At 42.8% G+C, this 60,948-nt stretch overlaps 1 protein-coding gene across 5 annotated transcripts; it reads right to left on the bottom strand.

The window, feature by feature from the left end:
* Positions 1-2,892: 2,892 nt before the first annotated feature.
* Positions 2,893-31,917, bottom strand: IFNAR2 (interferon alpha and beta receptor subunit 2). 5 transcript variants are annotated; one of them, XM_077342581.1, is made up of 11 exons: positions 31,716-31,916; positions 30,944-30,988; positions 29,549-29,645; positions 23,138-23,179; positions 22,049-22,172; positions 17,537-17,596; positions 15,024-15,184; positions 13,888-14,030; positions 11,270-11,438; positions 10,936-11,054; positions 2,893-7,262 (listed from the first exon to the last, which is right to left on the bottom strand). In XM_077342581.1, exons 3-11 carry the CDS (start codon positions 29,589-29,591, stop codon positions 6,603-6,605), a joined length of 1,521 nt encoding a protein of 506 aa, XP_077198696.1. In that variant the 5' UTR covers positions 29,592-29,645; positions 30,944-30,988; positions 31,716-31,916; the 3' UTR covers positions 2,893-6,602. The 5 variants fall into 5 exon arrangements, with proteins under 5 accessions (XP_077198696.1, XP_077198695.1, XP_077198697.1 ...); XM_077342580.1 differs by lacking the exon at positions 30,944-30,988; XM_077342582.1 differs by lacking the exons at positions 30,944-30,988; positions 31,716-31,916 and adding an exon at positions 24,863-25,005.
* Positions 31,918-60,948: the final 29,031 nt, after the last annotated feature.

The raw sequence follows: 60,948 nt of genomic DNA, 5'->3' as shown, positions 1-60,948 counted from the left end.
CATCCGTCTGTCCATCAGGAGATAGAGCTGGGTGTCATCAGCATACTGGTAACAGCCCAGCCCATATCACTGGACCAACTGGTTTAGAGGGCACATATAGAGGTTGAACAATATTGGGGAGAGAACCACCCCCTGCGGAACCCCACAAGGGAGCCCCACAGGGTCCGATAGCTAATCCTGCACAGCAACCCGCTGTGACCAGTTCTGGAGAAAGGACACCAGCAATTTTCACACAGTTCCCCTAGTCCTGGCTCCAGCGAGGCAGTGGCCCAACAATTTGTGGCTGACCACGTCAAACGCGGCTGACAGATCTAAAAGTACGAGGATGGCCGACATGCCCCAGTCCAGCTGGCACCGGATATCATCCATCAAGGTGACCAGTGTGGGCTCCACTACATGGCCAAGAATGCTAGGAGCTGGTCTGCCGCGGCCTGCTCTACTACTTTACCAAGAAATGCAAGATGCAAAACTGATTGGTAGCTGGCCGGGTTCCGCAGATCCAGTGATGGATTTTTCAGTAGGGACAAACCACTGCCTCCTTAAGCCCCTCTGGGAACATCCCCGAAATAAGGGAGAGGTTCACAATTTCCCTCAAGGGGCCTCTTACCCGCTGGTCGCCTAAGTAGCCAGGACAGGCAAGGTCTAAGGGGCAAGCAGTTGCCCTCACTGAGCTCAGCAACTTGTCCAATTCGGTTACTGAGAGCTGTCTGAAGCCATCAAACACTAACCCCCCACAACCGCCATGGAGCTTCCAGTTCACTAACTGTATCAACCGTGGCAGGAAGGTCCCAACTGGAAAACACCTCAATAATTCCGCACAGCTCAGATCCAATTCACTTGACTTTTGATGCCCTTCCTCGAGAGCAGTAAGTGACCTAATTACTCTAAACTATTGTGCTGGATGAGAGCAAGCGACGCAATTTCCGCGGCATAGAAGTCTTTTTTCACTGCTTTCACTATATTTTCATACGGCTTCATAAGCGTGCAATGACATGTCCTAGCTGCCTCATCAGGGGTCTTCGTCTACATCCACTCTAGCCGACTCACTTCCCTCTTCCTCTCCAGAAGCTCCTGGAAATAGCAGGGAACCTGTTTGAGGCGAAGGTGGAGAGGGTGCTTAGGAGCAATCCTGTTAATGGCAGCCGAAAGGCAGGACTGCCAGTCCTCCACAAAGGCTGTCAAGAAGACACCAGAGGGCATTGGGTCCCGCTGAGCTTCAGGAATCTCTCAGATTCCATAAGTCTTCGTGGGCAGACTAAAATGTGTCCGGTACCCAACTGGGGAGGAAATGGCATCCTCAGTCGGGCATAGCGGTCTGACCATGGAATGATGTTATTTGCTACCAGATCTACCTCTACACCTGCACTATAGTTCAGATCGAGGGTATGGCCAGCCTGATGGGTGGGACCAGCAACAATTTATGAGAACCCTAGTGTCTCCATGGCCGACACCAGATCCAAACCACATCCTGGGGCCGGTGCATCTGCGTGGATGTTGAAGTCACCCAAAACTAAAAGTTTGGGGTACTGCAATATCCAGGCAGCCGCCACCTCCAGCAGGGCTGGCAGGGAATCCAAGGACTCAGTGGGTGTATGGTACACCACCCAGATAGCCACATTCTCGACTGATTCCCACCTTAGGCTGACACATTCAACCCCCAGGATCAATGGTGCAGGGAGTGCCTTAAAGGGAAAAGTATCACGGACCAGAATCGCCACTCCCTTCCCCTTCCCTGGAGCTGAGGCTGGTGCAGCACCAGAAACCGAGGCGGCACTAGATCTTTCAGAGCTACTGTTTCACCCTCGCAGGCCCAGGTTTCAGTCACGCAAGCCAGGTCAGCCTTGTGCCTTGTGAAATAGTCTCGGAAGGTCGAGGATTTGTTGTTGGTTGACCTGGCATTGCAGCATCAGCAACAGTTCCACCCTAGCCCTCTCACCAACATATCTAGGAATGAGACGGAGATTTGAAGGGTGGTGCATGTATCAACCAGGCCTCTATGGTGACCTAGGGAGGACTCAGGCAGCTGAGTTTTGGACCAATTGCAGTTTCTGGGCTAGGGGAAGGCCCACAAAGAGCAAGTTGCAGTAATCCAGCCTAGGGGGTGACCATCACATGGATTACTCTGGTTCAGTTTCTGAGGTTAGGTGTGGTGCTAGTAGCTTTGCTTGGTGAAGATGGGGGAAAGGCTGGTGAGTTACCTTTGTGAGCTTACTGGCGTCCTCAGTAGCCTCTGAGACTGTAGACCAAGGCATTTTGATGAGGCATTCAGAAGTAGGAGTGCTTGAACAGAATTACATTGTTCTGTATGGGCTGGATTCAGAGAGTTGTTGTTGGGAGACCAGATGTCATCAGTCTGAGCCCTGGCCTAAGAAGCCTTATGTATGTTGTTAGGTGCGAAGTCATGTCTGACCCATTGCAACCCCATGGACAATGATCCTCTAGGCCTTCCTGTCCTCTACCATTCCCCGGAACCTCATCTATACATGCTATTTAATCTCTATGTAAAATCTCTTGGATAAATCATTTGTAGTTTTGGAGGAGATTGTAACCAATATGCTCTTTATTTTGGCTTGTGAACTGGATTGTGCCCATCCCTACTAGAGAATGCTGTTGATTTATGTTAAAGATCAGAATAGAACACATCAGGGGAATGTGTGTATGTATTTCTAAGAGATACAGGGCCAAAACAAGCAGGGCACTCTTCAGCATAGTGAATAGTCTTTGTCTGGGGGACCCTTTGTGCAATCACCACATCCAAAATCATAAACAATAGAATCTGATGCCCTACAGAAAATCAACATCCTTCGTGGCTAACACATGCCTTTCACATTAAAGATTATGTGCCACAAAAAAGGAGTAAGCAAAGTACATGATACAAAATTGTAACACAGCTAGTGATAATAGATTTATTGTGTTTAAAAAATACAAAAAATCTGTATAATCTGATAAAAAAACAAAGATACAGAAGTTATGCAGTAAAAATAATAACTTTGCTTTCACTGTGAAAGTACAGAAAATCTGGCATTCTTTACTCAGGCTACTTGAAATGTATAGACTCATATGTAGGAGATTCCTTCAGTTTGTTCAGGTTGACATTTTAAGCAGCAGGCTGGAACTCTTTGGCAAATCACCGATCTTCTTAGAAATTGCAGAAAATTCTGCAAAGCAGTGAGTTCTTGTTTAAGAAAGAAGGCGTTTTCCTGCAGCCAGTAATGGGGCACTTGTTGAGTGACTATCTGGTTAAACTAGCCTCTTACCAAGAATGTTTGAGCCCAGTGGCACCTGAATTCAGTGAAGGTTTATTCTGGGTATAAGCTGTTATGTGCATGGACATTTCTTCAGATACATTGAAACAAAGTCACTAACCACTACATCTAAGTGGGTGAGGAAGAGGTTGCCTGGAAGAGCTAAAACGGGATTGAGGCAATTGGTACACCCTGTATCTTAATCAGTTAGAAGAGCTCTTCTTAGCACAATACAATTTGAACTCTGGTTACTACAAGCCAGTCAATGCGAGAGATGGAACCCAGCATTAGAAGATTTGGTTCTTATATGCTGTTTTTCTCTACCGGCAGGATTCTCAAAGCAGCTTACAATCTCCTTCCCTTTCCTCTCCCCAAAACAAACACCTTGTGAGGTAGGTGAAGTTGAGCGAGTCCTGATATTACTGCTCAGTCAGAACAGCTTTATCAGTGCTGTGGCAAGCCCAAGGTCACCCAGCTGGCTGCAGCTGGAGGAGTAAGGAATCAAACCCAGCTCACCAGATTAGAAGTCCGCGCTCCTAATCACTACGCCAAACTGGCTCTCATTACACATTCTAAACTTCTTCCCCAAATACCCTGACTTTTTACATAAGTTGTAACGTCACAAATAGGAGAGATATCTAATAAACTGTGTGCAAGTAGTAAGAGAAACAAGATCCTATGGTAGTCATAGAGAAATGGATTAAGCAGTTCTCCTACCTCTCCCACTTCTTCATTCTTAATTTCCCCTACTAAGGCAGGTTTTTTATTTTTAGAACAGGGTATTTGCAAGTAAACAGTTTTTAGCGTTAATGATATCCAGCACAGTTCCAATTTAACAATTATGAGGTATATTTATCATCAACTATTATTTCTGTGTCAAATAAGAGGGAATATAAAAACATTTGTAATTTACTAAACTTTGGTCTTTATGATATGAATGCAAGATTCAGGGAGAAATCCAGATTTGTCTACTCAGAAGTGAGTCCCATTATATTCAAGGAGTCTTATTTACAGGGGAAGTGTCCTTCTAAATATCTCAGCAAAAGTAGCGGGGAAATGTTTGTATTTCAAAGGACCATTGAAAATGGCAGAATATATTCCACTTTATTGCTACTCTCAAATTCGGAATGAGAAAATGATACTATTTTATATACTTTTTCACATGAGAAATCTTGGTCTAAAAGAGAAAAAATGAAAGCCCGTTTAGCAAATAATTTAACCTCTAGTTGAGTCACATAGCCAGACCCTTGAACATAACTGGTTCATAGAAGTGGTTTCCATTGAGGGATGGGCTTGAGTGGTATCCTTGATGATAAAGTGCAGTGGCAATGAGGCTTCCATATGGCAGGTTTCCACATGATTTCTCTAGTCCACTCCCCTGGAAGTGGCCATCCCCCTTTCTCCAGGGACACTGGGGGGTTTGCAATTTTTTGAAACAATCAGCACTATAATACAGTTAAACTTATATAATATTATACAAATATGTATAGCAGGTATCTGAATTATGGACTTCCATTTCCAAGGAATCAACTCCCTAACTCCTTCCACTGCAGAGATAGTTCTTTCCCCTTATATTTCTGCAAGGAAAGGGGCTAGGAATTTAGAGATCCAGATACATATATTGCTATATCAAAAAATGCCCTCAAGTAGTGCAGAAAGCTTCTGCAGGTCAGGGACAATGATTGCCACAAAGGGGGGGAAATCTGTGTTATTCCTCTCATTGGCCCATTATGCACAGCTGCCAAAACGGCGATTTCGGGTCACATGGAAAACGCGGAGGGGGAAGAAGTGAAGCAAACCGCTTATGCACGGGACGGGACGCAATGGCGGCAAAACCAATTATGTAACCAATTATGCACGCGGCGACCCCGGCGCCGCTTCTGGTTGCGTCCTGGTCATCCGGAAGCTGCGTTTTCTTCCGCGTTTCACTAACGCAACTTTTTCGGCGGCATGCACCGAATCTGCGGCCGGTTGCAGCCATCTCCGTGCGTTATCGGTGATTTTAGTTGCCGCCATTCCACCCTGAATGTGTGCTATTCCCCCCCCCCCATGCATAATGGGCCATTGGCAGCCATCCAGGTTTTTTTGTGATAGTTCCAAAAAATTTGGATCTAAGCATGTTTCACAAAGATCAGGAAAAGCCCAAGAGGTAAATCAATGTATCACAATGATGGGGGGAACGCTGAAAGAACCTGTTTCCTAGCAGTATTGAGGCAGATAACATATTTACTTTTTAACATATTTATTAATGATCTAGATAAGGGGGTAGAGGGACTACTCATCAAGTTTGCAGATGACACCAAATTGGGAAGACTGGCAAATACTCCAGAAGATAGAGACAGAGTTCAACGAGATCTGAACACAATGGAAAAATGGGCAAATGAGAACAAGATGCAATTTAATAAAGATAAATGTAAAGTTCTGCATCTGGGTCAGAAAAATGAAAAGCATGCCTACTGGATGGGGGATACGCTTCTAGGTAACACTGTGTGTGAACGAGACCTTGGGGTACTTGTGGATTGTAAACTAAACATGAGCAGGCAGTGTGATGCAGCGGTAAAAAAGGCAAATGCCATTTTGGGCTGTATCAACAGGGCATCACATCAAAATCACAAGATGTCATAGTCCCATTGTATACGGCACTGGTCAGACCACACCTGGAGTACTGTGTGCAGTTCTGGAGGCCTCACTTCAAGGAGGACGTAGATAAAATTGAAAGGGTACAGAGGAGAGCGACGAAGATGATCTGGGGCCAAGGGACCAAGCCCTATGAAGATAGGTTGAGGGACTTGGGAATGTTCAGCCTGGAGAAAAGGAGGTTGAGAGGGGACATGATAGCCCTCTTTAAGTATTTGAAAGGTTGTCATTTGGAGGAGGGCAGGATACTGTTTCTGCTGGCTGCAGAGGAGAGGACACGCAGTAATGGGTTTAAACTTCAAGTACAACGATATAGGCTAGATATCAGGAAAAAGTTTTTCACAGTCAGAGTAGTTCAGCAGTGGAATAGGCTGCCTAAGGAGGTGGTGAGCTCCCCCTCACTGGCAGTCTTCAAGCAAAGGTTGGATACACACTTTTCTTGGATGCTTTAGGATGCTTAGGGCTGATCCTGCGTTGAGCAGGGAGTTGGACTAGATGGCCTGTATGGCCCCTTCCAACTCTATGATTCTATGATAACCCATGTAGAAATGTCAGTACTTGACAGCTGATTGATACTAATGGTGGCTATAATACTGTTACACTTTCATGCAACTAAGAGCAACAGGGAACACGCATAACCACATCAGATGTTCTTTAACACTGGAGTATAACACTGGAGTTATATAGAGCTCACAAATGGTAACTTTTCTCTCCAATGATTCATCTTCTCATGTATTCACCAACCATTTCTGAATCTGATGACTCACTTTCTTCAGAACCACTATAATTTTGCCATGCAGGTGAAACCTCATGAATGCCAGAGTTCTGCATATCTAATATTTTAGCAAAAGGTTTTGGTTCAGAGGATTCAAGATCACACGGCTCCTGCAAGTCTGATGTGTCTTCTTGAAAGGAGATTTGTATTGGCAAAGTATCCCAATTTGTATTGGATATTTCTAGCTTCACAGTATCTAAGTTGATATTTAAACAGCCACCACCCTCTGGCTCAGGTATGGAGGAGGCATTCATGTCAGAAGAAGGATAAAACATCTGGTCTGTTGCACTGTCTTCTTTCTTAACATCATACTGAGAGTCTTCTGCCTCAGTGTTTAACACTTCAGCAGTTTGACAGTCACTTGCAGTTGATGAACAGCCTATAGATGGTATATCTTCTATGTCTGCCTTGGAATGGGATTTTGAAATTGTGTCCAAGGGCCTGCGATTAGTATATATCAGGTTGGGGGGAACACTTTCATTGTCACTTTCATTATCATAACTGTTTTCCCCAAACATTTCCCCCTTCTCCTGGATCATCTGAACAGCGTGCACTTCTTCAGGATGAAAGTCAAAGGGTGAATAGTTTAATTTATGTGGGGCTTCCTGAAAAGAAAAAAAATCAGAATTTACAAACAGATACATGGGGTAGTTTTAAATTGCAATAAAGTGTAATATAAACAATGGCACTCAGTATATCATCTTTGGAATATATTCAGATGTCACAAAAATTGTGAGAATTGGATTTTCACATAAGGTGTATGTGAAAACAGTTTACACAGCGGCTCTGACTTGCAATGAGTAAATTAAGAAGAATTCCTTTTAGGTAGTCCAAGGGGGGGAAATAAAAAGTATAGGCTTTGGCATATAAATGCAAGTTGGTGATCAGCAAAAAGGGACTATGAGGAACAAAAAACACGACGACCAAAGGATAAAATTTTCTTCACAAACGTCAGAAGCAGAAAATCAACTAGAGAGGCAGTAGGGCCCTTGGATGACAAAAGAATGAAAGGATTACTAAAGAATGATAAGAAAATGATTCCAACAAATACCTGTCAGGTTAAATTTACTGAAAAGGGTCATTTACCTAATCAAATCCCCATTCTGAGAGGAATTAAACAAGGCTGGGTCCTTGCTCCTCAATTATTTAACCTTTTTTTTACATGATCTTCCAAAAACCCTAAGATAAATGGCCATCCCCCCAAATTAGATAAACTGCCAATCCCACTTCTTCTATATGCTGATGACACCATTTTGCTTTCCTATTCCAGAATTAGTCTGAATAGATATCTGAATGCTTTTTACGAATATTGCCAACTCAATGACCTGTCGATTAACTTTGAAAAACACAATGTCGATTAATTTAGAAATTGATTAACTTCAAAAATAGATGAACTTCGAAAAAACCAAAGTCTTTGCACAGAAGTGGTCTCCCTCAAACTGCCATATTGATGGTCCTCAAATTGAGCATGTCAAATGGTTCAAATACTTAGGAATCACCTTCCAACATAATTTGCACTGGAACAAAAATAAAAATAGGATTATTTTGTAGGCTAACTGTTCCATTACCCATCTAAACCGTTTTTTCTTCCTTAAAGGTAATCAGTTTGTCCCAGCTGCCTGTCATGTATTTGACTCAAAAAATCTTCCCCAAATTTTATATGGTATCCCTCTGTGGATCTCAGCTTTTAACAAAAACTTGGAGAGGTTACAGTCTGCCTTTTTCCGGCAGATTTGGGAACTCCAAATTGCGTCCCTTACTCCTCTTTATGTCTCAAAATCGACCATAATCTTCTCGAAACTAAGGCCTGGATTTCCACCTTCAAATATTGGCTAAAACTGCATTTTAGAGTTTGATCAGATAGTCTATTGGCCTGTTTATTGAAAGATTCTTTTAAATTTAAATGGTTCTCTACCATCCTGACTGCACTCCAACAAACTGGCATTGACTACGATTACATCTTATCTCTGAATGAATCTTCCATTATGTGCCAAATTAAACAAAGGCTCCTTGATCAGGAATTTCAAAAAATCCATCCTACTGCTCTGGCAACTTGCTCTTCCCATGCTCTTGGCCTCCAAGTGAAGCATGGGATAATGCCGGCTTATTTCTATAACTTGGCAAATCACAGAGTTTCAATTGCTTGGCTCAATGCCTTTCCATCCAAAGTATTACAAGGGAGATTTGCCAAGATTCCTTTTGAAAACAGACTATGCACTTTTGAATCAAATTTTCCTGACACCATTCAACATATCTTACTGGATTGTCTCTTGTTTATTGTCCAGCGAAGGCATATTATACCTTTTATACCGAAATTGAGAAACCATTCAAAAGACCTGATCTGCCAATTTTTATTGAGTGATGAGGATGTCGGTCACTTTTATTATGGCTGAATTTCTGTTTTCAGTTTTTAAATTTAAACTGATGTATCTTCACTATCTCTGTTGATTTTCTGATTTCTGGAGGAGTGTCGAAAGACCTCAATCAGATTGAGGTGATGAGAGAGAAGGTCCTACAACTGACAAATTAAAAACTAACAAATCATCAGACCCAGATGACATACATCCAAGAGTTCTGAAAGAATTCAAATGTGAATTTGTGGATCTCTTGACAGAAATATGCAATTTATCACAAAAATCTGCCTCCATTCCCGAGGACTAGAATGTAGTTAATGCAACCCCCATCTTTAAAAAAGGTCCAAGAGGAGATTCAAGAAAATACAGGCTGATCAGCCTAATGTTGATACTAGGTAAATTGGTGGAATACATTCTTAAAGAGAATTAAGCTATTGAGGAAGAATCAATAGCTATTGAGGAAGAATCAATAGCATGGATTCTATGAGGGAAAATCTTGTCTACTAGAGAGTTCTATGAGGGGGTGAACAAACATGTTGCCAAGGATGACTCAGTAGATGTTGTTTACCTAGACTTCCAGAAAGCTTTTGGTAAAGCTGCCTATGAAGAAAGGTTAAAGAGGTTAAGGCTTTTTAGCTTGAAGAAACAACAATGAGGGGTGACATGACAGAAGTTTATAAAATTATGCATTACATAGAGATGATACAGAAAGAAGTATTCCCCCCCCCCCTCACAATACAAGAACTCATGGACACTCAATGAAATTAATGTGCAATAGACTAAGAAAAGATAAAAGGAAAAACTTCACCCAAGAAGTAATTAACATGGAATTCACTGATGGCTACAAACATAAACAGCTTCAAGAACAGATTGGATAAACATATGGAGCAGAGGTCCATGAATGGTTATTAGCCACAAAGTATAGATAGTGGTTCTCAAGCTTCCTAATGTTGCGACCCTTTAATACAGTTCCTCATATTGTGGTGACCCCCAACCATAAAATTATACAAGTGTTCTTGCACAGAAATTAAACCTAAATTGACCAATGGCATGAAGATCCATTGTTCATGATTGTATGTAAATTGGGTTCCCCCCCCCCCAGGGTTTCTTAGTTCAGTTTTGCCTCTTGTCCCACCGAGCTGCGCTGCCACCTGGAGTGCCTGGTGGGAGACTGCGCTATGCTGGAGGCACTGCTTGATCTGCTGGTGGCTGAGTGTGGGCACCTACAGGAGGAGCAGCAACAGCAGCAGAGCTCCCACTGGTCAAGCTACTCACCCTGCCGAGACCACTATGAAAGGGTTGTTCAAGCCCCCAAAGGTGTCCCAACCCCCAGGTTGAGAACCACTGGTCTAGATGAAGCACCATGTCTGGGGCAGTGATGCTCTGTATTCTTGGTGCCTGAGTGGGAGGGCTTCTCAAGTTCTGGCCCTGCTGGTGGACCTCCTGATGGTACCTGTGTGTTGGCCACTGTGTGACACCTAGTGTTGGATTAGATGGAGCATGGGCCTGATTCAAGATGGCTTCTCTTATGATCGTATGTTCTAGGTGAGGGGAAAGTGAGTGTGGTTCATTGCAGGGAATAAAGAAGGGGCTTTAAAGACTTCATAAACTTTGATGGAGCTATCTTACAGCATGGTCCTATACACAGTTACACTTTTTCAAGCTCACAGACTTCAGTGGTTTTAAAAGGGTGAAACAGATAAGGATTGCCTTGGTTCAATGACAGGGCAAAAATCATACCAATGTAAGTCCATACAAGTTAAGGGAATGAACTGGTTTCATATTTCAGTGGGTTTCAAAGACACGATGACATGTTTCCTTGATTCTGTCTTACCACTGTAGAGCTGAACTCTCTCACCTTTTGCATCAACTGAACAGTGGACACCTGATCTAAAGTGAACAAAAGTTTTCAAAGTGTACATACCAAAACTCTGGGTCTTTCTTTCCATTTTAAGTCACCAAAGCCGGCCATGTAGTGTAACCACACAATCATTACAATTGCTAGTGAGACCAATATGCCACATACAACTGGAATAGCATAATCTGTAGGTTTAAAAGATACTTGGTTAAATAACATTATATTTGAGGGTTCTTGCAAAGTACTGTATTTTTGGTTTAGACCAATGAATTCAAAAGAAAGCATGTATATTACTTAAAACTCTTTTTAAAAGGTATCTTAAGGATATCCCTTATCTTAACCCTCCCCACAGTAGATCGTTTATCAACAACTACTGCCACCCCACCATAATTCAGGGTACCTGATTTATCCTTGGAACTGGTCACTATGCATTTCGAGGGAGATGGAGCACACATTTCATTTACAGAAGAGCTCATATCAACAGAAACACAATAATTTTTATTTTGATGCAAGCCTTCAAAAACAGTGTAAACATTCTCTTTTTCTGTTGTATTAGAGTAGTTAATATCCTGTAAAGACAGATACTTTAATTTGAAAATTGCATCAAGTGTGCTGGCAAGGGCTGAAATAACTATCTGAAGCGGTAGGATGCACTGTGATTAAGGATGAACAAGAAAGTCCTCATCTCAGTTTACATCTCAGTCTTAAACTCAGTATAGCAAGCTACATTCTCTAATTAGGGCTCAGTTACACATCCCTGCCCTCTGCCCTGTGTATTTTAAATCACAGCTTTTTCTTCTGCAAAACTGGCTTTGGGGTAGTTTGATCAGAGAGAACTGTATGGTGGTCATCTCCTGCTGTCATCTCACTGGGGAAAAAAAACAAAGCAACACCCTGGACTTAAATTTACCCACACGGGATGGGGGGATGATTCTACTTGCAAGTTTTCACTCACAGGAGTAACAAATTCCTTGGGGTGGTTTTGGCCAGTGAGATAGAGAAGGAAAAAGTTTTAGTTTCAAACAATCTCAGAGCCTGCATTTGCAAAAGTCAGTCAAAAAACATGGAAGGGGAGAGACATCATGTCCTAAGTTTAGCCCTAAGATTTAGCATTCATAACAAATGAGCATGAGAGTGGTCAAAATGGTCCATCAATTCCTGTATCCAGAAGGATCCAGGCTCAGTGCTTTGCATTTCCAGTTCAAAGATCTCAGGTAGCAGTGCTTAACTGTCTGATTCTGGAGCACCATAGACTAGCTAGATGTAGTGCTCTGACTCAGCATAAGGCATCTTAATAAGATCATTATAAGCTCCTGCTTGCTTGCATGTGTTGCAACAATAATATGATGGCAATAATATACTAGTGTAGAATCAAATTCTGCTAGTTTAAGGTAAGCGTAATGTAATGGTTAAGTGTGGTGGCTTCTAATCTGGTGAGCCGGATTTGATTCCCTGCTCCTCCACATGCAGCCAGCTGGGTAACGTTGTGCTCGTCTCAGCGCTGATAGTGCAGTTCTGACCAGGCAGTCCTGTCAACAGCTTTCTCAGCACCACCTACCGCACAGGGTCTGTTGTGGGGAAAGGAAGGGAAGCCTCTTTGAGACTCCTTCAGGCAGTGGAAAGCGGGATATAAAAACTAAGTATACTTCTCCTAAGTCTTATCACATGCACTTGAGTGCTGGTACAAGAATTGTTTTGTAATATTATTAAACATACTTCTTGCTCCAGCAGGAGCTCTGAAACAGGTTGGATCTTCCTTATCAATCTAAGTTTCTCCTTTCATTTTAGCACTTATGCATGCATTTGCTGAGCTGCCCCACCCATTGAAAATAATGGGGAGACCAATCCACGTAGGAGATCCACATACAAACTAGAGCACTAACAAAACCATAGATCAAAGGGTGATACTATAAATTATGAAATATGTTATAGCTGAAAAGATAACACAGTTCAGTGATAATTTTTTAATTAAAATTCAACATCCCATTTGTTATGTTGGGCTAAGTGGTGGAATTACATCATTGCTATTCAGAGGTCTATTCACTGGCTGTAGATTGGTTTCTGGGTTCCATTAAAGGTGCTGGTAAACATTTTTAAAATCCTTCATTAGCTGGGACTTGTATACTGAAAAACTGCCTCTTCCTCTATGCTTGTGTGACAGCTTCATTCCTAGGCAATAGTCCAGGCTTAAACCTTTTCAGTGGTAATGCCATATGCCTCTTGAAGAGCTTCCCAGAACAGGGCAGAGTCTGCACTTATTCCATTGTCAATCCTGTTGAATTCAGATCGATTTTAACTCTGGTCTTCCTCTCCCCCCAATTGAAACAGGAAAGTGTTCTGCACGTGGTTAGGGTAGTTCAGAAGGGGGGGGAGCCACGCCTCTTTCTTTCTTTTCTTGAAGGGGGGGAGAGGAGCCAAGAAAGGGAACCTCTTTCTTTTCTTGGAGGGGGGGGGGGAGAGGATCGAAGAAGGCAGAGAAGGGAGAAAAAATCCAAGACTGACAGAAGTTGAGAGAAATTAGGGGCTTCTCCTTTAAGGCAAGCTTGTCACATGCCCACCTTGGCCAATCAGGGCATCTCTACCACAGAGGTTCAAAACACCCTGCTTTATCTAATCCAAATCTTGAAATATTGAGCATTAAATGCACTCTAAGATATCGCACTATAAAGGTAGGGACACTCCAGATCAATCCTTCTTGCTGCAGAAGGAAAATTTAAATTGCTCAAAATCAAAACGGAAATCGCATTCTGTGTAGACGGCAGGGACTGAATCGACCTGGGATTGGAATAAAAGCTCCGTGCAGTTTACACCCAGGTTAGGGGCTCATATCCTCTTGGCTTTTCAGAAAGGTTGCACAAGGGAGCTCCATAGAACTTTTAGAGTAGTCCAAACCTGGGGAATACCACTGGTGGAGAGCACCTGGTATTTTTTGACTGCTTTAAACATTTTCATATCAATTGCATTTAATATTTTGTTTATAAGCATATGGATGGATAATAGATATAATAAATCACTTACCTGTTCTTCAAAATCCACAGCATTCACTTTTATTGTATAATCCATTTTTTTATATACATTAAGTAATGCAGAAATAATTTTCACTGTCACATTTACACAGTTTGAACAAGCAGAAATGTTAAACTCAGGTGGTCCTAAGCATGCTGTTTGAGAAATAAAATAAAGAGGTAATAAATAGACCAAATCACAGTTGGCTGTATTCCTAAATTTTGATCCTTAAAGTCAGTCCTGAAATCTACTAGCTAGCTCTGCCTGCTGATGCTAACTTCTACTTTGGGGCTGAAGTATGTATTAGATGAGAGAACCATTATGAGTACTTTCACTGTTTTCTTCAGTAAAAGGGACAATTAAGTTGATGCAATGGCAGGAGTACTCAGTTCTTTCCCAACACCATTCCTCAAACACCACTGCTCAACAGAAATTGTACCTAGGAGTTGCATTAGCTGCAGTTGGTGCCTTTCTTTCCCACAGTCATAGCTAATAGTAATTCTGTGGGCCAAACTAGACATAAATCTGTGAATGGAACTTAATAGTGCTTTTTAATTGTAATGGAAGATGTGATAGCTGGAACATGGCATTTAACTCTTCCTCCTCATGTGGTTTCTTTACCTGAAACCATTCATGCCTCCACAGACTTCTGGTATCCATGAAAAAGACAAAAGACCGAATCCTCTCTTTTCATTTCTCCCCCCCCCCTTCTAGTGGTGGTAACAATGTAAGGTGCATTATGGTTTAGGTATGTGAGGTGCAGTTTAACTCCCTCATCCCTGGACAGCAGTCCCGATGTAGTACGATGTAGACATTCAGACATATTTGGTTTGGCCCCCAATGCTCTAAGGAGGAAGGCCATGCAAGTGTAGACCCAAAAGTCTACTCAAACAGTCAACACAAAGGCCGCAAACAGAGGGATCTGTAATAACAAATCCAAAATGTGCCAGTACAATCAAAATCATTAACAATTTGCTATTCTATAATGATACCCACATTCCATTTTATCAATCACAGGACATCCTTGAAGGTCACAGGGAACACTTTCAAGTTTTCATGATATATGCATTCCTTCAAGCAGCAAGAACATTTGCAATGATATTCATAACAGTAAGACTAGAAAATGCTTCAGAAACAAAAATACTTACTATTAACATATGGATTAAATACGAGGGCTGAATAATTTGCTGCATATTCTGGGAATGTCTGCACTTTTATCACATACATCTTACAGGGATTTGTAAACTCCTTTGTCAGATTACAGGACAAACGTGTGATATTGGAGCACTCCTTGATGGTTTGATAGTAACTTTGAATGGAAGCAAGACAGTGTAAAAATATTCTTAGTTGAATCTAGACCAACAAATAAAATTACCGCATGCACACTGGCAACAATGTTGGGTATTAGTCAAACTAGTATATCCTTTCTCTTGCCATGAAAATTCAAATCTTAATTGACTGTTTGCTTTCCAGGCTACTGTTCCTATTGCTTGTGGGAGCTGTGTACTTGCTGATCTTTCTGTTGCCTGAACCCAGGTGTATGAGGCTTCTGATACTTTAAAAGGCAGACACTTCTTTATTCAGAATATATGCTTATGTGGGCCATTCTGGATAACAAACATAGTTATGCTGTTTCATGATACTGTAATGTCCAAACTGAACTAGTGTAAAATGCTGTATGCAGGGTGGAATTGTAGATGTCTTGAAAGCTTCAATAGGTACAAAATCTGAAAGCAAGACACCGCCAGTTTGGGATTAGCTACTCAGAACTCCAGCGCTGTATCAACTGTCCTGCTTACCTATTGCTTCCAGGTCCAATTCAATATGCTAGTTAAAAATGTTAAAGTCTTTAATAGCCTTTATCAAACCACATCTCCTGATATATGTTAACGTACCAGCTTTGTTCTTTAGAAGCCTTATCCCTATGGCATCATTCCTTAGGTTGGTCCATAGAATAATAAGCTAGGGACCAAGGTTTTTCATTGTGGGTTCAGTCTTTCCAAATGGCCAGAATGGGTGCAAAGGGTGTGTTCATTTGCTGTATTTAGGAAGATGTATGAGGTGCTTTACTTTGTAGGAGAATAAATCTGGTTGTGTTTTTTTTACCTTTGTGATGATTTATGTTATGCATGGATTGTTCCACTGTACTTGCAATTTGTTGCTATGTAAGCTACTTTGAATCCAAGGATATAAATAATTTTAAAAGGCAGGATATAAATAATTTAAATAAATGTCTTGATTGACATTATAGTATCAATTTGTAATGGGGGGGAATCTGACAGTACAAAATAAAACCCTTAACCAGATTATTTTAAATCTGTATTATAAAATATGAGACTGAGTGAAGAGATAGAAGGTTATCTTTAACATTATAATTCTGGGACCACAAAAAACTCAAACTCTCTTCTCGCACAGGTTCCTCACCCTAATATCAGTCAAGAATGTGGCATTCCGTTTGTATAGGCTGTATGCTAAACATACTGCTTCCTAGGGCCACATTTTGTTACTTTAGGAATTTGTGTACCTGAATTTCAAACATGCCTGTTAAACCTTCCAATTTTGGTCATTCAATGGGGGAGTTAATGACGTTCCAGCTTCCAATCTCTTTTCAGGAGAGGGATAGAATGCTGGAGGGAAGCACAGCAGGAGTTCAGTTCAGCATCAGGGAGAGAGCAAGGAGAGCCCAGGTCTGGCTCAAGAGAAGGGCAGACAAATAGAAATGTCAGCTCTGCCTCCTGTGGTGTTCAGCAGAGGAATTGGCTGATAATGAGGTGATGAGCATCCTATCACTGGCAGTCTTTAAACAACAGCTGGACAGATACTTATCATGGAAGCTTTAGGTTGATCCTGCATTGAGCAGATCCTTCTCTCAGATGCACCTCATTAAAATTTCTCCCCCCCAGGCCTTTTGCTTCACTTCCACTGACTTGCCATTTCCCACACTTGTTAACACCAAGGATCTACTCTGGAGAGGGTACAAAGGCCTATTATTATTTATGTGAAGGCCTATTATTCATCTACATATACAAAACATAGGTGATTCAAAGGACCACGTGTATACTGTATTTGCTGGCGTATAAGACTACTTTCCCCCCTGAAAAACATGCCTCCAAGGGGGGGGGGATGTCCTATACGCCGGGTGCACTTCAGTTGGGATAGACATAGCTGCCCATAGTGGCCTCCCGATGTCCACCCGGTGCCCATAGTGGCCTCCCAATGGCCACCCACCTCATTCTACATACCATCCAGTATCGTGAGATATCCAGCGCAGCCGTGGTGAGTCATCAGCGTGGCTGCGGTGAGCATCAGCAGCAAGACAGGGGTGCCAGCTTTTCGGCGTGACCGGCCCGTTCTGCTCGGCGGGAAGCAGCGGCGCTCCGGCCCACCCCTTGTCTAAGCAGAGCTCGCTCATGCGCATTTGCGCACTAGCGCCGGTCACAGGGAGATGCAGGAGTGGGCCGGAGGCGCTGCGGTGGTGCTGCGGCCGTACAATGTTGACAAACTCTATATTTTGAATGGAAATGTTGGGGGGTCGTCTTATATGCCCAGTCGTCTTATACAACGGCAAATATGGTAACTCTTAGCTGTAAGTTGCTATTATATGTTCTATTTCATAGACTCAAATACATACTTGAACACCTGTTTCTTACTCCTTACTTACTCAGCATTGTTGTTGGATGAATCTTCTTCTTCATCTGGCTCCGATGTAGACAGACAATCACTAGAAAGAAGCAAATACATACTATAAACGTGTGCGTATATCTTTTAAAGCCCATGTTAACTCAATTTTATCTCATGAACTATAGGCTTCATAATCCACTGGCTCTTTTAAACACTGCTTGTGAAAGAGAATCCTTCCCGAATTCACAGTTTACAGAAGTTGACAACGACAGTCTGCGTTGATATCCTGTGCTTCCTTATCTGTCAACAATGAGAGGACAAGATATAGAATAATATATAAACTTACATAGTAAGTACTGTGTGAACTTTACCCAGAAAATGAGAACAAAGGCAATTTGGTTCACCTTTTGTATATTTGTTGAGTCAATACCAGAGGATTAGCAGAGTCTCTGTGCTGGCATAGCTGGCCCACCAAGTGGCAGCCTGGAGAAATACACACTTGGCCGGGAAGCCAAGCCCAAATCACAATCTGTTTAGCAGAGTCAGAGTTCAGTCCGGGTCCTAACATGTACTGAGGTAACCAAAGTCCAAGGAAGAGCCAAAGAGACAGAATCAAAGGAGCCAGCCAAGGAATATTGAAAGGGAACTCAACCAATCTAGAGCTCGTTGTACAACAGACTTTTTTTTTTTTTTGCACGGCAGGCTTTCCTGCTAGTCTGTAAACTACTGGAAGTGGTATAAATAATTGGTTAAGGCCTAAGTGGGAGGAGAAAGGGCCAGTCTAGGATAGCGGAAGGTGCTGATTGGCCCCTCGCCCGGACTGACAAGAATTCCAGTCAGTCTGGTAAGGGGCCAATCGGAAGATGTGAAGCGCCTTCCGATTGGGCCCTCACCAGGACAGACCAGAGTTCAATCCAGTCAGGAGACGCAAAGCGCCTCCCGATCCACCTACCCGGCCAGCCAGGGGCAATCTGGAGACATCACTGCCAGTCTGTTCCTGACCACCACAGGGAGAGGAGTAGGACTGCCAAGGGGGATGAGATCAGAGACTTGGACAAGCTGTGCCAGCTCTTTTCACCCCAAGGTCAAATGTAAATTGCCTCAGAACACTGACAGACCTGGCAGGAGGCTGGTGAGTGTGCTCCCCCCCCCCTTCAGGCCTGCTGGGAAGGAGCCTTTAACAGACCCTGATTGAGGCGTTTCCAAGAGCAATGCAGGGGAGCCTCAGGGTATGGAGGTGGGCATTCCTTTTGAGGGGGGGGGACTTTCCCCTTCTGCCAAACAGTTGGCTGACAGGGAGGCCACAGAAAAGCCCCTTCTCACTTAAAATACTGCTCTGGCAGGGGGTTAGACATGTGTATTTCTTCTTTGCAATTCTCTGCAGATTTGAGGCCACTGCACAGCGTTATTCTGCAGATGAAACTGGATGCTGTTGCGGAGGTTTTTTGTCTCCTGTTTCATCTGCACAACAACCCTGTGCAGTAGGCCTCAAGTCTTTCAATTCAACAACAACCTGTGTGGGAGGCCTTAAATGTTTCTACTCTACCACAACCCTGTCCAAAGTAGCCCTTTTTGCCTGGGGGGCTGATCTTTATACTATGAAGATGAGCTGCAATTCCAGGAGCTCTCCAGGCCCCACCTGGATGTTGGCTACCCCTGGGTTGGAAATATTCCTCGAGTTTTGGAGGTGGGACTTCAAAATGCTTCAGAGTCCAGCCTTTGAGGAGGCCGCGCTTCTAGGCCCGGGGGGGAAGGCTGCACCGCTGCCAGGGCAATCTATTATTACTAACTAGGGACCAACCCCTAACTAGGGAAGGAAGCCTTCCCCCCGGCCCCAAAAGAATACCTAGAGCCCTTTGTATTTACAACGGGCTTGGTCCCTAGTTAGTAATAATAGATTAAAATATCCCGTTGATGAGTACAACAATCTGTACATCAAATTCTAAACATGGCCCTATCCACAAATACTTAAATCTGCAGATCAGAGTGATGAAGAGAAAAAAGAGGTCTCAGATTTGAACTTTTAAACAAAAAGTTTATAAAGGAGGGGGTTAAATCACCCCCATACAGAAGAGTGTTATCTTCACTTGCAGTTGTGTGGACAGTTCACCTCTAGAATTCCTCAGTGGGTGAGCAGGCAAGACCAGGGGAGGAAGGACAGAAAGAGCCAGCCCCTCAAAGGGAACAGCAGAGGAGGAATAAGAGCTGTCGGAGAGAGCTAGTGGGGAGGATGGGACCCTTTGCATGGGGTAGGGGGATTAAACGTTCCGTCTTACAAGGACTAACTGCCACCAGAGGGAGTTCACAGTTCACAGGGGTCACGGCAGGGCAAGCTGCTTGGCCAGGGTGGGGGTGTCATCTACACCAGTGGTCCCTAACCTTTTTATCACCGGGGACCACTCAACGCCGGGGACCACTCACTGGGGACCACTCAACGCCTTTTATTGAGGCCCGGTGGGGGGGGGGTAGTTTACTCCTCTACTCTCAACCACTGCCCTAGTGCTCTCTGATCGCTATGGTAATGTTTAAACATCCCTTCAAAATAAGATACAGACACACCACAACAGTGAAGTGTGTTGTAAAGGGCTGGGGGGGATGAAGTAAAGGGCCGGGGGGGGGAGAAGGCGTCCTTCGGGGCCCACCTCCAATTAGTCGAAGGACCACATGTGGTCTGCAGCCCACAGGTTGGGGATCGCTAATCTATACAACAGCCTTGTGGGGTAGAACAAGATAGAGTGTTCATTTGTCTGGAGCAGCGGAAAAGAGCGAGATCGGCATGGTGGGACAAGAGGCAGGACTGAACTGAGAAACCCCGGGGAAAAAACCCAATTTATATACAATCATGAACAATGTATCTTCATACCATTGGTCAGTTTTGGTTTAATTTCTGTGAAAGAACACTTGCATAATTTTATGGTTGAGGGTCACCACAACATGAGGAACTGTATTAAAGTGTCGCAGCATTAGGAAGGTTGAGAACCACTGCTCTAGATGAAGAGCCAACAACTGTTGGGTATATGCCAGATGAAATTAAAAGTCATTATGTGCTGGCATAAGACACCAATAGAGGGAGAAAGATAAATCTCCCTGCGGAGGGAGTCCCCAAAATTTGGTGCCAAAACTGAGAAGGCCTTCTCTTAGGCTGTTACCCATCTAGTTTGAGATTATAGGGGCAATCAAAGCAGGGCCTCTGAAGGTGACTGGAATGTATGGGACATGGTGGTTCTTAAGGTATGTTGATCTCGGGTTGTACAGGGCTTTAATGGTCAATGCCAGCACCTTGAATTGTGCCCGGAAACAAATCAGAAACCTGCATTGCTAGAACAAGACTGGAGTGATATAGCTGCTATGACCCACTCAAGTTAACACTCTAACTGCAGCATTCTGTGCCAAACAAAGCTTCCAGAAAATCTTAAGGGCAACCCTACATAAAGTGTGTTGCATTAATCTAATTTAAAATTACCAGGATATGCACCACATTTTGTTAATCCTTATCCATTCCTAAACACATAAGTTTTCCCAGAGGGGAATTTCAAAGATGGGGGTTTCTGGCCCACCAGGTCCTTTGATTACCGTCCCCAGATCCTGGAACAAATCTCCTTTTGACTTTAACCCAATTACATCATTAAGAATAGTGCTAGTTGTAGTTGTCTTCTGCTCTTCCTCAGTAGCTAACAGGGTGCTCTCTGACCTGGAATTTACATCTTCCAGCATTGTATCCTTTTTTGTTTTAGGTTGTCTCATCATAGGATTTTTGAGGTAAAAGTTGATCCAGAGTGATTTACCATTGTTTTCTGCTGCACCATGCTAACCAGGGTTAGTTTCAGTGTCCGTTAGCTATTGTTCATGTCACTTTTCTCTACTCTTGCTGCCCAGTAGCTAGTGTTTCAAGGATTCTTCCATACCCATCACCATTGGTACTGCCCATTCTCTTATGCTGATGTGGCCATTGATCACCAAAGGCAGATGCATCTTAGTTTGGGATCTCAGCTGTGACCATTCTGCCTCTAGTTTAGACTCCTTACAGTATTACCCTCAGCTTCATTGACACACATAAACACCACACATCAAGATGTGCATTCAAGAGGGGGAAACTCTCTGCATGTTATTTTTAACACTTGGATAGAAAATCAAGGAAACAGGCTACTGCTTTAAATTTATAACAAGAAAAATGCTGGTATTCAAATAGTCATGTTGATTGATAGAGAGGTGACCCTCTCTCTTGACAGTCAATCCCTGGAACTGTTTCAGGTTGAGAAAATTATAGGAGGGAAGATTTAAATCCCCTCTCTTAATATGCCATTATCCAATCCAAATTGGGATTCTGCACTCCTAAAAATTCCAAGCACAGAATTCTCAAGTAAATTCTGATCAATAAAACTGGGGCAGACACACTGGGGCTTTTGTAATGTCGGTCCTTATATTATTTTATTTGCGCATCTTCCCTGTTTTCCACATAGCACTTTGTTTCAGGAATTTAAACAGCTAAGTTTAACTGATAATGATATAGTAACTTATTAAACTTTCATAATAATTTGCAAAAAATACAAACCCGAAACTTGTATACATCACACTGTAGTAGGTTGGTGCCAATGTATTATTTCCAGCCTCCCATGACAAAATGTACTCAAAATTCTGTGGTTTTATTGTCAGGTTGAGTGGTGATACTGATATTCCTAATGGGACAAAGCAGCAATTACTAATCTTAGCAAAAATTGGAAAAGTACAAATTCTATCCCCCCTGCAAGATTAGTATTAGTACACCCTTGGGTGCCTCGCCCTGCCTTGAACAAATATAATGCAGTCATTGCAATGAAAGTTGTACTGTTCTAATCCATACTAACTGAACTGGAAGCACAATTTTAAAGCACTGAAATTTTAAAAATGGAGAGAGGGAGTGCACATATAAACTAGGATTCACAGCATTTCCCCCTCCCAGTGCTCATACCCAAATTTCATTTTCAGCTACATTGGTAAGTAAATATAACACTGTTGTTTGCCTTGTTTTTCTTCTCAGTCTTTAGCTGACTATTGCCCCTTAAAAATCTGTATATTTATATTGTACTGCCACCTGTAAATCAGAATCATTTTACCAACAAAAAAAAACATTTTTTTTAATATTGAAAAACTGCTTGAGGAAGAGAGTAGCTTTCTGACCATAATGGCTTGCTGCCCATATTTATTTTATTTTATTTATGTATTCATTTGGCTTATATACCTACCCTCATTGTGAAGTTTCTGCTGTAAATAGGAAGAATGGGTTTTTCTTGAAGTTAAGCTGGTAAAGAAGATAGGTACACTTGCCCCAAACACAGTGGATTCACTTCTACTGTACATGTCTTTAGTTGCCCTTCTAAGCAATGGCACAGTAACTATTGATTTTCCGTTGCAAATACCACTGAAACGGTATTTCCCATTTAATGGGCCTTTCCAGGAGGTAAATTGTCCTTTCCTAAATATGTGATGTGTGGAGGCCATCACATATTTAGGAAAGCATGAATAACAGTTCTGTTTCGGAACACATTTTGAGGAAGGCAGGACATCAATATTTTAAATAAATATATACAATGACTAAAAGAACATTTATTCCAACTACAATTCTTTCTAAGCAAGATATTTAAAGTAGTTTGATAACACTTACCAGGTATACTGTACAAAACCCAAGTCATAGCACTGATGTATACTATAAATTAAAATGAAAATTTGTTTTAGAAACTCTTTTTAAAAAGCAATTCAGCACATAAAACAAACAACAGCTGTGTGTATACTACTGATTAGAATATACTTCCAACATAAAAAGAAACAGTACAGTACAGCAGTGGTCCCCAACCTTTTTATCACCGGGGACCACTCAATGCCGGGGACCACTCACCGGGGACGACTCAATGCCTTTTACTGAGGCCCGGTGGGGGGGTAGTTTACTCCTCTACTCTCAACCACTGCCCTAACGCTCTCTGATCGCTATGGTAATGTTTAAACATCCCTTCAAAATAAGATACAGACACACCACAACCATGAACATAACGAACATTTTATTTTCATGGAAATTTTAACTCATGACAATGACAAATCAATGGGAACCCTGAGCTTGTTTCTCTGCAATGAGATAGTCCCATCTGGGAGTGATGGGAGACAATGACACCCAAAGTGTGTTGTAAAGGGCCAGGGGGGATGAAGTAAAGGGCCGGGGGGGGGGGAGAAGGCGTCCTTCGGGGCCCACCTCCAATTAGTCGAAGGACCACATGTGGTCCACGGCCCACAGGTTGGGGATCGCTACAGTACAGGATCCAGAATTAAAGTGTTCTAGCCTTCATTTCAAAAGAAAAAAAAGAGAGTTTTAGGCCCCATGTTTGTATCATAGAGTTTGAAAATGAGTATTAGGTGATAAAAAGATCCTTGGAATGATATCAGCTCCTCAGCTTGGTGTGAGAGGTATCTATATCCTGTTTTTCTCCATAGCTTCTTTTATTTGCCCTCCTCAGTGGCATATTTTATGAAGTCTTACAAATTATTATTTCAGCTCCTTCCTGGCAATCTCAATTCTTCTCAGTTTTCAGGTTTCTAAATATAATGCTATGAGAACAGTGGGTTATTGTATCTTTTATTGTAAATTTGATTGTATGTTAAGAATATTGGGATGTTTAGAAATCTTATGGGATGTTTTTATGTGATGTGAACTGCCGCGAGATAGCTTGCTGGGAGTGGCAGTATACAAATCTAATAATAAATACATAAGTGAATAAATGATTATACATAATGTTTAATTGTATAATTTATTCTATGAGCATCAGTTTCTTCCAGGCAGAGTTTGGATTTCTTTTGTTGACATGTTTGCCTGGTCCTGACCATTTCACAGAAACAACTGCAATCAATTAATGCGTTCCTATAAGTGAAATATGGGGAGCTTTGTTCTATCATGTAATTTTTCTTTAAGAATCTAAACTAAAAACATCACCATTCTCTGTGAGAGTAACCTCTAATCAGTTTCCAACATTATGAAAAACAGCTGTCTGTGCAACTGCTTCAACGAGGAACTGAGCATAATTTATACAAAATCCTCATAGATTCTTTTTGGGTCTGCCTTTCCTCCACACTTCTCCCTTTGCTTTACACTTCCTCTCTGTCTCACTCATGATAAAGTTCACTGGTGCTGAAGCCGATTGTCTAGTGGAAACAGACAATCCTGCAGTTGCCCACTGCAACTCAAGAGGCCCTGACTTCTCCTTCTAGTGATACTTTCAGAATGTGCCCATGACGTTTCATTGAAGATTACAAGCACTACATGTTATACCCAGAAGTGGGTGAAGAAGCACACTTGAGTTTTCACCTCATTGCAAACAATGCAGAATGGAGGCAGGGTACTCACATCTTATGTTGCTCACGTAATTTTACTGCATACAGAGAAATTGCCACTCCCTGCTTCTGTTTAGTCTTGGAACTATCACTGCTGTTTCTGAAGCACTCCCTCTCTTGAGGTCAACTTATAAAACAGAGTAAGCATGTGGCATACTGATCAAAAGTGTGGAAACAAAAGGCAAAGGAAGTTTTGGTCATATAGAAAATGAATACAGGTATCATTTCACTAAAACAGAAATCAGTGTGGTATAGTGGATAGAGTGTTATACTAGAAACATGGCATGGAGTTGTGGAGCTCCCTGGGAAACCTTCGGCTAATGAGGAAGATTTAGACAAAAATCTACCTCACTGCATTGTTGTGGGGATTAAAGGAGGGGGCAACCACATGTATTGCCCAGAGACCCTTGACAGAAGGGCAGGGCAAAAATGTAACAAACAAACAGAACTCTGTTTCTTATTATAATAGTTGGGTCATGTACCTGGATATATCAGGTGTTTGTCTGAGGCTAGGCAGGGAAGATCTATTGGGCCCCTCCTCTGTGTACCCGCCGAGGCATCAGGTCTACTGGGGTGGGGGCCTGTTGACTTGGATTATTGGGGTATTGGGAGGGTTGTTAGATTGGTTTCATTGTATCATTTTACTGTGATTTTTACTATTGTACATGTCCCTGAGCTGGCTGACCAAGCACATTGGTAAACATATACAATTAATTAATAATAATAATAATCACAATTTCCTATTTAATATTTGTGAGATGGAATAGATAGCAGAAGATTAATAAGATGTTTTCCCTTCATCTTCTCTAAATTCTTCAAAACTATACATCTATACCCAGAGTATGTATTCGAGAAGTGGGTACAAATGATCCCACACTAAAAAGGCCATGGACAACATAAGTATCTTCTTAACCACATTTTCCTTTCTCATTCTCAGAGTCTTTTCATAACAAGAAAAATGTACCACAGAACTCTGGTAAATTGCAGCTGCTAAAAAACCTACATGAAAACAACTAGAAGAGACTGCGGCCTTATTCCAATGGCTCTCTCTTCTCTATAGACATGGCATACACTGGCCAATCTCACTAAACTTTACTATCACTGTCCTCTCACTGAAATGAAATGATAAAATCAGAGTCCAGTAGCACCTTTAAGACCAACAAAGATTTAATCAAGGCGTGAGCTTTCGAGTGCAAGCACCCTTAGTCAGACTATGATCTTCCTACATGACAGGGAATATATAGCAAAAATCAATTCTGTTACATCTGTGCCACAACCAGATACAGCCAATTATAATCCTTTGTCAAAACAGCCAATGAATTCAGTGTACTTTACAAAGAGAAACCAAAGTGTTGCTGGTAGAGAGATCAAAGGCTGTCACCTCTCCATATGTTGCTTGCTCCATACAACTGTGAGACATTCCTCCCAGGGAATTGCTGGTCACTTCCCAAGGACAGGGAGTCAAACTCAAAATTCCATTACAATGCCATATCCTACAGTCATATTATCACAAATAAAATACACAGTGAGGAATATGGATACACAAGTTGAACAAGGTTAGCATGAATAAAAAAAGCCTTTGTCTCTATTGAGTCCTGGGTATGTCATAGTATAGAGTTTTGTAATAACAGTCACATAATCCCAATTAAAATAAATTGTGAGGAATGTGGAAACAAAAGTTACATAAGGTTAGCATGCATAATGAGATAAAAAACCTTTGTCCTTGTTGAGTCCAGGGTATGTCAAAGTATTGAGTGTTGTAATAACTTGCATTTCTGCAATCTCCCTTTCTAGCCTGTTCTTGAAGTTTCTTTGTAAAACAACAGCTACTTTTAAGTCCCTTATAGCAGTGGTTCCCAACCTTTTTATCACCGGGGACCATTCAACACCGGGGACCACTCAATGCCTTTTACTGAGGCCCGGTGGGGGGGGTAGTTTACTCCTCTACTCTCAACCACTGCCCTAATGCTCTCTGATTGCTATGGTAATGTTTAAACATCCCTTCCAAATAAGATACAGACACGCCACAACAACGAACATAAGGAACATTTTATTTTCATGGAAATTTTAACTCATGACAATGACAAATCAATGGGAACCCTGAGCTTGTTTGTGTTGTAAAGGGCCGGGGGGGATGAAGTAAAGGGCCGGGAGGGATGAAGTAAAGGGCCGAGGGGGGGAGAAGGCATTCTTCGGGGCCCACCTCCAAATTAGTCGAAGGACCACATGTGGTCCACGGCCCACAGGTTGGGGATCGCTACCTTATAGAATGTCCTGGAAGGTTGAGGTGTTCTCTTACAGGTTTTTCAGTCTTGTGGCTTTTGATGTCAGATTTGTGTCCATTAATTCTTTGGCGGAGGGTTTGACCTGTTTGCCCTATGTCTCTTTGTTGGTCTTAAAGGTGCTACTGGACTCTGATTGTGCTACTTCAGACCAACACGGCTACTCATTTGAAATGAAATGAATACATGATAAAAGGGCATGCCTCTGACAACCCGCTGCCGATACACTCGCTCCCTGGACCTGCATCGCCACCAAGGCGCTCACCGCACCTCAACACTACAGCCTGCCTGGCCGACAAGCACACTTCTCCCTCTACTTCCTCCAAGGCCTGATGCTGGGAATGGCTGCCAGCGGCCTGTGCGGCTCCTGCGCCGCCCCAGCTACCGCCCCATGCACCACCACTCCTCTCTCCGAGCGCGGGCCGCAGCACCTGAAACCTCCTGACACAGCCACCCTGTTCCGACCGCCACCAGGCCCCTTGACAGATGCCCCTGGCTGCCCGCTACCTCCAACATGCCGCTGCCCCTCCAGCCGCGCCCGGCCACTGAGCCCGCCCCATCCGCCACACAATCAAAGGCCACCTGAAACTGCCCGCTGCAGAGGCGTCCTGTCCCACCACTTCCGCGCCTGTCCCACCGCCACGACACCCCGAACGCTGCCAGGCCTTCAGGTACATTCCCCCCACTTCCCCCTCTTTCTTGCATGGCCCACTAACACCTGAATGCTTTTCTGCTAGTTTAACAATAGAACACTGCACGCAGTAGGTTAGAATGTACTTCTATGAAAACACAGTTTTGCCGTGACTTTGAATGCCATCCTAAGTAGGGTCACTCCACTTTAAGCACATTGATCTCAGTCGGTGCTGAGTCAAACCTACATTAAATGATTTCTAACAAGTCAAGCTGGGGTTTCCTGGATCTGCCTCACTTTCCCTGCAGTATCATTAGAAACTGTATCATGTAGTCTGGCTATTTGGAAGGGTATAACTGCTTAGGCAGTGTTGAACTACTTCATAGCATCAGATTCATCTAACAGAAAAGTTTTTTGCCAAGAGAGTTCACATGCCACATGGCAAATGGGATGCATCAGTTTGATTTTAGAAATACTGGATTTCCTGTGAGGAAAAAGACCCACTAATATATAACATTGTGTTATTAGAATGTACCTTTCCCCCTCTTTGAATCTGCCCTCAGACATTAGAGCCAAATCTCCATATAAACATAAGGCAGACAGGCCAATAAACAGGAACAGGAAATCTGGCAAACATGTCTGGATGCAATATTTGTTCTTTACCAAGAACAATTTGTCAACTAAAATACTTAAAAACAAAATCGTGGTGTATTAATTCACTATCCATTCATATATGCAGTTAAAGCTATAGAAAAACAACTTCATGGGCTCTTCCATCTGGATTGCAGTCATGGCTCTGAGGAAAGGGGTTTAAATATAATAAATAAATATAATAAATAAATCCCTCCTCGCTGCTGGTTTGTGAGTGAAACTCTGAAACTGGTAGTGAAAAGAAGATAGACACCTATATTGTACCTGGCTTTCCACACTTTCTAGCTGAAGCAGCCTGGAGAGAGCATTTTTGATTGAGGCAATGAATGAGCTGAGAAGTTGGTCTACCTCAGCTTGTGGGGGTGCCAACAACCGGGAGACAAAAATACACTGTCTTTTTAACAGACACTAAATGGGGTATTATTTATGAGATTATGTTGTTTACCTCCATGCTATTTGGACACATTAACATTTGATTAAAAGGAGAGGATATTTTTTATTCAGGGCGTTGGCAACCCTACCCACTGCTGCCTTTTTTCCAACTCATCTGGGATTACAATCTCAGATTCACCGTATAAGGTTCAGTGTGGTTTGTAGTCACTTCTATTTTTTTTCCTGTCAGAAATATCAGATATTTCATTCAGAGTGGAAAAGTCTGAAATAACTATAAGCATTTATTTCTGTCCTTATGTTATACTGCATAATTTAAACTTTCAAATTGGCACATGAAATCAGTTGTGACTGTGAAAGATTCTTCCTTGTCTTGAATTTAAGGAAGTTAAAAAATGTTGACTTTGGTGTTCTTCTACCACATCCTTTAACATCTTTTCCTTTACTCCCACATTTTGTAGTTAACTTCCCGGATTATGAAGAATTCTTGGGAACTTAAAAGCTTGTACTCATTATTTTGTGGTTTTATTTTGGTTGGTCTAAAAATAAAAAAGGTATTGCAGGATGGCTAATTTTGGATTTCACCCCCTCCTCTGGGGATCAATAAGGCTACCTACAATTCTTTGTACAACATATACTATTTGTATACTGATGAAAAACAGCTGTTGTTTAAACTGTTAAGTTGGTATAAGAAGATTTTACGAACGCAGAATTCTAACAATATAATACTTAGGTCTGAACTCACCAAATCTATAGATGTGCAATGGTCCCAAGAAAAATGCCATCATAATTTAAAAGTGCATCCTACTGACCAAGTGCTGATAATACTTCTGCATCTGCAACTATAACAAATGAAACTTGTATTGTTATTCCAGATAATTTCATTTCCATAACATGATCTAAATAACTATCAGACTTAGAGTGCTACTGTACATTTTAGCTTGAGATTTCCCATTTCTGCTCACAGTAGCATATTGATTGTACTTGGTTGAATTATAGCGGATCTGTTTCTAGGGATCAGGGTGTATTTCATCTTGAAACATCCAGTATTGAAATACCCACTAAAATTAGATTAAGAAACCCACCACACACTTTAAAATCCTGTTTATATAGAAGTTTTGAAACACTGGTCTACTTGCAACAGAAGTGCTCTTAGTCATTCATGATGAGCTGTCATTGCCTCAGAGAAAGACACACATTGAGTCTTCTATTCTCTATGCAAAATATAAAAAATGAATTTGCTTGCTCAATATGCTGATGCTGTTTCCTATTCAGAAAGACTGCTTCCACATGGTGATTCTCCATGTAGCTTTCCTTGCCACTGTAAGTGCAAAGCCATTCACATTTGCAACTGGGCATCTACACAGCTTTCCAAGGACTTTCCTTGCCTCAGTTCCCATAGCTGCCCTATGACAGGCAAAGACTTTTTTTTAAAGAGGTAACTGACATATTGCCTTAAAAAAAAGAGGTAATTGACATGTTGCTATAGTACAATACATGAACACATGAATCTGCTTTGCTTCCTACTGAGTCAGACCATTGGCCTGTCAGGGTCAGCACTGTCTTTTTTGACTGGGGACCTGAGTCTAAGCAAGGAAGGTGGGTTATAAATGAACAAATAAGGAAGTAAATAAATGTAAGCTCTCCAGAGACTGAGACAGAGGTCCTTGATCTACTTGATCCTTTTAGATAGATATGCCAGGGACTGAATTTAGGATCTTTTGAATCCAAAGCAGATGCTCTGCCCCTCCCTAAACAGATTACAAATATATCAGTTTACTCAGCTTCAAGGAGAGCAAGATTGCTTCTGTACATGTTCTGGTTTGTTATCCAAATGTTTTTTTTTAAATGTATTTTTAAAATTATCCTGAACTGTCCTACTTTCTGAGTTAGTGCCAATCTCTCTCAAATCTGATTTGATAGGATCTTTTGAAAAGATTGCAAATAAGTGAGTCTGCATGTTGTGTGTTCAAGTAGGTTTGGATTTTTGATGGACCTGCCCACACTGGTGTCATAGTCATTGCCTCAGTACCCCTGCAGCCACTATTTCCCTCCTGTGCCAATGGATAGTTTTCCTGTTTTTTAAAAATCGGCAATCTATTGCCAGGATCTACTAATTCTTCTGAGTGCCCAGACTTACATTTTAAAGCAGCAACACGACCACACAGTGAATTAGCAAGACAGCCTGGAAATAAAAACCCTGTTAGGTCCAATGTGGAATAAAGGCAAAATTGCGACTGACCAACGAAAAAGCACACTGACAAAATTCCCATGTGGATGCTTCATTAGCAGTGCGAAGTTCTCTACATTTGTAACTGCAATAACGGGAAACAGAAAAACCTGGAATCTTTCCATGCACTGCTAGAAAATGTGATTACATGGAAAGAAATGGCACTCTATAGGGTTCAGATAAAGGCCAGTGAGGGGATCGTGGCGCTGACGGAATAGGCCAAGCTTCCCTGCTCCCGTCAGATCCCGGAAGCTAAGCCGGGTCGGCCTTACTAGTACTTGGGCGCGAGACCACCGAGGAAGTCCAGGGGGCTCCGCCGAGGCAGGCGCCGGCAGTCCCCCTCTGAACGCCTCTTGCCTTGAGCAACCCCCCCCCCCCCGCGCGAGCGCCATAGAGCCCTTGGGGCGGCACACCCGACGTGACTGGTCTCCCTGCTGCGCCTGAGAAGGGCCAAGAGGCGGGGCTGCGAGGCAGACTCGGCCGGCCCGCCCTTCCCTGCCGTGCTGGAAGAGGTGGCCAGTCTCCCGCCGAGTCCACGAAGGTTGGGCTTTGCGCCCACGATTCGCAGCCGGGCCTGGGAAGAGCCCCGAAGGGCAACTGGGCGCGGTCTCTGGGGCCCGCTCCGCATCTCTCCCGCCGCCTGCGCTCTCCGGTGTCGGCCCCTTTGCGCGAAGCAGCGTACCTGGACGCCAGCTCTCTCCCCGCCCTCTCTCCGCCTTCGCCGGGACCGCGGCTGCGGCTTCCAAGGCCGCGGTGTCCCTTGTCCAGGCGGGCAAACCATCGGTCAGCTAGTCGCCTCCGCAGCGGCTCCTCGGGTGAAAACGAAAGCAAAGAGCGCGCGGAAGGCGGATCTTGCGGACGCAGCGAGGCTCGGCTTAGCGAGCGGGGAAACGGCGCTGATTGGAGGCTCCGGGAAACCCCCCGCGAGTGGAATGAGCCGCCGCCCCCCTGGTCGCCGCCGCCGCCGCCGCTCTCCCTCCCCTCCCCTCCCCTCCCCTCCCCTCCGACAGCGACCAGAGGACCCGGACGCTTGACGGAGGAGCCCGGCCACCGTCTAGGAGTCGCATTAGGCGACGTAGGGATTCACTTTTCACAGTCTCCTTGGAGGAGTGCAAGTATTTTCTGGGATACGGGTGCGTTCCCTTCATATGCGTGCCCAATAGTACACCCACCCACCCACCCACCTCCTCCTCCACTGGGAAAGCTGGGGTGGAGATGGAGGCTGCAGCGCCTGCAGCACGTGTTCTTGTAACCAGGCACCACATGAGGAGACCCCATAGTTCATGTGCGAATATGACTGTGGCATCAAGTGGAAGAGGGAGGGCACACACAATCGATAAAGTGTAAAGAGAATCTAGTTTACATGCAACATAGTCCCATTGTTCTTAACAGAATAGATTTGCCAATGAGCCATTCCAAATGTTTCAGATTTCTACCTAAGCTTGGATCCATTCGCCCTCCAAGGAGACTTCTTCCAAGGTCTCTTTCTTCGACAGAAGAAAGTTGTGAGAAGTTTCCTTAGATTGCAGAAAGGTTTCAAATTTGAAGGTGCGATATAAAAGGGGTAGGTGTGTTATAAAAATATAAATAAATAATGGTATGATAGGATCCATCCCATTGGATGATGTAGCCCCCTTTTCTATGGGGGGAGCATGCTATCTACAATTCTCCCACCATGTGGTTGCCATTTTGTGCATATATAAACTTATGTCTGGCTACACTGACAGGGTCTTGGGATTGACTTTCCCTTCAGCCTCCTTTCTGGCATTGGCCTAGTAGGATGAGCCTCTGTCTGTCTTCACAGTGGGGATTTCCTGTTACTATGTTATTGTTATTAAGTGATTTTAAACATACACAAAACCTTTAATTCAACTAGAGAACATGGAATACCAACTGAAATGTAAGGACTGTGAAAGACCATTGAGGTATCATTTTCTTTCTGTTTCTTTTCATTTCACCTTTTCATTTCACCTTTGGAGAATGGTGCCATCTGCTGCATGTCAATGGACACTTTGTATCATACTGGTTAATAAGAGTGGGTTGCAGCATTTAATCTTCCCTTTTGTCTTTTTTCATTTGCTGCTTTTTTTTAAATTTCACAAACCTCCAATTTAAAAACTGTTTTTTTTTTTTTGCAAAGCTGGGGCATTTTTCAGGTGTAGAAAGATCTTTCTGTTCATGATTCCGGTCTCCAGAGTTAAGAATCCACAGATTTGGCTGTGCTGTTAATCAGTTAATCAGATATATCAGATATATCAGAGATATATCAGAGATATATCAATTCTCCATCTTTTTTTTTTCCTAATGGGGAATTCACAGTATAATTTCCTCTCTCTCCCTTTTATCCTTGCATCAGCCACTCTGTGTGATTGGTTAGAGCTGAGAAAAAAAATAAATGGTTACCAAAGCTTCCATGGCAGAGTTGGGGTTCAAGCCAGAATCTCCAGGATCCTGACCCTCTAACCCAGCCTTTCTCAACTTTTTTTTATTGTTGAGAAACCCAGGAAACATTCTTCAGGCATCAAGAAACCCTAAAGTAGCACTATCATGCAGAATATAATTGGGAAGAATAACTGTGTGCATGCCCATCTGGAAAAGGTTATATTGCCATGTTGCTTAAATAACATCTAGATTAGATCACTGCTGTGCATTTTATTTGAGGTCATAATTTTTTTTGGGAATCTGTATATGGTTCAGAACACTTCCAGAATTGATTTCTGTAACTCGCTGTAGGCGGACCTGCCCCTGAACCAGAAATTGCAGCTGGTGCAGAATACAGCTGCTAGGATCCTCACTGGAACATCTTGGAGGGCCCATTTTGAGCCAGTGCTGAGGCAGCTGCATTGGTTGCTGGTTGTGGCCCGGATCAGGTTCAAGGTCTTGGTGTTGACCTTTAAGGCTATTTGCAGTCTGGGACCCACATACTTGAGGGACTGCCTCGTGCTCTATGTCCCTGGCAGGGTTTTACACTTGGCAGATTCTAATCCATTGACTGTTCCTGGCCTTATGGAGGCTTGCACGGCCTTGGCCAGGGTCTTTTCAGTCCTGGCCCCTACCTGGTGGAATGAACTCCCGGGGGAGCTGCAGGCCCTCAGAGAGCTTTCTGCTTTATGGAGAGCCTGCAGGACAGAGCTCTTCCACCAGGTCTATGATCGGGGCCAGTGCTATAGCCAAGATTCCGGTCCCCTCCCCGGCAAGAGTGATTACATCTGGCTCTGAACATCGAACCCCCAGACTGCCTCTGAAAATTATTGCACTGAGAAGGGGTTTTTCACCATCTGGAAGTATGGAATCTTAATGTGTGTTTTAATGGAGTTTTTATGTGTTTTATTGTATTATTATGATATATTGGATTTTATGTAACCAGCCATGAGCCAGTTTTGGGAACGGCGGACAAACAAACAACATGGCAGCCAGACTAGTAGCACAGTTGCACTGTACTGACCATAGGATCCTGTCCTCCAACTGGGGCCTGCAGATCTCCGGTACTACAACTGATTGCTGGACTACAAAGTTCAGTTCCCCTGGAGTAAATGGCTGCTTCAGAGGGCAGTCTGCATAGTCTGCTGTCATTTCTGGTTGAAATCCCTCCCAAACTCTCCCTCCACAGACATCACACCCAAATCTCCTGGAATTTCCCAAGCCAGAATTGGCAACCCTATATTTCTCCAATGTTGAAAGAACTTAAGTGGCTTCTGGTTTGTTTCTGGCCACAATTCAGAGAGCTGATTTTAACATAAAATGCTCAAACTGGCCTGGGGTAGCTTTCTCCTCCATGGAGCCCACCATTCAGTGGCTTCGCTTCCCTCTTTGGAAGTTAGGTGGTTGGCTACCTGGCAGGGACAGGGTGTTTTTTACTCATCTACCATACTATGGAATGCCCTTCCTGGTGTTAAATATAATACCATTTTGCTATTAGGTAAAAACTGTTGCATATGGTAAAGGGTTTGCCAGAATTTATCCATGACCTGCTTTATGGTGCCACTACTATAGAGGAATTACACATAGTGATGTTATTATTAGTAGACCTCTACAAATTTGAATTTATTCGACCAGTTTGGGATTGAATTATACACCCAAGATATTATAAGAAACTAAGTTATTTCCAACAATAAAAAAAACTTTATTAGAGGATTGAGTTATTACAATATTGTAAAGAAGAAATGAAGAAATTGAAAACAGACATATACCTGGGAATCCATTTTGAAATTGTTTTGAATATTGTGAATTTGGTTTGAACATTAAATCACTTTGCCATCACCAGCTTGAGACTTTTTTCTTCTACTTTACAGTGCCACCCTAGCAGACTGGGGAGACCCAAGTTCAGATTCTTGTTTGCCATGACGTTTACTGATTGATCTTCAACCAGGCATTCTCTTTCAGCTACTTCACCAGTTCTTGCCAATATCAAATAGAGGTGGGGCAAATAATACATGCTGCTCTGAGCTTCTTGGATCCTTGGAGGATCCCAAATAATTACCCCAATGAAAGAAATCTGTTCATCATGTGAACTTATGCTAAATGAATAAATAACGGCACCAAATAAACAAACCAAATATTAAATTCAGATATGTTTACTTGAACTTTGACAGCCCTCAGTCCCTTCCCCAGGAAATGCCATTATGTGAGGAGGTATTTGGAGCTGAGAATAGGGGGAAAGCTAAGCACCTTATCAAAAAATTCTCACACTTTTAGTTGCATGTGTTTGTGTGTGGTATGTAGGCCATAAGAATGTTCAGGCACTGACCTGTAGGTGATGCTATTTCTCTAGAAAAAAATGCTATTGAGGAAACTAATTTTGTAAAAATGGATTTTTACTTATACTGTTAGATGTTCTGTAAAGACCTAAATGGCCTGGGTTACTGAGGATATACATCCTCTCTCTCTCTCTCTCTCTCTCACCCTCCCCCCTTATGAATTAAATTCATGTAGAGAGACTGTGTTGGGGTAATACAATCTATGGTAAGATTATATTTCACTAGAAATTGGGCTTTCCCCATACATTATGAAAATGTCTCTCAAAGAAAATTTGTTAGACCTGAAAGTTGTAGCTGGCTGATAACCATCTTATCTGTCTTGCTTGGATTTCTGAGATTTCCACTCTAGATTCTGACCTTTCTTAAATATTAAAATTTATGCAGCAATTAATTATACATATTGTTTTATAACACAGTTCATGTTTTTCGGTACCTTGTGGAGCATGTTTGCAGTATAATCTTTAGATGTCCATGGACTACAATTCCCATGAGCCCCTGCCAGCGAATGCTGGCAGGGGCTCATGGGAATTGTAGTCCATGGACATCTGGAGGGCCGCAGTTTGACTACCCCTGCTCTAGTCCCTCGCCCACCAATGGGAGCTTGAGGTGCCCCTTGTTTGGTGCAGACCCTCCCACCTCTGCTATGGAAACATTATGCCAGCAGAAATTAATTTATTCATTCCCTCATAGGAATTTGCAAGCATTTCAATCCACTCTTTGAGGAACAGCATACCTATGATTGAGAAACGATATAGTGTTTTCAATAGGCTGTGTGCCCCGATGGAATGTTTTTGTTGAGGTCTCCGTGTTCGTGAACTACAAGTCTCACAAGACCCTGCCAGTAGCATGTGCCAGAGTGGCAGTCATGTAACTTTGCAGCTGACCATGACCTGCCAATGAGTGTCTAGCACAACGGAGGAATTCCCCACAAACACACACACACACACACACACACACACACACACACACACTATTTGCCATCCTCTTTCAAATGCATAATACAGGCAGAAAAAACATGACTGTTAAAAAACTTATGATTCAAAAGGGTCAGCATGCTGACTTCAGTAAAAGCGTTTACATACATGACCCATCCAGGAGAGAACTGCAAAACAGAAGGTGCAGTGCCAGGTTGGCAGCACAGCACCAGCTCCATATTAATAATGAAGAAACATCTTTGAAGAAGCAGAGCTGAGGAAGCTGACAGATGTTGAGTGTAATGTTTAGAAGCAACCAACAAGGGAGTGGTTGCGTGGAAGTAATGTGTATATTTGTCTCTGGCCTTGTAGGTTGTATTTTGGATCTGACTATAGCCTAGATCTTAGACACTCTGCTTATGAACTCTCCTTTGGATTTAAAGTTGTTATGAGTTGTGTCTAACTGGCATCTGACCCTTTGGAAGTGTATTTTAATAAACTCTTGCATTGGGAAACTATTCTGAAGTGCTTGCTGCATGCCCCTAAATCAGAACTCTGTGCATAGGGCTTCAGGTGGCACCCCTGTCCCCTGGGGAGGCAATGGTTGGTAGCAGCCTCCCACTGGGCTGGAGCTGTGCTGTAGTCAGCCAGGGGACTCTTAGGTGCAGTTAACATAAAGACATATATAGTCATATCTTGTGTTCCCTTTGCTTTTGTCTTTGGTGGCTGTTCCTCCACCTCGTTTTGTGTTTCCTGCTATATCCTTGGCCCATTATGCACGGCCGCCGAAACGGCGATTTCGGGTCACATGGAAAACGCGGAGGGGGAAGACGCAGCGCATACCGGTTATGTACGGGGTGGGGCGCGACGGCGGCAAAACCCAGAGTAACCGATTATGCACGCGGCGATCCGGGCGCCGCTTCTGGTTGCGCCCCGGTCACCCGGAAGCTGCGCTTTCTTCCGCGTTTCACTGACGCGGCTTTTTCGGCGGCATGCACCAAAGCTGCGGCCGGTTGCAGCCGGCTCCGTGCGTTATCGGTGATTTTAGTTGCCGCCATTCCACCCCGAATGTGCGCTAAAACCCCCGTGCATAATGGGTCCATATCAGCTTTCTAGTCCTCATCATGCATGTGATGACATTAAGCTCTAGCCTGCAGAAATGCCTGTCTCAATAAACCGGTTGTCTTTAAGGTGCCTTAGGATTCTTCGTAGTTTCTTGCTGTTATAGACTAACAGGATTCCCCTTCTGAGGTTTGTTATTAGGTGACAGGTTTAGGAAGGAAAACAGCAGCAGAAGACTTGCTGTACGCCAACTATATTATGCCCAATGTGAGGCCATTAGTTTCACATTTTTCTGAGGTGTTTAAACATAGGAACCATAATAAGTGGGGCATGTTTCACCTGGGATTTCACCGTCTACAGCTTTCAAATCGCTTTGTCCCCTAAGGACTAATCAATATTGATGGCAATTATTTTTAGTACACAGTCCAATGGCTGTTTTTCTCTTCAAAGTTCTTTTTGTTAATAAGCGAAACAGAGGACTAGTGAATTTTAAAACCACTGACAAATCCCTTATGTACTGCATTAGGATGAAATAATAACTTGCTGCTATTTTATAGCAGATCTTTTTTTACCCAGTTTTGGAGAACAATCCACAAACAATGCTTTTTCAGTAGAAATAAGGTATGGGTGTGGATCTCAAAGAAAACTACTTTGGACCATGAATGAGAGAATTAAAAAGTCTGCACTGGGCATCGTAAGACAATGGCTTTCATTATTGTAATGTTTTCACTATTACAGGGTTTCTGTGTGCATTTCAGTTTCTAAGCCTCATCCTCTGGAGAGCTGGGCAGCGGGGATGGAGGTGGAGCTCTTACAGCATTCAGTACATCAACAAGGTCATGGAGGGTAAAAACAATACATCTTTTAGATTTGAAAGTACAAACCTGTATGACCTCAGCTTACAGTCATTTGTGATTTTCTCATGCGAATAATCTTATTGAACAATAAATGCACTAGAAATTCATGATCAGGGCATGAACCCAGTAAAACAAAAATAATCTTTCCCACCTCAGGAAATGGCTACACTTTAATATCATGGAAAATGAAGAACCTATCATAAAGGAGTCCTACCCTTTTCTCAAATTAAGGAGAGGTATTTTACTATAATTTTGAATACAGTTAAACTCTTCGAACTTGTTTTGCCAACAGGCATCTTGTGATAAGAAGTTCCATAGCCTATTTACATTGCAGTTATACTACAGGTATTTTATCTCATACCTGAGATGAATAAACCTCAGTCACTGTTACTTATTGTGCATTTTCATGCTAGTGTAAATGGAAATCAATAAGCATCCACATCCAGGCTGAGCTGTGAAACACACAGGTGATTTTATCCTGTGCATCTCCCACTTCTGTCCACTTTACAGCGGTGAATATGGGACTGATGTTATTTCCTGACAGAGGTTCCTGCAAAATGTTACCTGCTGCTATTGCAGAATACTATTTTTTTTGTTAGCTTTCTGCATAAGTAATGAAGGAAGAACATGGAAGTTGCCATTTGAATATCTTCCAGGAAGTTTGTCTGTATTGCCTATCTAAGATATACAGAAGTAAGATCTCATAGAAGTATACATTTACTCCAAACATTTCTGAGGAGGACTGTTGCCCTGACAGGAGTGATAGAAGTAGACTAACTGAAGTATAGGACCAGTTTAAACGACAACTTCAGTTTCTGGTGTTTGTGTGAAAATCCTGCCTTTGGACTTCTAGCCATTCAGTTTTATTGTGAACTTTAGAACATGAGCCCTTCTGGATCAGATCAACAGTCCACCTTGTTCCGCAGTCTGTTTTTACACAGCAGCCCACCACTTGCCAGGGTATCCTCCTCCTCATCATTATTAATGATGATAACAATTTAAGTTATAGTCCACCTTTCTCACTATGACTCAGGGTGAATTACAAAAGATGATGAAAAATCCTTCAGTCAAGCAGCACAGCTCTCCAGTAAGAAAAACAATGCAGTAGGGCAAGAATTCCTCCTGTAATATTGTTACCTAGCACTGGTATTCAGAGGTTTACCGCCTCTGAATATTATGGAGGTTCCCTTACAGTCACTGTGCCTCATAGCTGTGGATAGCTGTGGGCAGACTTGTCCTCCAGGAATTGGTATAATCCCCTGCACAATATGTAGCATTGGCATGCCACCATTAACACACATTGCATGCTGGCCTTTGGCAGGAGTCAGTAGGACCTGAGTTATGGAGAAAGTTGTTCCTCAAAGAAAAAGAGTGTCAGTGCAATTTGTCTGCTAGACTGGGCCATACTATTACAGTGTTCTCACTCCTGCTTTGCATTCTACGTCTGAATCCACTTTCAAATTCCAAATTCAGCTTTCTGCAAAAATATATATATCTTTGTTTCTGCAATGCAAAACTAAAGCTGAAACCATTTCATACCAGAGATTATGGTCTAAAGAAATTGGGTAGCTTTTAAAAATAGTGACCAACAGTAACAATAGGGCAGACTGTATACCAGTTTGTTTTTAAAGCTTGGACTGCCGAAAAGAGATCCAATTGAACAAGCATCCATATTTCCATTTTGTCTAATGTATGATGTTAAGGCCTGTGGCTGTAACACTGATAAATTACTACTACTACTGTTTTTAAAATCCTATCAGGTGTCATTTCATTTCAAAACTGATTTGTAGTTTTGTCAGGAAATTACTATTAATGGAGCCTATTATGATACTTCAAGCAGTTTGTAAACCTTATGTAATAAAGGGACAGGATTATGGTAATGATACATGGTTAATTATTGTTAGGCTTCTGCTTTTGATTAATGTTGCTCCAATTAAGGGAAGGATGCTTGGTGCTAAACACCTGGGCAGATTGCCTAATTAGCTGAAAAAAACATGTACAGTGTTTTCAGTTAATTATTTTAATTTTTAGCAGTTGTTTTGCATCAAACCTCGAGGCTGCTTTGATGCAAGATGTAAGAAGCATCAGTGGAACGCAGCCAAGGTCAGGTACCTGCCAGGTGATGGCGAAAGTAGGTCTTCTTCGCACTCTTTTTATTTGTCAGTGCCAATTTCATTTCATTTCATTTCATTTCATTTCATTTCATTTCATTCTTTCTTTTTTTTTTGCCATCAAATCACAGCTGACTTATGGTGACCCTGCAGGGTTTTCAAGGCAAGAGACCTTTGGAGATGGTTGGCATGGCTTGCCTCCAAATCGTGATTCTGGCATTCCTTGGAGCTCTCCCATCCAAATGCCAGCCAAGGTTGACTCTGCTGAGCTTCTGAGATGTGACAACATTGAGCTAGCCTCAGGAGTCAGTGCCAAAAGAGGATATGTGAAAGTAGTTCAGAGAAGGTTGTTGAGAAATCATAATGAAAGAAGGCAAGGGTACTTGGGAGGGGAAGAAGGACAAATCCTGTGTCCGTTGACTTGGAAGTCTCATGGACATCAACAAGGTTTATTCCATTTTATTGTGCATAAGACTGAACACTCATCTGATGGCTTTGACAGTATGAATATGTATGCAAATAAAACAGCATTTAAAGAATCAGTGGGTGAAATTATAAGATAAATTAGTTTCCACTACTCTACTATTGTTTATATTTTTTTTCCGTGGAAACGTCACACTGCATTCTGTACTCTACAGACTCCTTGTCCTTTGGTCGCTAAGACACCAGACTTTAAATTTTCTTAGCCAAATTAGATATCAAAGATATCTTTCCTGAGAGAAGAAAAAGAAGAGCTGTTTTTTTGTACCCTGCTTCTTATTATATGAAGGAGTCTGAAAGCGATTTACAATCTCCTACTCTTTTTCTCTCCACAACAGGCACCCTGTGAGGTAAGTGAGGCTGAGAGAGCTTTGGGAGAAGTGACTGGCCCAAGCTGGTTGCATGTGGAGGAGTGGGGAATTGTTGTAATGTAGTGGTATAGTGATTAAGAGCGGTGGCCTCTAATCTGGAGAACCAGAATCCTCCAGAGTATGCAGGCTGCCCTGGTGTAGCGAGCGCAAAATGCCGGGGCTGGAAAGCCCGGCATGCTGCCTGGAAGAGGCAGCATGGGGGGGGGGGGAGCATGGGGCCCCCACCGCATGCTGGGGTGGGGGGACTCCCTGGCCAGCTCTGTGGCTCCATGGAGCTGGCAGGGGTGTGCGGTGTTCCTGCAGGGACACCGTAGGTCAGTGGAAGGGCCAGGCTGAGAGGCCCGGCTCTGCAGATTATGCACAGCGCTGGCTCAACCCAGCCCCCATTGACACCCGCGGCATCCCAGGGAATGTGGAAAATTCTACATTCCCTTGCTGTGGGTCTTCCGGGTACTGCACTGGGATGGGATGGTGGCAGCGTCATGCACAATCAGGACTGCCCTGCTATCATCATCCCGGCTTTCCTGCCCCATGTATAATCGCTCCGAATAATTATAAAATTAAAAAATGGCATGGTCTGTGTTGCAGCATGACCACAAACATACATTGTCAAAGATAAAATAAAATCTTCTGCAAAGTGTCCACAGTCTTTTTAGGATCAGGCAGGCAAAACACAGTCCTGTTTGTGTTTTCTGGAGGTGGGGAATAAGCTGGGAAAGAGAGGGGTGGCAGGTGATCGAGCAGCCTTCTCCCAATCATACAGTTTTAAGCCAACCGTTAACACAAAATAACTTTTGGGGCTCCAGGGACCATGGTCAGCATCTCAGAAGTCCACTCAGAAAGAAATATAAAAGAACCAAAATCTCAAAAAGGAGGGGGAATGCTGTATCATTCTGGCATTTTCCCATAGCATTGTGGCAGTGTTGATTTTTATTAAAAATGCATCTGTGTTGTGGCATTACTACATAGCAACGCAGAAGGCTGCAAATGTGAGGTTTACCATCCCGCATTTGCAAGCCGGAGGCCATTCATGTTTTACCACTGTGTGGAAACAGTCTGTGATATCATAAGCATTGCTCAGTAGGGATTATGGCACGAATGCAGGGCTTTCCAAATTTCTTAATTCTTACTGGTTTGGGAAATAATTATATTTTGGTTTAATTGACAGTGAAATGTAGGGGGGGCATTCATCTGGCATCTGTATCTTCTGCACAACAATTTGAGCATTATCTACATGGATGTTGCCTGTTGAACTCAAATAACTGCAAGAGGCTTGAATGATTAAATTGTAACTTGAAGAACCTACTTATGCAACATTGACATACAGGAGAAGTTAAGCCTCAAATCAATATATTTTTACTCTAGTCCATTCCTGATGTTACAGTTCTGTTAACTGGGAACCTATGCACCATGTGTAATAGGACTGAATGCTATTTATGTACTTCAAGTATTCCCCATCTCTCTCCCCAATGGGGATCCAAAGTGATTTACATTGTTCTCATATCCTCCATTTTATACCCACAGCAAGCTTGGTGTAGTGGTTAGGAGTGCAGACTTCTAATCTGGTGAGCTGGGTTTGATTCCCCACTCCTTTCCCACATGCAGCCAGCTGGGTGACCTTGGGCTCCCAGAGCACTGATATAGGTGTTCTGACTGAGCAGTAATATCAAGGCTCTCTCAGCCTCATCCATCTCACAGGGTGTCTGTTGTGTGGAGAGGACAGGGAAGGTGATTTTAAGCTACTTTGAGACTCCTTTGGGTAGAGAAAAGCAGCATATAAGAACAAACTCTCTTCTTCTTCTTCTTCTTCTTCTTCTTCTTCTTCTTCTTCTTCTTCTTCTTCTTCTTCTTCTTCTTCTTCTTCTTCTTCTTCTTCTTCTTCTTCTTCCAGGTAGGGTAGGCTGAGAGAACTTTGCTTGTCACCCAGTAAAGTTCCATGGCAGAGTGAGGAGTCAAACCTTGGGTTAAAGCACATGGGGGACCACAGGGAAGCACTATACAATTAGTTGCCAATTTGCATTCAAGTCAGGATTTATTTGCCTTTTGAATCTGTCCATAGAGAGGAATGGTAGAGGACAGGAAGGCCTGGAGGATCATTGTCCATGGGGTCGCGATGGGTCGGACATGACTTCGCACCTAACAATAACAACAGGATTTATTATCAAGCATGCACTTTTTGGGGAGTGGGGATTCAAACCAAATCCTAGTCCAACATTCTAACCACTACACCATATCAGCTATACTACTTGTGATCCTTTTGACACATTTGGGCACCATATTGTGTGAAAAGGCCAATATATGTATTTACTAGCTTTGGTATGCACAGAGTGATCACTACATTTTTCAGAGGTTACATCCATCCATACTGAGGCTGTACATACAAAGTAGAGGCATGCATTGCCCCTGTTCACCCTGCATGGCAATTGCTTATATCAGGAGAGTTGCAGACAGTGTGCATTACTGTTATGTGCAGATGGTAGGCTCCCTATGTGCACCATTGTAACATTTGCAAAAGGGTTAGAGATTTAGAAAATGCTGACCCAGAATCTATCTTGCTCTTCCTGTCTGAATTGTCCCTTTCACCTTTATTCTACATATGCTTTGCTTCCTCTATTATCAGGGGAAATGCAGGTTTAGATGTAATCACTCATCAAATGGAAGGCAATTTGTTATCTGGTTGTACAATGAGTGGAAGTGCCTTATCTATAGTGGTAACAGAGTGACAGTCAGGGCTGAAGCTGCTGCCCAGATAATGCCATCAGTGCTGTGTGCAGACACAATGCTAACTAGTTGCAGAGTAACAGACGTACTTCTATCCAGCCCACAACAGACACCTACTCAGGCAATACATCTCTTGGCTTTAAACAGGCTGCAGAACTAACTGTCTGTTCTCCAACCATGAAATTATTGTTTGGGGAACAAAAGATGCAAGTGTTTCTTAATTCTGAAAAGAAACTGAAAACAAGTATCCTGTTGTTTCTGTTGGAAAGATGGTGTAACAGAAGCAGATGCATATCAGATCTCTGCTTGACTGAAGGCATATATGCTGGCAGGAACTGTTGGTGCATGTGGACCTTAACCAAGACAACTCTTAATTGTTGCCTTTCTTTATATAATCTATGGTGCTATTTGGGAACATCTGTAAAGTTACTGCACACAGAGAACCACAGGGAAGTACTGTACAAATTAGTTGCCAATTTGCATACAAGCCAAGATTTATTACCAAGCATGCCTTATTGGGGGAGTAATTGAAACTACAAAGTTTCAATTACTTTGACATTAGGTTTACATTAGTTCAGTACAGGATATTTAACAAAAAGCAGCTGAGATAACCGAGGGAGCAAATTTTTCCCCACTGATCCATCAGTGTAATCTTGAAAGGCAAAGTTAGTAATAACTTCAAAGATTTTTTAAGAGCCTCTGTTGAAGGAAATATAGATAGAATCACCACACATTATCGTATTAATATTTTGACTGGAATGGAATGTCTATAATGAATGATTCTGCATGTGAAATCAGAGAACTCTTCATTGAACTGTTAACAAGCAGTGAGTTTACAATGGCTAGATTTGTATCAGAGTGATGCAAGTGAGCAGATGATACACTAAGTACTAACATGAACACTATGCAAATAAGGGATTGAAAAGCATCCAATCAAGGACAGTTATTTGTTAGACTCTATGGACCAATCGAATGCCCTCATTAAGGGCCAATCAGAGCTCCTTGCGGCCAACTGGAAGTGTATATATATTCCCCGTTATCTGTTTGGTATTGTTGGTATTTGCTGGTGGTTAGTTTGAATAAAGAGAGCTGCTTGAAGAACTACTGTGTCTGTATTCACTGAACCTACAGGCTTAACACTAACATTCTTTTCCTGTGTGTAGTTCAAAAAAATCAAGCAGAAGAAATGTCAATTGCTGCACAAGGAGCACTCTGCTTGCACAAAGCATGTTCCTGGTGGCAGTTTTTTAAACATGTTTTTCAGGACTTCAGTGATGAAAGTTGTTTTTTAGGCTTCAAAAGAAAGCTTGCAGATTAAGAAGCTATTGTTATTGATCCCCAAAAGTGGTGCGACAAATGGGTACCTGATCAATTTAAATTGTCTCCACAGAGGATGTCTTGCCATGTCCATTATAGTTAAAATTATTTGATTGTGGCTTGCCTTGGGAATGACTAAGATACATCTATATTCAGTAGGCAGGGGGTGGAAGCTCAGTCTTATTTGGTTTATTGGATCAGATTCAGTTGACAATGCTTTATGTTGACAATGCTTTGTGTCCATGCCATAGTTTATATGGCATTTTTCTAACACCTTTGGTGGGTAACCTGTTCTGTAGGTAAGTAGCAGTGTTAATCACTTCTCAGTATTTTTCAGGTAGCTGTGCTTCTAGGAGCATGCATCTGCACATCTCAGTGAGGGAGCTTTCTGCTATGCCATTCTATTCTATAATGTATGGAACAGTGAGCTGATGTTCTATTCCTTCTTTAGTCAAATAGCCCTTCATGTTATGACACACATCCTCCTCCATTGTCTGTGCAAATGGCCAATGGTTTTCTCTGGAACCTGTTGCTTACCATTGCAACACATGCCTTTTGCTTCTTCAACAACTGGCTTTTCTCCTTGATTACGTAGGTGACTGTATATCTTGAGAAATTGTCAATAAAGGTTATTACATATTTGTTCCCACTGGGGTCTATGTTTTTATTGGGCCACATACATTACTATGAATTAGCTCTAGAGGGTGTTGTGTCTGGCTTCTTTCGTGGTTTTTACTGAAACTAGGCTTGTTTCCTTTTCCTTGAATTTACTGTATTCAATCTCTTTCAGTATTGCACTTGGTTATCTATATACCTTTGGTCAGGTTTTGGATCTCAAGCATTATTATCTCTATGTCCAAGATGTCTGTCCCACAGTCTGGAACTTCTTATGACTGTTTGCACTTTGCATTCAGGCATCAAAAAGCATATGGGTCTCAATGAAGACTCCCAGTTGTAACCAATTCCCTTTTGCTTAATGAAACATTTTCCCCAAATGATGGTATCGTTCCTCTTTTGGCAAGCACTTTTATTGAAATCAGGTTGTTTACCAGTTGTCATACATAACAGACTGTTTTCAATGAGGACCTCTTTAATCTGTCCAGTTGTTAGTTTACATTTCACTGTTTCTGACACAACCCCTTCTGCAACATCAGGTCTTCTATCTGCTATACTTAGAGTCTGTTTTCTGTCTTCATGTAGGAACTCAAACAAATCTCTGTGTTCAGACATGTGCATGGAATAATTATGTGTTACTCTTGGTTGCACATTAGATCAAGACATGGCACTTCCTGAAAGGTGTCTGTTTAAAACTTTCCCTTTGTGTCTATTTTTGTAAGGGACACCTCTGCTTGGGAGCATTATAGTCCTTTATAAAGTGCTCTTATTTTCCACAGGAGTGGCAAATAATCTTGCTTTATATTCAGAGTTATTTGCTCAACATTTGATTCAGTTTTGATATTTCATACCTCAAATTGTTTGTATACCTCTTCAAGTTGGTTGATTATTTCAGTCAGAGACAGTTTACCTTTTGCTTCAGTTTGAGTAGCATTTTCATATTTTTTTGCAAATTAATTAAAATTGTCATAAACAGATCCTGCTCTGGAATATCTTTGTTAACACTTGTACACCTATTTAATTACTTTGTCTAAGTGGTCGCACAAATTGCCTCCTTCTGGCATTTTAATTCTAAATAGTCTCTTTTTTTGTAAATAAAGCTGACTTTTCAGAGGCAAATTAACATAAAACTGTTCTAATTATGACCCGACTGCTTTTGCTGACTCTCAACACATCTCTATCAGTCAAACCTTTGATCAGAGCTCCTTGTACCTTTTTTGCTATCTGTGCCTTTTTGTCTTTTGCCCTGCCAGCTAGTCATGTTCCAGCCTGGAGTCTCTAACGGTATACCACAGTTCCATCACTAGCAGGTAGCTCTTCATTCTCTCTCTCCAAATCAACAAGTTGCCTTCTGTGAGCCTATCCATTAGGTAATTATGCTGAATGTTGCAGGAAACTGCAATTTTGTGTTTCTTCTTTTGTGTTTGCCTTTCAAAACTTATTTTGCAGTCTGGATGCTCCTGTGTGGCCCATAACCCTATTGACAGTGCAGCACCAGGCTGTTTAAAGAATAAAACAGTTTTTCTTTAAGAAGAAAAACAACTGTGTATTGAAAGAGGAGAGGAAAAACCTAACTATCTGGCTAGCTGTTGTCTGAAATCATTCTTCTGTTCAACAACTGTTCAGGAGGCAAGCAGGGGAAAACATGCTCAAATAAGGCCGCTTTGAGCCAAACAGGACACTGGAGGAAATAATATGAAAGTCATCAGGAAGTTCTTCTGACTATGCTAAATATACATCTTCAATGCCCTCTGCAGAATACCCTTTATATTCTGCTCAGTTATGCACACTGCAGATCTTGTATATTCCAACAATTGCAGCAAGCACGGAAATGGCTCATTTTGTGCCTTCCTGCTCCTCCTCTTCCTTCTCCTTCAGCTTAGTTTTCTTGTTTTACTTGGATAAAGAAAGTTACTGTGCATATAGCTTTTGATGCATACCTATTATTTACTTGTGGAATTCTATAATCTCCTTTCTGTGACATGTGATCTGTGATTATTCTGGTGATCACTGAATGATCCTTACCTTTGCCTAGAGTCTAACTAAATAATCTTTCTATTCTCTTCAGCTCTATAGTTTTGTGTCACTAGGCTCTATGATAGGTTGTCTGGAAGAGTTCACAATAGAGCCAAGACCCCAAGAACTGGTAATCCTCTGGCATTCTACCAAGCAGTGATGAATTTAGAAGCATTTTAAAAACATTACATAACAATAGTAACAAAGGTTTGTTTTGCATGGTCTCACTATTCAAGTGTGTTCAAAGACAACTTTGTGTCCAAATCCCAGAAGCAATCTTATGTATATATTGAATACATTATGGACTCTTAGTTTGCAGGTAATTTTAAAGACTTTACAAAGAGTTCTAAAATCTTACAGCTGAAAAATTAACTGTTAGATCAAATCAATGTTATAACCATCCCTTATTCTTTGGTGTCAAGTTTATTATTATTATTTATTATTTATATTTATTGAATGTATATCCCGCCACTTCCAGTGACCCGGCTCATGGTGGATAACAACATAAAAACCCACAACAATAAAATCCCAATAAAAACACTAATAAAAATATTACAAAACATCACTTGGCAGCGAAATCACTTGTTCCCCATACCAGTACACCTGCTCCTGAGGCAGCAGGGGGCTATGTTAATAAAATACATACTGCAAGGAAAACAGAAACCAGGATTTTCTTTTTTTACAAAAAGGAATAGCAAAATCGCTGTACCCAAGCTCTCCAAAGCTCCCTGGACCCCTGACTTCCAAATTTTGCCTTCTGACTTCCTTCTTCCTCTGCATGTTCCCTGAAGTCTAATCCTTCTTCCCTCAGGTTTTTGTTTTGAATGTGTTTACAAAAATTTGAGGACATCACACTAACTTTCTGTCCATCTGGTGATTCATCAGGAGCAGTGCAGGAAGTTATGACTGTAGATTTTTCTCCACTTTCCCCTTCCCCTAGCATTCCCTTTTGAGCCAGAATGGTGTACATGGTGCTCCTATTTGAATTTTACCATTGTACGAACAACCCTGCAAGGTAGGTGGAAATAATATGATTAGCTCAAGGTCACACAGTGACCTTCATGACCAAACAGGAATTTGAAACCAGATCAAGTACCTAGTTTCTGCATGTTCTTGATCAGGGGTAGTCAAACTGTGGCCCTCCAGATGTCCATGGACTACAATTCCCATAATTCCCTGCCAGTGAATGGGAATTGTAGTCCAAGGACATCTGGAGGGCCGCAGTGTGACTACCCCTGATCTAGATCACAAGATTTTCCCCCCCCATCTTGAATTTTAAAAAGTTTTAAAAGCCAGCATCATTGTTCTTAGGAAATGCCAAAGATATTTCCATCAGATTGTTTTCTGGTTATTAATTTTCACCATATTTGAGAAAGGGGTAGTTATAACAACCACACGAGTATCACTACTGGGACAACGAGAGACATCTGGAAATAAAATGTGTGTGATAAGAGGTGGTTAGTATGGACAAACGTGTTGTACTGTTTACCAAATGGCATAGCCCTCTAAAAAAAAAGAATGTGTGGGCCCATGACTGAAGAGGAAATTATTAACTGGTGAAATGAAAAGGACTGTCACATGCATTTTAAAAGACAAGGACTTTTCCTTGATCAATTTTTGACTCTGTCTTGGTTTATAGATAGGTGGCAAAGAAGATGCAGCATACACTGTGGGCGACCTGTTTTGAGTAGGCAGAGGGTGTTTGCCGATAGCATTTGAAGTTGGTGGGTGGGGTTTGCTTTGCAGTACAGCACATTTTTCACTTCTTATTCTGAAGGGGAATTCCCTCATTGTATTGTAAAAGAACCTCTTTTGCTGAGAAAACTCTTCAGTCAGCAGTCTAATCAGCTAAAAGTCACGGGGAAACATAAAAAGAGCTGTCAAATGTTTCCTCTTGCTGCTCTAAACCAAGGGATCTTCTGGGCTAAACGTTTGACTGTTAAGGCCCTACTCACTTCCAGGGAGATGGTGGGATTCACAATGAATCATTCTTGGATTAGGTGTCAGCAAGTGCCCTAGATTCACCTGGGACTATTTCCAAGCTGGTGCTGAGTGGCCAGGCAGCAGGGAGCCTTTCTGAACATGTAAGCAAAACCCCTCTGTGCCTCACCTCCCTGGCTTGTCAGTAAGTGCTGGTCTTACCTGGCCAGGAGTGGGAAAGAATCTTCCCTCTGGTCCCAGTGGAATTCTACTGGCTGAAGTCTCTGGGGATTTCTTGGCCACACTGTCTTTTGTCATGCTCTCTGGACTGAGCTACCAGATTCCCTGATTTTACAGCTTGGTGTGAACAACCTTGGCACCCGCAGACGATTGTATTTGGCATGGATGTCAGTGGATGACTTGCAGCTCTTGGCTTTCTCCCTCCTTGACATGTATCTCTTCTGATTTGACTTGTGATCACGTTGTGGTGCCTGGACATGGTAGACTTGGCCAGAAGGAAGATCATCAACTTGGTGGGCTGTGCCATGGATTCAGCACCCAGACATCTCATTCCAGCTGGAGACGCTTTTCTGCACAGATGGTGTCCATCTTTCAGAATGGGAGCAGGGCATCTGGTGACATGGGATTTGGCATGTATTGCAGGTTTGGCTACAGCTGTAAGAGCTTTGGCATGAACCATGTCAGTTCCCTGCCCACCTTGTGTGGTGATAGTAGAATTGGGTCAGATCCATTTTGAAACCTGGCCTGTGTTCCCATTTTCCTCTTAAGGGATTTGGGGTAAGGGCTTGCAGAGGACATGCCCAGGTAGGGGGCTGTCAGGGCACCCTCACTCTCAAGTGGCAGAGAAAACCACACAGTGGCTCGTGCCCTTATGGAATCCCACACCCTGCTAGCCCACAGTATACTTGTGGGCTGGGGGGTTTGTGTGCCCATTGACTACCAGCAGGTTGGCTGATGCCAGTGCCAAGTCTCCGAAAGCTATCACCCACAAAGTTGTGACCATTTCAACTTCATCAACATATTTGTTGTCTGTTTACCTCACTGCCCCCCTCATAGGAGCTGGATCTGCAATTTGTGCATCACAGCTAGCTCTGAATAATACAGGATGCCTCATTCTGGACCAGCAGGCTTCAGTGTGGCCAGACAGGCTGGGATGAGGTAGGGAGCTAATGTCTGTGTTAGGTGAAGATATTTCCTTGTTCAAGGATGTTGTGAAGAGTGATGTTTGGAATAAATGATGGTTCCTGTTAAAAGTGGGACAGCTGGCAACCAGTCAGTTCAATGAGTGAAACAACTGGTGACAGTTAAACTTTTATCAAGGGCCAACAATGAAGCCAGCGTCTTTAGCCAAGCTGTGACAGCATTAGCTGTTGCCACAAAATCAATTGTATATATATTTAGCTCATCCACTTTTCTTTATTTGAGAACTGTTCACAACTAAGCTTGTGCTATGCACTGACCAAGGACAGCAATCCTCCAGAAAGTTCACCCACACACATCCTGCTAGAAATTAATTAATTTGAGCAGCACTTGGGCAGGACATCTCCTGAGTAGATTGTATTCAAAAACTCTTCTTGAAAAGACACTGTGAAGTGCCTAGAGAAAGATTATAAGCATTTCATTTGTTCTGCTGAGTTGTGGTCCAGTAGTTGCTGCTGTATTACAAAGGACTGCTTTAACAAAACACATTACAACTGAGAGGAGATTTCCAAAAACTTGCTTCAGGAAACTTTCCTTTGCACATAGTGACATATGCTTTATTTAAGGTTGCAAACACAGTAACATCTGCACAATATTATCAAAGGTAACTTTGTAAAAAAAATCAGTTAACATCTAGATACTTTGCCTACGTTCTGTCGTCGCCATCAAGTAGTATTTCTTCACTGGATTTTGAGAATGCAGATGACCTGTTTGTAAGAGGCTGTCAGCTTCAGGCATGACTTCATTGTTATTGTACTGAATCACAGTAACATAAGCAGCATTTCCTTTAGGGAGACGTATGAAGAGCAGTGATGGAATATTAGGTTATTGCTTGCTGTAGCCCAGCCAGAAGGCTGCAATGAGCCTAGCATAAACAGAAGCAGCTGGCCGCACAGCATGGAGTGGCGGGACCACGAAACATGGCAGATGCAGCTTCAGCTGTTAATGGGTACAGAGCACCAGTGTCCAAGCCTGGGTCATATGAAGGACCCATTTTAACGGTGACAGGACACTGTCAAACGGCCATTCTTGCTGGGTTTTTAAAAAATCTGTCATATCTTTGTAACAGCAAACCCCTAGCCTCAAGTCCACAGGATAAGGGATGAAAAGAACACTTTTTCATTTCAAATTTACCATTTCCTTTTAGAGGAGAAACACTTTATGTATCTTAAATCCAACAAAACCTCCCTCTATCTGCATTTAAAGCAGAATTCTCTATAACAAATCTTGTGCTAAAAGTTGGTCTAAAAATGGATTCATTGAAATAAATGGAGCAGAAACATTAAAGGGATACATTTAAACATTATTTTCACATTCAAAGCATACTACTTCACACAAAGTAGAAGTTTTGAATTTTGATAAATCTATATTCTGGATGCTAAAGTATCAATTTTTGTAATTCTGTTTCTCTTGGTTAAAGCCCAAATTTGACTTGCTGCTATGAATTTACAATATAATAGCATAAAGAAATTTAAATGAAAAAGATAATGTGAAATGAGTGGATTAACTTTTGCATTCCAAATATGAACTAATGTCTATTGCATTTAGGACATACATTATTGTGCAACATTATGAGTTCCCTAAAATGTCATTATAAACTATTCTAATAATGAAATCTTAGGGATGTTTCCCCCTTTGGTATGGTAATTTTTTAAGAAGTCAAACAGATCTACAAACGCACACAAGGAAAAAAAAGAGCCAAGAGATCAAGGAATATTATTGTATGGAGCAAACAATAGCTCAGTAACGTAAGTGACATTTTCTAAGGATCTTTTTCATTGAAGACACTGCAGTTCTGTTTGCTGAGGGATCCATTGCAGGCATTTGTGAACTATTATATATGCTGAAACCTCTGCCACCATCGCTTCATGGCTGGTGTGAGTGACTATAGAAACAAATTTAAAAGTCTTGTTTGGTATCAGGTCAACAGAAACAAAAATTGGTATAATCACAGAAGGCAACCTCAGCAGGTCTACTCAAAAGTAAGTCCCATTTGAGTCAATGTGTTTTCCTTTCAGGAAAGCATCCTTACAATTGCAACCCTACTCATTTAAAAAACAAATATCTGTAGTAATTTTTAAATACATTTTTATTTATAAAAATTGTATGCTGCCTCTCCAGAATCTGCTTGAGGTCATTTACAACAAAACAATAAAACCATACTAACCAGCCAATAAAACTGTAAAAAGACAAGCCTGAGATGTTCAGTCAGTAAATACTGGGGGATAGTCAATGTCTATATTCTTATAAATGACAGTATTTTCAAGAATAATGAATCTGGATACCAGGGCAATCCCTCATGTTCCCACTGACGCTTGCAGACACCAGCCCAGCTGAACAACCCGAGCCAGCCAATCACTTCCCAGGCCAGGGAATACGTGGGAAGAGTCCTCCTCATCCTCTGGGCGCCAGGAAGCCAGACCTCAGGCCTGCTGACTCAACGAACTCTGTGCTGGGACAACAGCTCACGTGCCCACAGAGAGTTTCCCAGAACTCTTCCTCAGACTTGATTTAACAAAGAAAGATTTAAAAAGGAATTAGGAAAAGAAAAAAGATGTTGCTGCAAAAGGGAGTGCACAGGTGGTAGTAACTGATACCAGGACAACGGTGCAATGGTAATATTGGGATAAAATGTTACTCGCTGAAAAGCAATTTAAAATGTTTTGCATTTCTGAACTCTGTCTGAATAAGGAAATACCATGCATGGTTTAAGTAGTGTTGAAAAACACACAATAGCATTGGTTTTAGGGTCAATTATTTAGATGTCCAAGATTTTTTCGGCAGTTTGTGTGTCTTCTTGCCACCACTGAATTTTCTCTATAGAACATTTCTAGCTATGAACACTGCTGGTGATGAGGGTCTCCCTGAGCTGTTGAACCATTGACTAATGAGGTATGCAATTTCATTTATGTTTAAATCATTGCAGTTATTCACCCTGTTTTCAAATCAACTTTGTCTGTGAGGGACCAGGGACTGCGATCTCCGTTCATTTGGAGTCTTGGCAAGCCTCTAGACTACTATATTAGCATTTGACACGGTAATAAACATCGAGGTCCCAGTGCCTGATGTTAGCACAGGGTGCCTTTCCTCTCAAAACATCTGGTCCCTTGACAAATCGTTACAGTTACCATTCCTCACCACACCGTTACTCCCTAGGAGATTGCAGAGCCCTACGGCACACATCCTGCTAGGGATCTGTTCTCAAGTTGTTGCCATGAGCTGGCCGTATGATGACAATTAGAGGCCGTTAGTGTGCAGATGAGACTTGCGAGTGGCAGGTGGTGAGAATGGGACTCAATTAACTAACATGCACAAAATCCCTTACTAATGAGGCTAGACCAGCCCAGATGAGCAAGAAAGCATGTGTCACTGACAGCAACAAAAGGTTTGAAACTGAGAGGGAGAGAAACTGGTCAACAGGTATTATCAATATGGTGAAAAATAAATCCTTTTATCTCTCAGCAGTTAGGAAGGATGAGAGATTTAAATACATGAACTGTCAGCCTGGCCAAAGGGGAATTTAGTTAAACAAAGAGAGTATGCTTCCCTTTCATTTTCAGATCTACTGTTGGACTGCCTAGTCTGCAGATTTCACATGCTGCCAAGGAGGGAAGAATAATGTTTTCCCAACAACAAAATGTTCACATTTGAATGCTGGGGAAAAGTCCACCTCTGAATTGCTGTCTTGAGAAACGATGCCTGTATTTCATGCCATATCTGAATCAACAATTGACCATTGCTCGAAAAACATTGGCCCCGATCCAGCAAAACCAAGTCTCATTGAAACCATTGCAGCTACTTGCTACACTGATTTCAATGGGGTTAAAGTGTGACCAACCTCCAGAAACATCTGAAATGGAAGTAGGAACATTGTCCTTCCTTGAAGGAGGCACATCGGCCACTAAAGAATTAGTAAGAGATTTTGTGCATGTCTTCTTTGACCAGTCTGAGATACTGACTAGCTGAACCTAACATGGGCAACTGAGAGATGAAAACAACATCTAAATTACACATTCAACATGTCTTTTACATGGATTCAATGAACTAATAAAGGTATAGTAATGAGGCAAACAAGAGCAAAAACATTCTCTCCATTGTCCAAAGGTGTTAGTGAGCTTAAGTTTGATTAACTCTTTGTTGGATTGTGGCCAAAATGCTTTGCTGTGTCTGGGTATTATGAAGCTCTTTGGTGTTATATTATACCCCCAATCTACCAGATGTCAATATTGAGAAATAATGACTTAAATTAAGAACATACTGCAACCTATAATTCAATGTGATTCATGTTGAATTAGACAGGTAGAATGGTTTTCCCCCTTGTTTATACATATTGATATAATACTTTAAAATAATATATTTAAATTACAATGTCTCAAAGAGATTATTATTTTAATTAAATGGACACAAAAATTAACAAATTGTCTCTGATTTCCATTTTGTTTGTCTTATATCTTTCTACTCTATAGTTTTAATCAGTGTGGAATTAAACTCTACAAGGAAGTGATGATGCAGTGGGTTTAAACCTTCTCTGCTAGTGCTCCCTCCCCCAATATTTTAATTCTCCCCCCCCAGCCTGGTTTTGAAACCCAAAGTAAGTCTGATTAATTGGGTGGGTGGGTGTTGCAAAGAGGAATCAATGAAAATCAGCAACTGCAGGTTTCACATGCTGCCAAGGAGGGAAGAATAATGTTTTCCCAACAACAAAATGTTCACATTTGAATGCTGAGGGAAAGCCTGCCTCTGAATTGCTGTCTTGAGAATGAATGAAAATCAGCAGCCACAGGCTGGATTAAGCACTTCTCTATCCCTCACCCATTTATATTTTTTCAGCAAATTCATGTGGGGGGCGGGGAGGAGGCACATTTACTGAGACAGCATGAATTTCTGCCATTACGCTGAGATTATATTGAAGAAAAGTTTCCATTCGTGGTTTTAAAAATGTTGCAAATTATTTTGGGGGGTTGTTTCCTGATTTGTGCTAAATCAGTATATCAGAGCTGAAATGTTAGAAGAAGAATGTATCTCAGAGATTAATGCAAAAAGTATTTTGCTTGCTGTTAAAGGGCATCAAGGCCCTTTAACAGGTCACCAGGCTCTTGGAATACTGTGGGCATTTCCGCACATCGTTAAAAATAGCGTTACGCCAGCTGAGTAGCATAACACTACATATAATTGCGCCTCCCAGCCCCTCCTCACCTTTTTTGCTGTCTCACTCTTCTCTGCCACCATTTCACACTTCTCCCCTTCCACAAGTGCTGGTGGAGGGAAGCTTAGAGAGGCATACATTGCCACCACTTATGGAATCACAAGTCTTACTCCTTTTAAAAATAAATCTCATTCGTGATTGGGGGGGGGAAGCTTAGAGAGGCATGCTTTGTGCTACAACTTTGGGGAATTTTTTTTTGCCTTTGCCTGCATATTTAAACACCTATTCATTGCTTCAGGCTTTACTTAAAAAAGAAAACAAAACTCCCTTCCCTGGGAGAAGGGAGAGGGAGGTGGGTGTGAGGGTAGGATCTTGGAGACAGAGATAGCGCTTCTTCACCTCCATACATGCATTTTGCTGGTTGCTCTCCGGTAGCTAGTCTGTACACAGCCCGTGGCGCCACGGGCGCCACGGACTGTATAAAGGAGTAAGGGGTGGTGGGGAGGAGTTAGGGCGGGACCGGTCCGGGATAAAAACTCGGAGGGGTCCAATCAGGAGCCGCGAAGCGGCTCCTGATTGGCCCCTCCAAATGTCCATCCCGGCCCAAGCAGGCAATGGGGAGCCGCGCGAAGCGCGGCTCCCCATTCCCTGCTTCACTGGCAAGGGAGCACCCGCCAGCCGCGCATAGCGCGGCTGGCGGGTGCTCCCTGCCTGGCGGACTGACGCGGCTGCCGGGGACTCCCGTCCGTTCTTCCGACGGACCTCTCAAAATGGCCGCCGCCCCCGACAGCCAGCAGCCGCCTCCGCCGCCGCCAGCTGGCCGCCGCCGAAAATGGCCGCCGCAGCCTTTCGCAGCTCCAAGCCGAGAGCCAGCAGAAAAAAAACCCTGTAGGAGCCTTTTGCAGCTCCAAGCCGAGAGCCAGCAGAAAAAAAAACCCTGTAGGAGCCTTTCGCAGCTCCAAGCCGAGAGCCAGCAGAAAAAAAAACCCTGTAGGAGCCTTCCGCACCTCCAAGCCGAGAGCCAGCAGAAAAAAAAACCCTGTAGGAGTCTTTCGCACCTCCAAGCCGAGAGCCAGCAGAAAAAAAAACCCTGTAGGAGCCTTTCGCACCTCCAAGCCGAGAGCCAGCAGAAAAAAAAACCCTGTAGGAGTCTTTCGCACCTCCAAGCCGAGAGCCAGCAGAAAGAAAAACCCTGTAGGAGCCTTTCGCACCTCCAAGCCGAGAGCCAGCAGAAAAAAAAACCCTGTAGGAGTCTTTCGCACCTCCAAGCCGAGAGCCAGCAGAAAGAAAAACCCTGTAGGAGCCTTTCGCAGCTCCAAGCCGGCACGCCCACGAGAGCCATCAGAAAAGCATTAACCCTGTAGGAGCCTTTCGCAGCTCCAAGCCGAGAGCCAGCAGAAAAAAAAACCCTGTAGGAGCCTTTCGCAGCTCCAAGCCGAGAGCCAGCAGAAAAAAAAACCCTGTAGGAGCCTTTCGCAGCTCCAAGCCGAGAGCCAGCAGAAATATATTAACCCTGTAGGAGCCTTTCGCAGCTCCAAGCCGGCACGCCCACGAGAGCCAGCAGAAAAGCATTAACCCTGTAGGAGCCTTTCGCAGCTCCAAGCCGAGTGGCAGCAGAAAAAAAAAAACCCCTGGAGGAGCCTTTCGCCGCTTCAAGCCGGCGCCCTGGGAGCCCCGGCAGCCGCCCACAGCGCAGCTGCTGGGTGCTCCCTGCCCTCATGGCCCCAGAACACAATGGAGCCGCCGGGAAAGCCGCAGAAGAACAAAAAAATGCAGAGGAGCCGCCACAGCCCAGCGCACCACACCTGGGACTCCCCGGCAAAAACTACGAGACGCCGAGGAGCCGCCGCCCGCCTCCTCTTTCAGGTAGCCTGTCCCTCGCTCTGCCCCTCGCCTGCCGCTCGCTCTGGTCCCCACCTGCTAGCGCCCATTGTCTTCTTCATACAATGGGCTTTTTTACTAGTACTACATAAATTGATGAATCCACTTTTTGGGATTCACCAACTAGTGCTTTAAAATGGAGGATGTAGCTGGCTGTTTACTGCTCAGATGCTGCATGTTGATGACATGTGGAGTGGCCAAAATATAACAACAACAAAAGGATGCGGAAATCCCCTGTGTGTATAAAACACTGACATTCCTGTTAAATGTTCTCTTTTGTTATCAGTCCAAAGCTCACAAGATGAGTGGGCCATAAATCTGAATAAATACAGCAGTGGTTCCATTCTAGTGAGGCAATGGAGCTGTCAGTCTTCTTATGACCAAGTTTAAATTTTGGCAAATTGAAGCCAATCCTGTCTCTAGAAATTGTGTAGCATTATAAAGTGCTGTTCAAAGACTTTTTCTGTTCTACAGAAAACTTGCTTCTGCTCTAAATTTGATGTGTTGATTCTCATGAGTAAAGAGTATAGGAGTTTCAAAACCTTTGTACTCAGATTAAAATGTCCAGGCATCAGCCATTTGACTGTAGCCACAGACAAAAGCAGAACAGAAATTACTTTTAGATGTAATGGTTACAGTGCTAACAAAATATCCCTGGGATATGCATGTTTTTAGGAAGCCATAGGATTCCATTTTATATGTATAGTCCATGGAGCTCAACAGCATGAATGAATAGTATTGAGACAGGGGCATAGTTCTGTTGGAGGGCATATGCTGTGCTTGCCCCTGCCAGTTAGCTGTACAACCAATGAAACCCAATATGTCTGTCACAATAGTTGAAGGGGGAAAAAGACTACTACTGCAACCCTAAACAAAGTTATACCATTCTAAAGCCATTGACTTCACTGGATTTAGAAGGGGACATCCCCCAAGTTTGCAGAAAAATCTGTTTAATCTCAACGAAGTCCTGATCCACAGATTTAAGACCATTTCTGCACTGAGGGGTAAAATGCTAGTGGTTTCCTGCTTGCAAACATGGGATGGTAAATCTTGTGTTTGTAGCCCTCCTCACAGGGAGACCCCTCCCATGTTTTCCCTCTGTTTTGTTGCGGCTTTTTGCCTCCTGACAAGGTTGCAAGGGGGAAAAAAGCCAAACTTCTTCCGCTGCTCTTTGGCTTGTCAATTACAGCAAGCCACCAATTACAACACAGCAGTTCTCTAGTGTGGGGATCCTCAACTCCCGGTCCGCGGACCAGTACCGGCCCGCGAAGGCCATAGTACCGGGCCGCCAGTGGCCGCACCTGCCTCCCCCCACAGCGAGAAGCTTGCCAGGCCGCGAGTGAAGTGGCCGCTTTGCTCGCGGCCTGGCTAGCTGCTTGCTGTGAAAGGGGGGGAAGAGGCAAGTGTGGCTGCCGGCATGCCAGCGATGCAAACACGCCCGCGCGGAGCTGCCACGCACGTGCGTTTGCACCCCTGCTGGTGAAAACGCACGTGCGTGGCAACTCTGTGCATGTGCGTTAGTGCCACCTGGTGGCAGAAATGCACATGCACGGCAACCTCGCATGTGCGTTTATGTGCAGCTGCCGCGTGTGTGCGGCAGTTGGGCCGCTGGCTCACCCCCACCCCCGGAGGTGGTCCTTGATCCCAAGAAGTTTGGGGACCGCTGCTCTAGTGGACTGAAAATCTCCCCCCCCCAGCCCTGAAATTAATTTTAAAAAAAATAAAAGGCACTTCTGTGTTGCTATGCAGTAATGCCACAACACAGATGCATTTTAAAATAAAAATCAGCACTCCCACATTGCTATGGAGAAACTCCAGAACGATACAGCAATCCCCCCCCCTTGGGGGCATTCTGTTCTTTGGGATTTTATTTCTGTCTGGGTGGATTTCTGAGATGCTGAACATGGTCCCTGGTGCCCCAAAAGACATTTTGTGTTAATGGTTGGCTTAAAAACAAAGCACTCAGGCTCCTATATGATTGGGAGCAGGCTGCCTGATCACCCGCCTCCCCCGTTTTTCCCAGTTTTGGTGATTCCTGAAATCACAAGTTAAAAATGGCCAAAGTTCGACGTAGCTACTGGACAACCTCAGGATGCAGGCAATATCATGTGAAGGGGGCTCTGAAACTTGCCAACATTTGCAGGCTGTTCAGGAACAGATTTCTCTTGCAGAAATGTTCTATATGTCCACAGACGAGGGCCACAGTTTACTATTAGACGTATGGATTACTCAATTTAGGACTGTACTGCAAATTCTATAGATCACCCAGTTAGGTGCAGAGAATTGTACATTTTCAAAACTGAAAATGTTCCCAGTATCTTGCATGTTCTCCTAAATTTTAAGCTAATCACATTTGCTGCCAGTGACTGAGTTGTCAAATGACCTACCTTTTGTCTGAAACTTGCGGAGGCATTGTGTTTAATTGTTATGATCATGCTCAGGTTTGACAGATGCAGTACCTTTTCCAGAATGACAGTTAACAAAAAAGTCAACCATTAAACATGTTTTCTTTAACAGACACTGGTA

This window comes from Paroedura picta, chromosome 6, assembly GCF_049243985.1.
Source record: "Paroedura picta isolate Pp20150507F chromosome 6, Ppicta_v3.0, whole genome shotgun sequence".
Classification (NCBI taxonomy): Eukaryota; Metazoa; Chordata; class Lepidosauria; order Squamata; family Gekkonidae; genus Paroedura; species Paroedura picta.
This window is presented reverse-complemented; position numbering and strand designations above follow the sequence as displayed.

Bases quoted from the DNA above. Each gene is read 5' to 3' on its own strand.
- IFNAR2 (XM_077342581.1), bottom strand. From the start codon at position 29,591: ATGATGGCATTTTTCTTGGGACCATTGCACATCTATAGATTTG. The intron at 14,031-15,023 runs GTAAGTATTTTT...TTTCTCAAACAG, and splicing joins ATTTAATCCATATGTTAATA to CATGCTTAGGACCACCTGAG. The intron at 7,263-10,935 runs GTATGTACACTT...TTTTCTTTTCAG, and splicing joins AAGAAAGACCCAGAGTTTTG to GAAGCCCCACATAAATTAAA.